Below are 72089 nucleotides of genomic sequence, written 5' to 3' on the forward strand. Positions count from 1 at the left end.
GTGAACAACAGCGTTGAGGCAGCAGCTTCGGTCCTGGCGGTGCTCGTCGACGATCAGTCGTGGATGTCCTGCAAAGACGAGGCGTGCGGGGTACCTCAATGACGATAGTTTGTTACTGCAAATAGTCTATGAAGAACTTTGGCCGAGCAAGGGTGTTGAGTCGCCTGGTGTCTCTGCGGTCTTCGGGTGGCGGGAAACCCACGAGCGGATACTCCTCGGCGCGTCGGCTGGGTCACACTCAACAACCAATCACTCAGAAGGGCATTCAGCAGTCAGGCAGCCAATCAGGCATACCGTGCATTCAGGCCATTCTCCTCCCTCTCAGACACTCACAACAAGGAATGTGTATTGGGACAAGTACCAAGCCATTCAGCAGTACACACTGCATTCATACCAGTTTCGGGCAGGGCTGTCTTAGTCTTTGCGTTACATACCAGAAATTAGACACACGTAACAAGAGGTGCATATTGGTCATCCCCTCCATTCACCCAGGCACCACCCACAGGGTGTACCTACAACATACAGTCACTGGGAAGGCTTCAGTCCGTCTGGCCTGGACTTCTCCACTCTCCACAATACCATATATGGACTTCCACCCAACACCAGTAGGGGGAAGGGACAGAGGCAGAGCTTCCCAGGTCTTTGGAAAACATAAGGTAACAGGCAATAGAAAGTAAGAGGCCACAGAGGCCATCTTGTTTCCTATCAGGAATCAACTGATTCCAATGGCAGGGCATGGGTATCCCCAAAATGGAGGATACTCAGAGCACCTGTCAAATTCAGCATGGAGCTGCCACCAGCCCATACCCTGCTCTGTGGGCCACACACAGGTGTCCAAAAACATACACTAGGGGCACATGGTTGTACCCCCACCCAAGGGTGCCATAAGGGTATCCCAAGGGTCTATCCTTCCAATGCATTTCCAGCCTCACACTGCCTACTGTGACAAGGTAACCTTCTCACTTTAATCTTTAAACTTACACCCAACCAGAGGTTTAAAATGTATTCTTATGGACCCTTGTTTCCAAGATATCTCCTCATCATCAACAGCACCCGTTCTGAGATTTAATACATTTTCTTCTGAGGCCTTGTCTACAGGATATGTCTTTATCCTCACTCCTTTTATCATCTTGTAATTCCTATATATATAACGCACACAGATATTTTTGCACTTTGGGAGAGCCTCACTATAATGGCTTTTTAACCTTTTTGCCACTTTACAAGGCATAAATAAAGACTATGGGCCTCAATACACGGACGGCGGTAAGGGTTTACCGGTACCGGTATTTTACCGATACTGGTAAACCCTTACCGCCTTACTACGAGGTCCCTTTGCGGGTTGGGGAATTTAACGCCTGCTTTTTGCTTGCTTTTTGCAGGCGTTAAAAACCAACCTGCAAAGGGACCAGGGAGCTAATTACGGTACCACAATTTGCGGTGCCGTAATTAGCACCTTCCCCATTCCCATTATGCCCTATGGGGCAAAAATGGAAATGGGGAAGGGCAATGGGGGAAGGGGGAATTACCGCCCTGCCAACCTTGGAATAGGGCGGTAATTCCCCTTTCCACCAAGGCGGTGCCGGTATTTTACCCGCATGCACCAAGGTGGCCCTATATTTTATTTTCAACTTTGATGTCCGGACCTTGCTAATTTTGGAAGAGTGAAGAGTGCTACTCACCCTGCCTGACGTTTTCAGTGCTTTGAAGATATATATATATATAACAAACCACTAAACCCTGTTTTAAAAGGCCTATGCTCTATTTACATGGATACAATTAACCGACCTTTCCTGCAAGAGTCACACTCACCCAATATTTATGGGTTGGTTCTTTACCCATCTACTTTCCACTTCAAAGCAGGAAAAGTCCAGCTGTCAGGCCACTGTTTTGAAAACCATATTTCTTTTGCACCTTTTTATCTGACTGCGCTGACTGTGTAGGCTCTCCGCGTTCCTCAGCGGAACAGTTTCAGGGCTTCTGTGACTGCAGTCCACAATGGAGTGGGTGTCCCTTCGAGCTGGGTCGCCATATGTTCACATGGCCCCCAATCACAGGCATTCTTTAAAGAATATTAAAAAAAGAATTACAAAAGCTAATGGGCATTTTACAGGAAACAATGGATTTACTGACCACAGAGGGTTGCCTATTTCAGCTGGGAGAACCGTTCTAATCAGCGCTGCTGGGAGCGGAATGAAGAGGTCTCAACTCCGCCTTTACAAGACTAACCTTTTAAAAACCTGACTCATGACATTAAAACAGAATACATAAACAATAATTTAGACACGTGCATCACATTCATTGGTCAAGTCATTATGGATTAAAATACATTACCGTGCCCTAAATGGGCAGACACCATTAAACACACACACCCAAACCCCCTTCCCTCTCCCATCATTATGTGCTGACAGGCAGAAATTTTGCTTGGAGAAACACCAGTTTAAACTAGATATTTGTTTGCTTGAAATGAAACCAGGGCAGCGCATGGTATCCCAAAGCCAGTTCACAATAACTCACCGTCCTACCTCCCCTTATCTGTTCTATGATTGTGCCAAGTCTAGTTAGCAAAAAAGCTCCTGCAACGGTACTGCTGAACTCATATTTTCCTACCTTTTTAATTCTATTTTTCCATTAAATTGCGTCGCCAAAACTTTGCACCTGGTGTGCAAACCCCTCCCTAACTTCTTCAACAACCATCGATGAAGCCTTAATTTTACTGCTTGAGCTCTGCACGGATTTATTGTTTGATTAATTCACCATGTTGTGCTCTCTGAAAGTCTTTGGAGATTTGTGCATTAAGAGGCTGCCTGTAGCTTTCATTTTGGACAAAATGTCTGCTAACCACTGCTACATTTCGGAATCGTACAAAAAGGTCTCCCTCATTTGTGCGCCCCTGCAGTTACTGCGACTTTGGGGGCGCACAAAATGAGGGTGACATTTATTGCGCCCAAGCACAGCAGGGGCTGCAGGGGTGTCCCCCGCTCTGCTTGGGTGCTGTAACAGGGGCCGGGGGTTGCGGGGGTGTCCCCGCCTACCATTTTGGTAAGTGGACATGAAAGAAAAAAAAAGAAATGCACCCTGCAATGTCAGCTCTAACCCACATTAGTGGGAGGAGCTGATGCCGCAGGGATAGCAGGGTGCAGGCGGTACACACAGATGTGTGCCGCCGTAAAAGGTAAGTTGGGGGTGTGAAGGGAAAAGCAGGCCGGGGTAGTGGGCACAGTGATCTATATGATCACTGTGCCGACCCATAACTGGCGTCGGCATTTCGGCCATCGCAGTTATGGGCGGTGCAGTGATCACATAGATCCCTACATTTCCATGTTAGTGAGCTGTGTTCACGTATAGTTAGAGTTCCATTCCATGTATATTGTTTATGATCTGGTTTCTAGTGTCTATTGAATGCAGATAACATTCTTCATGTCTAAATGCAGTTTAACCTAATGTCCTTATGGCTTCATGGTGAGTGTGTATTTGCTTCCTGTCTTTTGTGTCTACGTGTCAGTCTAGCAGTGCTGTCGCGTTGCTTTTGTCATCTTTGGTTACAGCAGGTTGCATTATTTGCTGTATCCGCTTATAGTATGGGTGATCCGTTTGTCTCAGTGAATGATACCTCTCATCTTTGCAATATTGGATCGGGGAAGGGGCAAGAGCTCTAAGTGACATGTTCATCTGTACATCACCAGGGGAGAAGCAGTAGCTCTTGTTCTACCCCTTAACAATTTGCTAAGTGCAATGCTCCCTTGCTAGTAGAGGCTTTTCTACATGTGGTATCTGAAGAAGAGGGAAGAATGAAAGGGGGACCATTCTTCTTTCTAAGGCATGGGCTACTGTATAGAGGGGATCTTAGCAACAATGGTATTCTTAGATCTCAGATTATGGTGCCTGGAGTCGCAAGAGGGTGGTGCTGGTAATAAGCCTGTTTTATTGGTCTAGAATCTATGCTGATGTGAAGAACGTCGTGTTACATGGCCCTGTGTCAAAAGACAAATTCCCAAATACCTCCTCCAGCCATGAGAGAGAAATTAATTTTATTCTTACACTGCGTCCATTAACACAGTGATACAAGAGTACATACAAATTATCAACAAACACCATATAATATTAGATTCCCTTTTTCCATAATATATTTGACACTTTAAATGCTTCCCTAATAAAATCAGCTGCATCAGATTAAAATGTAACATCATTGGTATTCATAAAAAAATGAATTGCCCCTGAGCAGGTTCTCATATTATTCTTGTTAAAATGCTGCCTCAGCCAGCGTTTCCTCATATGGATTGTGAACCTACAAACTGTTAAAAAATGAATCAAAAAATGAACTGTTAAAAAATGAATCAGTTCTCCCGTTCGCCCCAAACCACAGGGGCGGGTTGTCTCTGACCTCAACCATGGCACTCTTGATTGCAATGGTAATACATTTACTCATGCCATAAGTAGCAGCCTACGGCTGTTAGGAGAGTGTGTTCCTACTGTTGTTGGTGAGGATTTTGGAAACATCGAGCCAGGGTCATAGAACCTTAAGGATGGGATTGTAGTCACTCGCTCTAAAAAGGTGAATGGATTTGAATGTGCTGCCTGTCCCTCCTCGGCCATAATTTTCCACCAAGGCATTAGGTTCTGCCCAAACAAGAGCCAGTTTTCGCCGCCTTTGTTTGATTGTTTGCTGAGTTGCAGCACTGCCGCCAGTAAATTTGGGTTAAAAAAAGTCCAGAAAGCGCTGTTCTGCTAAAAGGAAAATATTTATCACACCCAGTTCGAAGCGAACGGCATCTGCAGGGGATTTAGGCCTATTAACCTGCAAAGACCCCTCCGTCTACAAGTACCTGCACGGAGTATTACCCCACACTTCCGCCTAGTAGAGGGTGGCCAAGTTCATCTTGGACTTCATTACCTGCAAACATATGTCCAGACATTTCACTCCGAATTGGTGGTAGAATTGCATAAGTCCGCCAGAGGCGATTTGAGCTTATTTAGAGATTATGCTTATGTGACTCCTCCACAACCCGTTGTAGGTGAATAGCAGGCCTAGGTATTTATATTTGTTCACAACCTCAAGAGATTCACTCTTAAGTGACCATCTAGGGGTGTACTTCATTTCTTTCCCAAACACCAGAATCTTAGATTTTGCAAGGTTTAATGTCATATACATACATACATACATATTGGCATAGTTCTTGCTCAGCTGTAAGCCTTTGCGGGTTAGATCCAGCAGCACTTTTTCATCTGCCTACAATAATGCACATACCTGGACCCCGTTAAGAGAGGGTGGAATAAGAGATGTTTGTGTGGCTGTAGGATTAAAGTCACATAGAAATAGAGGGACTAGAAGGGGAGCAAGTGAGCAAACTTGTTTCACCCCTTTGATGCTGCTAAATTCTCTCGAGTACCCAATAGATTTTAATTTCGTCCACATTAATAAACGGGTGATAGAATCAAATGCTTTGGACAAGTCAAGAAATGCAGCAATTAGCCGCAGCCTCCGTCCTTTAACATACTTTGTGACAATCGCATGTATGATAAAGCACTGGTCTATTGTTGAGAAACCTTTTTGAAAGTCCGCCTGCGTATTTGGGACCACATGGTTCTCTGAGGCCCATGCATACAATCTGTCTGCCAGGCAGGCAGCGTAAATCTTATATTACACATCAACCAGTGCTATGGGGCAATGTGAGTCAGAAATGTCCCCTTTTTTAAATAGGGGGACAATCAAACTCCTTTGCCAGGCAATAGGAGGGGAATTCAGGGTGGGTAGGGAATTGTAAACCCGGACCAATACCGGGGCTCACCAGTCACTGGCCTCCCCATAGATTTCAGGTCTGAGGGCATCTTGGCCCGGGGCTTTCCCTTTTAAAACAATCCTTAATTGACCTTCAATTTCAGTCACTGTAGGCCCAAAGAGTGATCCGGTTCAAACTTTGATTGCAGATGTGGGGGTGCAGGATCCCACTGCGGGGTCCCACAAGATTTCTTCAAAATGGGATTCCCAGCGTTCTAGATTAATTCCACCTGCCAGCTTTGCTCTAACCTTTGCCCATTATTGGACATAGTTTGGACCATTGAGCCATCTATGTTGGGGAATCGTTACATATTGTGAATTGTAGATTACGCTTCTCGATACCCAGAGGCTTTTCCATTGCGTAACAATACGTCCCAACAAATCTTGAAACATCTAATCTCATTTTTTTCGTGAGTTGGTTTTCCAAAAGAGATCCTAACAGATCAAGGGGCTTACTTTATGGGTTGATTAATGGCAGAGGTGAAGGAGATCCTACACATTAAAACTCTTTGTACCTCTGTCTACCAATGGGTTAGTTGAACCTTTCAACAAAACCATCAAAAATGTCATTCAATAACTGGTTGAGGCTAACAGCACAAATTGAGATATTATGATACTCTGACACTTTTTGCCATCAAAAAACACCACAATCCTAAACAGGGTTTTGACTGTTTGAGTTGCTGTATGGTAGGGAGCTATGGGATGTCCTTGACATGCAAAGGGAGTCCCACAGAGCCCAACATTTAAAAGAACGTATGGCTACGGCGAGAGCGATAGTACAAGCCCATATGACTAAAGCCCAAGCAAACCAAATTATCTCTTATGTTAAGAAGGCTTTACTTAGGTATTTTTCTATTGGACAGAAAGTTCTTGTTCTGCCAACATCTGAGAATAAGATGTTGTCTAATTGGCATGGATCCTATGAGGTGATTGAACAAACAGGCCCCTACAACTACTGAGTCTCCCAACCAGAAAGGTGAATTAAGACCCATATCTTTCATATAAACCTCCTTAAGGAATGAGAGAGGATCATGTGGAAACAGCCACAGTGGTTATGCCAAGCTCTGCCCCCTGTGATTCCCGAATACTTGTGGAACGACGTGGAGTCTCCAGCATGTTCAATCCAGTGATGTCTGTTCAACCCAATGGAGGAATCCAATCTGGGTACCTCTTTGGTCCTGATGGGAGAGCAGTGTGGAATCCCACCCCCTGAACCAGACAGGAAAACAGACTACCAGCCTGAAACTGGGAGCGGTTTCCCAGCACCACGTTTATTGACCTTCCCACTAGAGCCTGGTACCAGGCAGTGCAAGCACTGTAGATGGGAGGTCTTGATACTCAGATAGGTATGGTAGAATAATGAAGAAATGAGCCAAGTGCAAGGAGGCTGCAAGCAGTCAAGCAGGAGCCCAGATTGCAGAGGGAGGAGATCAAGGAAGACCAAGGAGCAGGCTAGCCAGCAAGAAGGAAAGGGGCAAGCCAAGGCACTGCAAACCAGAAAGAGCAAGGAACAGAGCGTATAACCTCAAGTAAAGGTTGTGACGTACTGAGCGTTGTGACTGCAGGTTTTAAATGGGTCAGTGCAGCCAATGGCTGGGAAAAGACGCAGTGGTTGCCATGGCAAAAAAGCATGCCGCGTTCACGGCACATGCGCAGAATCCGGGTACTGGTCCATGCCGCATGAGCAGCATGCACAACATGGCGCCCCCAGCCGTGATAGTCAAGTGGCATGCCGACGCGGCTGCACTGTGTCCCAGAGCCACCAGCGGGCTCTCCAAGGTAAGGCACTGGTGCGTGTCATGACAGCTAATGACAAGTCTCTTAACAGAGGAGTCAGACAAAAACACTTTGATTCCTTCCCACCCCCACAGAAACAAGATCTGCAAGACTTTTTGAAACAGTTTCCAGATGTCTTAAAAAATTAACCAGGCAAAGGAAACAGCTTTTTTCACTACATCCACACACCCTCAGAGAAGGTTGTCCATTTAAAACCATCCCGGATCCTTGAAGCAAGACAAGGGATAGTCATACAGGAAGTGAAGAAGATGTTCAATTTTGATATTATTGAAGCATCCCTATTGGAGAGGTCCTTGGTCCTCTCCAATAGTACTCTTTGCCAAACCAGATCAATCGTGGTTGTTCTGCATTGATTTCAGGAAGGTGAACGTGGTGTCCCAATTCGATAGTTATCCTATGCCAAGGATAGATCATCGGATTGATCAATTGGGAGCTGCTGTTTTCATCTCCACGATTGATCTGGTTTCCGGTTTAATTGACAAAAGGTTACTGGAAAGTACGCGTTAATCCAGAGGACGAGGAGAAAACTGCCTTCTTCACTCCTATTGGACTTTTCCAATTTAAAGTGTTACCCTTTAGTCTTCACGGGGCACCAGCCACATTTCAAAGGTTAATGGACTAAGTCCTTCGACCATACTCCTCTTTCTGTGGGGCTTTTATCGATGATATAATCATTCATAGTAGGACATGGAAAGAACGTGCACCATCTCTATTTAGTCATTTAGAGCCCTAAGGAAAGCCGGTCTTACTTCAAACCCCAAAATATTTCACCTAGCACCTGTAGTGATAAACAGTACCCACACCTCCCTGGGATCCAGCCCTTTGTGCAAAGTAAATCACTCCTAATTACCTTCCCACACAAGTAAGGTTTAAGACGCACGATGAACTAAGTCTGGAAAAAAGCCAATCACACAGAATATATGATGCTTGCATCTATTATCTACAGTGTCTAATGAGAACTAAGCAGCAATTTACAATAATGTGGAAATAGAAAAGTGCAAGCTATATAATGCCAATTATCAATCACAGATGAATATGCAATTATTTGGTCTTACGCTCCTAATGAAATGTAGATGAAGGTACGATCTGATCACACCCAGGACCCTCGCCGCTACAGGTGCCCGGCACTCCTCGGAAGAGGAGGGGAGGACTGGCCAAGCCCCCACAGTCCTACACCAGAGCGGGGATGTGATGCTAGGAGTCTCGGCCCAGATAGTGCACAGCTGGTCGTCCAGGCACTGTTCTTCTTGATACGCGCGTCTTTCCAACAGCCCAGGATGAGTCCCCCCTTCCCTGGTCCAAGTATAGTTCTCTTATTATGAGCTGCACGTCAATCATCATGACATGTCAGCTCTTCGAGAAGCTTCTAGGCTCACCCTTCCAGGCAGTAAACATGTTTTGGCTTGGAAAGTTACAAGACTGGAAACAGCCAGTCTTGGCTCCCAGGCTTCGGGCACTGTGTTTTGAGAAGATCTGACATTCTTGCCTTATCAGTGCACCTGACTCGCAGAGCCAAAACGAGCAAAGCTGTGCCTGGCTCCCAAGGGCTGCATAGAGCCTCTTGCAAATGCTAGATGTTTTATGTCTTCAGAAAAGGCCTTCGCAATTAACCCCTTGCAAGCATGCAGGCTCACCCAGTTCAAGAGGCTTGGTTGATGTCAACATTTTCCTCCACGCTTCGAATAGGCTCTAATACACACAAGATAGCTCAGTGGGTTAGTGCAAATGCAGGTTACTGCAAGCGCCTAGCAGTTTATCACGACATTCCACCCCTTTCGAAGTGAGGCCTGAAAATGCTGACTCAGTTCCACGATTTGGAAGCATGTACAGTGTGCTGTAGGCCGATTAAGTGTTTCTCTAGCGCAGTCATTCTAGTATAAAGGAAAGACATTCTGCGCAAGAGCCCAATGAAGATGATCAGTATGAATATTAGGGAAATCAGCAACCACAGCAATGGGTGCAGTATTATATTAAGCAGTTTAGTGGAGGAGGGAGACCATCCAGTGAATATATCCCACCAGTGGTGAGTAGTAACTGATTGCAGATGGTCAGCAGTTTTGATTAATTGGTTTCTGTCTATTATCAGCTTGTACTCTGCAGAAATAACCGAGGTAGCTAGCGTCTGGAAATCTTTCCAAGCAGTTTGAGCAAACTGTCTAATAGCTTGAAGCCGGGCAGTAATCACCCCATAGGATAGAGTCCAGTTAAGCAAATGCGTGAGCTCAGCATGCAGAGTAGTGTGAGAACATCCAGGTGCACTCCCCTGCTATGGGATGCATGCATGGGTCCGGAACCCTCCCAGTTAGGGGACACACCCACCCCTGATCCCAGGGCATGCAGGTGTGACTGTGGATGGTGTAGTTATGGCTGTCTAACCATTCCCCTCGTATTTGCGGAACCCTCCAGGAACCATTGATTTTCATAGGCAATACTATAAAAGGGCACCATATTTCTAGAGCATAAGCGGTCCTACTAACTTGCATTAACGCATGGCAGGTGTTATTCATGCAATCAAAAGCAAGCGGCTTAATGCATATGTTTGCTGGTAACTGTAGCTCTGTGTGCCAGTGGGTTGAAGATAGTCGCCCCCATTCGGAGAGGAAAGCCAACACCTGCTGATTTAGCAAAGTTTGCCATAGAATGCATCGTGTGTCTTTAGCAGTTTTGTTGACCTGTCCTATGGCAGAGAAAATGTCTTCATAGCTGAAATTCTGCCACTTCCAATGGTTGCCAATACTTGTAGCAGTGTTGCGCAGGGTGGGACTTATCAATGGGCCCCACTGGGCCAGAAGTTTTATAGCGCCGCTGGCATCAGAACCCATAGTGGCTAACTTGTTGCGCACAGATTCTATGTCAAAAGCATTTAAAGCCCCCGTTCCCACTCCCGCTACACCCGCAATCAATGAATCTAAACCCCTAGCTACGCGCAATTTGGTGATGGGCCATAGAAATTGACTCCATTTTTAGCAGCTTGGTAGTACTAAGGAAACATTGCCCCATGACAAGTCTATGTCTAAGTGTACCTCTGAAATGATGGACGCGTGCATCACATGTCTGCAATTTAAATGTTGTCTTACTACTGGAAAATCTAGCATGTTCACAGTTTCTACTTTGTGTGATTTGAAAAACACCATCCTCCAAGTGGGATGCCTACCATATACAATATTGGTTTTTGATATAAACATCATACTACCATCTGGTAGAGGCTGTTTCAACGTACAATTGTATGAAAGGCATTTGGTCAAGTTATAGTCCAGAAAATCTTGGCGAGTACACTCGTTGCAGTTCTTGGGGCAAAAGAAACATGAAACAGCAAATAAATTATTTGATCCATTCACTGAAACGTTTGGGCCTAAGATTTCATAAGGACCAGTCATATGAGTTAGTGACAAAAGGTGTCCGACAATGTGCAGTTCCATGTGGATACTCATTTGTAACGCTTTTCTCACAGGTTACGGTGCGGTTGTAGTTATCACGCAGGACTGGAGCATCAGATGTAGTGCATGCGATTCTCAGAGTCCATGTAGTGTCTTGCATCAACCCACTCTTTACAGAGAAAGCGTTGGTTTGGCAGGCCAGGAGCACCCGCAGCAAGGCAGGTCCCATCCCCTTCATACTGCTCTACGTTTGTGGTGTGAGCCTAGTAGCGGGAATATAAACAGGTACGTCAGAATTATGCAAAAGTACAACATAAGTACTTCCAACACCTTGATTTAACACTTCCCCAGCCTCAGGCTTTTTGTTAGGATGGTGCACCCACACCTTTTTTCCTGTGCTACCGAAGCCTCCTTCCCCCCTCAATGTAGTGTCTGGGGATTGCTTGCTCTCTACTACTAGGGGGACAACTGCTCGTTCACAAATCAATTGTGCAATTCGGTCGTATTTGGTTAATGGTACTGCAGATGCACCAGCATTATGTAAAAGTACCAAAACAGTCCCTCTATAATCAGGATCAATCACACCTCCCAATATGTCAATGCCTTGTTTCGCCAGGCTGGATCGTGCAGCAATGCGTCCATAAGTGCCAGCCGGCATTTTGATGCCAATACCCAGCGAGATAGATTTGGTTTGCCCCGCCGGTATACCATCATCTTCACAGGTAGATAGATCAAGTCCAATGCTGCCTGCAGTGGCTTGCACAGGCAGCTTAGCTTTTTTGTCGGTTTTCCACACAACAAGAGTCTTTGTAGATTCCACTTTCTCACTTGTCAGTCTCACAAAGGGTGTCTGGCAATTTCCCAGTGGACGATTGTTCAGCTCAAACAGTGCTTGTGCCAGATGTTTGGACCACCCCTTGAGAGTGTGAGTCTTAGTCAGCTTCTTTATTTGTTGCTTGAGCAGCCCATTGCTACGTTCCACCAGAGCAGAGGATTCTGGGTACCGGCTGATGTGCAGTGTCCATTTTATGCCTTGCTCTAGTGCCCAGTCTTGCACATTGTGTCCAGCAAAATGGCTGCCTTGGTCTGATTGGATTTCATCCGGGATGCCATAGTGTCTGATGAGGTATTCCATGCCTTGCAAGGTAGCCCGTTGATCTGCATGGGCGGCTGGATAAGCTAATAACAGTCCAGAGTATGTGTCTACCGTGGTCAACACATAATGCTTTCCATTCTCGGGCGGTAAAGGGCCAATGTAGTCAACTTGCCATACGCTAGCAGCTCTTTCACCTCTTCTCAAAGGGCCTTGAGGCTTCCTCTCCTGAGGGTAGTGCTTCACTTCACAGCACACGGAACATTGGGAGGCAGCTTGTCTGGCTTGATCCATGGTAATGGGCAATTGTCTCTTTTTTTCCCAATGATAAGTTCCTGTTTGCCCTAGATGCCCTGAACTTTGGTGTGACCAATCCTCATCCCTTGCAGCACCTCAGCTTCTTGCGGTGTTGTCACTGGGCGAATCTTTGCCATTTGGTCCACTTCATTGTTGAACAGGGCAGCCAGTGAGGTGTCAGGGGGCATGTGTGCATCGACATGCCCAATGCAGATTTTGCACCTCTCACCTTTGCACCACATCTCTTCCTAGATGTCTGGCCCTCCCCAGATCGGCGTGTTCTTGATCTGCCAACCATCTCTTCTCCATGCCGGTGCCCAATGTATCAGGCCTTGATATGTGGCCCAACTGTCTGTGTATATGTATGCAGTCTCTGTTTCCTTCACCTGTTCAATCACGGAGGCCACAGCCTGCAGTTCAGCATACTGACTTGATCCTCCCACACCTTCTCTCATTAGCAGTGTTTCTCGGTGGGGCTGGAATGCGACAGCTTGCCAGTGTCTTTGCCCTTTATCATACTTTGCGGTGCCGTCCGTGAACCATGCAGACTTTTGTTCTTCCTCTGTCAATGTATCATAGGCGGGTGCGACTTTGAAGGGAGATTCTGGCAACGCCACAGGGGTGTTTGGTTCAGGCATCACTTCCAGATCTACTGCCTCCAGCATTTGTTCTTGCAGTCTGGAAACTCCTGTGCGGCCAGCTCTCGCACGTTGCTGTAAATACCATTTCCATTTGACATGAGTGGCGTCTTGTGCTCTGCCACTTTTCCCGCTTGCAGCAGTGTCACGCACCCAGCCCATGATTGGAATTTCTGTGCAAATTGTCACTAGATGCTCGCCTGTGATTCTTTCAGTTTCAACTAGAGCCCAGTACACTGCAGCAACTTGTTTCTCAAGCGGAGTGTATCTTGTCATAGGATCTGTGAGCTTCCTTGACCAGAACCCCTGTGGCACTCTTTTCTGTCCTTGCTTTTGCCACAAGCTCCACACAGCCACGTCATTGTAGACAAGAATTTCCAATTCAAAAGGATCGGTTTTTGTCAGGGGCCCCAGCGTGATATAATTTTGCAATGCGTCTTTAGCCTGTTGGAAGGAAGTCTGTTGCTCTAGGCCCCATGTAAAGTCATGTTTCTTTCTGATGACTTTGTAAATGAGTTTCAGTATCAGGCTTAAATGAGGTATGTGATTTCTCCAAAAACCAATTAACCCAATGAATCTTTGTGCCTCTTTTTTATCTGCTGGTGGAGCCATCTGCTGAACCATATCAATTACCGGGTCGGGAATTTTCTTAACTGACCCAGACCAGATTGCACCTAGAAATTTCACCTCTTGAGCAGGCCCCTGTACCTTTTTGGGATTTATGGCCCACCCCCGATTTTGCATGTGTGTGATCAACTTTTCAGCAGCGTTTTCTACATGTTCTTTCTCAGCACTGGTCAGCATGATGTCATCAATGTAATGAGCAATAAATACATCACCCAACTGCACCATCTTTAAGTCTCTGGCAATCAATCCATGACACAGAGTGGGACTATGAACATACCCCTGGGGCAATATAGTAAAGGTAAATTGTCTGTCTCCCCAAGTGATAGCAAATTGGTCTTGTGATTCAGTGTCAATATCAATGGAGAAAAATGCATTGGCCAGGTCAAGGACCACATGCCATTCACCCACTTCTCTCGTAAGGTTTTCAATCAGGGTGATGATGTCTGGCACCGCCGCAGCTAGGGGCGGCACCTTCTTGTTCAAAATGCGGTAATCAATCATCAGACGCCACGCCCCATCCGGGCGGCGGACAGGCCAGATCGGCGAGTTGAATGGACTGACTGCCGGCCTCATTATGCCAGCTTTCAGCAATGACTCAATAGTTTCACCAATCTCTTTATGTCCTCCTGGCAACCAGTACTGTTTCACGCACACTGGGTCAGCAGGAGGAGGTAAATGCAAGGGGGACCATTTGGCATGCCCAACCACAACGGGGTTAACAACTCTCACATGGATTTTTCGATTGCCAAAAACAAATTCGCCTAAATCTGTAGTCACACTTTTGCCCAACAACACATCCATGCCAAGGATGTACTCCGGTATATCTGCAATCAAAACATTTGCTCTGAAAGGCAATCCCTCGCCAATTGACATTTTTACATTAAAGGCTTTTGCAACAGTTTCTGCTCCCCCATAACCATTGACCAAAACTCTGGGACCAGATCATTTACTGGGATTGCCATTCAGAATGGTTTCCTCAGCTCCTGTGTCTAATAGAGCCAAAACATGTTTTACTTTCTCATCCAAGTACAATGTAAGTGGCACAAAAGGGCGTCTGTCTCTGGGACTAGTTCTCTTTATTAACCGTACCTCTAAGACAGAGCCAGCCCTTCAATCAAAAATGGGGTCTGGGACCTCCCACTTGTCCTTTGCCAAATCAGGGTAACCTTTTGCTCGCACTTTGGGCTTCAACACCTCCTCTTCCGAGGGTGCAGAGGGCTTAGTTTTTCCCAATCCCTGTCTTTTTAATTTCTTCCATTTCTCAAGCAGCACAGATGTGGGTTTACCGTCTATCTCTTCCCTTGGCATTCCCGCTTTTAGCAGGTCCACCCACATTTGTCTGCGTGTGATCTTGACAGTATCAGTTTTCTCTTTAGACTTTACATTTTTGCCACGCTTTTTCTCTAAATCATCGTTTGCTGCCACTAGGCGCGCTGCTTTACGCACATCCAGCCCTTCTAATTGCCCTAACAGAAGTGCCACTTCACCAATGGCTTTGCCTTGCGCTGGACCCAGCAATGAAAGCAATGCGCCCTTCATGTGACTCTGTGCATTTCTTAACAAACGTGCGCGCATGCCAGCTGTAAACAACTCCATGTCAGGCCCTGCAAAATTTGCACTGTACAGTGCACACTGTAAACCCATCTCTCTAAGCTGATCTGTTGCTTCAGTTAGTGATTGCCAACCGCCCCAACTCTCTTCCATATCCATTGGACTCCCATACTGTCATGATGCCTACCTCCAAGGAGCCAGGTCCGACCCAGCAACCCCAGAGGCAGGCATCATTTTCATCAGGGGAGTGCCAGCGGGCCCAAGCTGGGGCCCTTTGGACGCAGTCCTGGCGCCTTAGACGCCAGGCCCATGTTGGACCCCTGTCCTGGCGCCTTAGGCGCCAGGCTCATAAAGCTAGACATGTGTTCAAGTGTTTCAATGTGCACTTACCTGATGCAGACCATGCTGCTACACCCAGGCCCTCTTGAGGCCTGAATGGAACTACTTTACCTGTGGGGCTACTTTCCACCCGGGTGTGGTCGGTGAAGGATACATACCTGATCGGTGGAAGGATACACACTTGGAACTTCTTCCAAATCTATTTAAACCACACCCGATCAGCAACTCACGCTTCGCGTTGTTCTGCTCCTCGCAGCTGGACGCTCACCGTGTCAGCTCCTGCATCTGGACCTCAGCCACGCCTGTCAGTATCCTGGGTCACCTGCAAAGGGAGACAAAAGACCTTACCTGCTAAATCAGCACCACGGAGACATCACACCCACGATCCTGAAAAGGAAGACATCATTTTTAAAAGCATTTCGCTACGATCGCTGCAGCGCTGCATTTCACTCACCTATCCTGGACGCCTCCATCTTAGGCAGCGATCATCCGGATCCACAGCCACTTCCCAGGGCCTAGAGAGAAAACGACAAGAACGAGGTGAGAGAAGGAAAGTAATAGGAAAAGCTCAGTTTCCTTCTAAAACTTACCTGTTGGGTCATTCCCATTTCATTTCGGGTCTTGCCGCTTCCAGGCATTTTCCGGACCCCGGCCCCTATGGGGAAAAAAGACAAAGACATTGAATGAGCGAATGCAAAGACATTACCCGAGTGCTCATCCAGAACTTACCTGTCATTTACTGGAACTGCACGTTTCACTTCGGGTCGGCGCCATATCTCCGGCATTCCGAACCCCGGCCCCTAAGGGGAAAAAGACATAAGCATTAGCGCTTGCTGCAACAAGACAATGAACATTATTATTAAGCTTGGACTTTTGAACTTGCAGCAGAACTTTTACAGCGCCTTACCTGAATAGTCAAGCTTACCTGAACTCCCATCAATCCTCAATCCAGTGAAGTGACTGGGTTTCAACGCGCCCCTGCATCAGAAGCAGGATGGAGAGCTCATCCTTCCTGACCCAAGGTGAGACTTCACGGGGAATCGTGGAAGGGTATCGTGGAGGGTTGGAAGAGAGTGGGAGGCTTGAGCATAACTCAGTCAGTAGGTAATACTCCCTTTTCACGCACAGGGGAATATTCCTGCGAGCCAGAGAAGCCAGAGTAGAGGGACCCTTCCTGTCCATCTTCAGAGTCCTGTGCTTCACCATTGAAGAAGCATCAGCACTCGAAGCCAGCCCTGCGCCTCCGTGGGAATCAGGTGAGCGTTACACATAAAGAGACATTAGGGCAGTCTGAAGCCAATTAAACAAGGAATGAGAGCCTTGCTGCCCGAGCGCACCGCGCACTGTATGTCCCAACATCACATTAGTAGTGAGTGAACCCATCTTTAACAGTTCTTCTGGGGTTAAGAAGATACTATCGGCACCCGTGTCCCAGAGGCGAAGGAACCACCTCAGAGTGCTTCACCTGGCTTCTGTCTAAATAACTTAGCAATCTCTAAAAGCTCTGTCTGTGTATAATCGCGGACAATCCTTGTATTCTGAATATTTGCACCGCCAGCTTGGCCTTTTGACTTGTTAGTGATTAACGGCTGTGCTGGATAAACACATTTCTTTGAGCACATTCCAGCTCCTCTTCATCAGAACAATCTAATTCAGCAAGCCTAATTTCAACAGACTCATTCCAGTCATATGCTTGCTCAGTTTCGCTATCACTGACTTCACCCGACCATAAATTTAGGTCCCAGTTATCTTTCCTAATTAGCGCGCGAATCCTTATCTTTGACGGATTGTCCCGCCGCTGTCTGCGCTTGTGCGTGGCTACACGCACAGCTAAAGAGGCACACCTGTCCTCCATCTGATCAGCCCGCTTAACGGACGATTCAAGGGTCTCTCTCATAATGATTTGTTGTTCTTGGAGCAGGGAAATCTCGTCTGTTAGTTTGCGAATTTGCACATCTTTAAGCAATTCATTCTCATGCACCTTTCTGAGCGCCTGCAGGAATAACCAGCCTATGTTTCCTGCTGCCTTTAGCTCCCTTCTGCATTTCTCAAGCGGTAAACTCTCCAAGCACTTACTAATTACCGCCGGGGAAACATCATTTTCAAGCATGTCCCATGCCCTCGGTGCCGAGTACCGATGCAAAATATCTGCCACACCCGACCAAGCATTTGATGCCGGCCATCCTGGAATGTGACAGAGTGCACTATCTTAGCCATTGCATTCATCTTTTGCATGTTTTTTCCAGAATGGCATCGTGCTCGTAAACCCTGCTCACAGGGCCAAATGTAGTGATAAACAGTACCCGCACCTCCCTGGGATCCAGCCCTTTGTGCAAAGTAAATCACTCCTAATTACCTTCCCACACAAATGCACGATGAACTCAGTCTGGAAAATAGCCAATCACACAGAATATATGATGCTTGCATTTATTATCTACAGTGTCTAATGAGAACTAAGCAGCAATTTACAATAATGTGGAAATAGAAAATTGCAAGCTATATAATGCCAATTATCCATCACAGATGAATATGCAATTATTTGGTCTTACGCTCCTAATGAAATGTAGATGAAGGTACGATCTGATCACACCCAGGACCCTCGCCGCTACAGGTGCCCGGCACTCCTCGGAAGAGGAGGGGAGGACTGGCCAAGCCCCCACAGTCCTACACCAGAGCGGGGATGTGATGCTAGGAGTCTCGGCCCAGATAGTGCACAGCTGGTCGTCCAGGCACTGTTCTTCTTGATACGCGCGTCTTTCCAACAGCTCAGGATGAGTCCCCCCTTCCCTGGTCTAAGTATAGTTCTCTTATTAGGAGCTGCACGTCAATCATCATGATGTGTCAGCTCTTGGAGAAGCTTCTAGGCTCACCCTTCCAGGCAGTAAACATGTTTTCGCTTGGAAAGTTACAAGACTGGAAACAGCCAGTCTTGGCTCCCAGGCTTTGGGCACTGTGTTTTGAGAAGATCTGACATTCTTGCCTTATCAGTGCACCTGACTCACAGAACGAAGACGAGCAAAGCTGTGCCTGGCTCCCAAGGGCTGCATAGAGCCTCTTGCAAATGCTAGATGTTTTATGTCTTCAGAAAAGGCCTTCGCAATTAACCCCTTGCAAGCATGCAGGCTCACCCAGTTCGAGAGGCCTGGTTGATGTCAGCATTTTCCTCCACGCTTCGAATAGGCTCTAATACACACAAGATAGCTCAGTGGGTCAGTGCAAATGCAGGTTACTGCAAGCGCCAAGCAGCTTATCACGACAGCACCGTCAGCAGTCAAATACCTCGGTTTCTTGTGGGAAATTGACTTGTTCAACCCCAAAGTGAAAAGGTGAAGAAACCCCAGTAACCAAAACCAAGAAAGATCTGAGAGCCATTCTAGGGTTGGTTGGGTTTTATAGGCAATTAATTCCCAGGTATTCCTCTATTACCTGTTGCCTCACTAATAATCTTAAAAATGCAGAACCACAAAAGATAAAATGGAGTCAGATAGAGAGAGTGAACAGTGTAATTAAGACCTGCCAGCAGAGTACCAGGACTTACATCCATAAGTGTAATTGTTGAAGTATATTATCTCAAGGTAGAAGCATACCCTTAGAGGTATTGTCCTCGGAGGGGAGTATAACAGGATGTATGAGCGAGTGAAATAGACATTGGAGAAAACCTAGCAGGTGAGTATTCCAGGTGCTTTGCGAATCTGGCACCTGCTCCCACATTATATCAAGGAACTATGTGAGAAAACTTGGCAGGTGAGTATACCGGGTGTTTTTGTGAGTACGAGAATCCCAAGGAAGATTCATGCCTTCAGGATTGTGAACTACATTGAATGTGGATAGTCCCGTGGAAGGGAGTAATTTCCCCTTCAGTGAGTTGCAACACCAAGCGGAGGGGGTTATCCTCATGAGCTATGTAATATAATGACCAAGTCGTGCACAGCTCTGCAAACTGCTGAGCTAGCCACACTGTGCATAGGCACACAGCCTGCTGAGACAGGATGGGGTTAGTAGCTTATCAAGGTGCACATTGATTGCTTGCAACCTGTAGTCCCCTAATGCTTTGTTATATAAGAGCATTGTAGCGCCTAGATGCCCAATCTTGCAATGATATAATAGCCAGCAGAGCCCATGTGCCTGCACTGAATGGGCACTAGGGGTTAATTGCTTTACTTTGCTGGGCCTTCATGGACGGTCTGCACCACTTGCTTTTAGCTTCCACTGAAACTGTTTGCATGAATAGACACAGGACATAGTGCAGAATGACCTTGACTGCTGATAAAAGAGCATTCTAACGAAGCTTTCATGGCCCGAATGCCAGTGCTGGATGGGATGGGGAAGAGCAACTTGGATAGGTGCCAAGTGGTACTTTTCCACCAAACACATGTTTTTGCACTGAACTTTCTGGAATGTTTGTGTCACGCTGAGTGACAGGCACACCTGATAAAAGTGTGCACCCACATGAGCGAGGTGGGGGGTTCTCCTGTGGGTCTGCATCGTGAAAGTGCAGATGCCCTTGGTTGACAGCTGAGTCCTACATCGGTGGTTCCTGACTTGCTACGTCTCACTTCTAGGCTGACCAGAGAGGGTGATAGAAAGAAGGCACAGAGGGTCCAGTCCAGACCAAAGAGGCCAATCCAGTGTCAGAGAGAGAGTTGAACATGTCCCTGGCGTTTTGCAGTTTACAACAAGGAACGTAAAATGGTGCTGTATGTAATTTGTAACCTGTAACTTGCATTTATTCCCATTCTTGCTAAATTGCCATGTTATCTACTCATGGCTAAATAAATGCCAAGTTAATACGTTTTACTTATTCTCCAGAGTGAGTTTATTGCATTCCACACGAGTCGAACCTGAAGCAGGGCATGTGTGTCTGTTTTGGGCCGGTTCCAGAAAGTAGCCCACACCATTATAAAACAGGCCACAGCGAACTTGGTTATTCTTTTGAACTATTGTTATGCTGGAGAGAAACCCCGGGAAGGGAGTCATTCACTGGATCTGTGAACATTATCCATTTGGAACCTTTGTTGGATTTATAGCTTTTTATTGAACTTGAACATTTGCGCACTTATTCAGCCAAAGACCATACCCTTAACAACTTAGTTACTTTTAGAATGAGAGGGATAGGATAGGATTTTGGCCAGGACATTTTTGCTTTGGCCATCTTGACACAGGACAGGCTCTTTTGTTTTTTGGTTGAGGCAGGTAAATAAATACCTAGACTAGGCACAGTGAGGCATTTTCCAACCCATTTATTATTTAAATACAAATGTATAGCAATCATCATGAGTGCACAGTCGTCCACCTTTCTCCTCTAACTTTGCTGAAATCCAAACGCTGTGTAGGATTTATAAGTAGTCCCCCGGAACGTTACATGCGCACAAAGCTTCCTCTGCTAACATAAATAGCAACCAACCAAACTTAATAGCATTCACTTAAAGAGACACTGGCACTGCAACCTCCTCCCCCTTTAAGGTATAGAGCGTGGACATCAAGTGGGGCATCGCCACCTTCTCAGACACCTGCCAGTCTGAGAACCACCTCAATATCAGGAAGCAAATGCAGCCCTACCTTGAAAGTATGAACATTCCTGACGAAGAGGACAGACACAACAGGTGATGCCTGCTTAAAGCCCATCTAGTCGGCTTCCTGAACTAGCACCCTTCAGTAGCTACTTCGCCTTGGATTCCTCAACATCAACAGGTTATGCTTCAGGCACCCCTGTTGAAGACGGGGCTCAAGCGACATCTGTGCCTGGGACATACCACAGAGGCACGCCTCCTTCGTTAAGGGCTCCAGGCAAATGCGGATCAATTGCTTTTCAGACACCTTCATATGCTTGCAAGAGATAGCCAGACCCTGCCAGGCAAGGAAGAGGGTGAACTTGGCATATCCTACCCTCTCCAGAAGAACCATGCTTCAGTTCAGTAACCTGCTTAGTGCAGGCCAGGTCAGTCCAACAGACCGACCAGTAGAAAGAGAAAACCTTTGCAGATAACCAGCCGGCCAACAAGCAGAGCAGAGCGCTAGGCAATAGACAGCTGTTCCGTTCAAGTGAAAATGAGCACCAGCCCGCAATAAGCACGCAGTGCCGAGCAGGCAAATCCCAGGCTCCAAAAATCACCTTAAAAAGGCCCCACCCATGCCGGCCCCCTCGAGCTACACCCAGACAGGAGTGCAGGAGAAGGGCCACACACATGCCCTGCCCAGCTGGGCAGGGAGAGGATAGACTGAGCGGCATGCAGCCCAGCCACAGACTATAGAGCATGCCAAGAAAATGTAAGCTGGTACATTGTGGTGGCTGGGAGTGTTATACATGCTCCACAACTCTCTACTGAAAGCATGTCATACTGAAAAGATGGAACGGATTCCTGGTGGGGCGCTTGGGCCCCCACAAGTAAGTACTCGGATGAGGTAGATGGACGAGGAGGTACTGAGCTTAAGCATAACAAGGAAACAAGGTGGGGGTGCTGGAAACTGGTGGCATTTTAAGTTAGGTCTGGGCATGGACACGAGCTGCTGAGCGGCTGTCATCATTGAGGCAATGACAGGAGCTGCAGCCATGCTAAGGGGGGGCCACACACGTAATAGTGATTATTTGTGATGTGCAAGTGCCCCGCATGAGTAAAGTTAAAACTGTAGACACCCATCTCCAGTGCCCGTGCTGTATCGTGAAGGAAGGTCTAGCTGCCCGAGAAGCAGAACGTGAATGCAGAGCCGTATTTAAAAACCAGTAGGTGTAATGGAATGGTCCTATAAAGAAGAGATTTACATCACGTGGAGATGTATAGCGGACGTATACCAGGTTCGCGTGGTCCTGTAAAGCCACACCCCTAGGATGTACTGCATTACACCAACGTGAAAAGGAAGCTCATTGTGTAAAAATTAATAGAAACCTGATGTTTGCCATCAGGGGAAAATATTGTACCAAGGATACTATAATGGTTTCCTGACCAATTTCTGCACAGCCATATGGAAATAAACCGTGTCTGCTCTTGCTGCCAGTTTCCTCATTGGATTATTTGGTGATTGTTAAATCTGCCTTGCGTCCCGCTACGTGGTGATGCAAGGCGTCCAAATAAAGGACCCGCCCCCGCGCCGCGGAGGCAGTTCCGGGGCAGGACAGCAACACGAAAGGTGTCCGTGTCTTTACTGCTCCTGCCGGAGCCACGCAGCGAGGCCCACCCACACGGGCCTACCCACCCACTTCCCGCCGATGAATCGGCCGGAACAAGGGACCTAACACTGGCGACGAGGAAGCAAACGTAACGGCATGCGTTCTGCCGCCGCCCAGCTTCGTTTGAAGACGCCATCAACAGCAACATTTTTGGAAACACGGTGGGGGCACACAAAATCCCACCCAAAAAGAAAAAAAAAAATTCAAACTTTGTCATTCCTCCTACATCTTCCATGATCCACATGCAACGTCGTCCACATGGATCTACCACACGGCCACATGGAGCCAGAGAGGTGAGAAGACGCTCCACCACGCCCAGCACGTGAAAACATGCAAGGAAAATCGAGGACTCCCACAGGGGCACACCAAGGTGAGGCATCGATCCCCACACGTGCGCAGTTGACTTTTCAAACATGGCGACAGGCACGTCCACCCCCAGGCCTGGTACGCCATCCAGAAAGGCCGCAAACCTGTCATTCTCCACACCGCAAGCTCGCCCAGAAGGGGGCTCATCGGTGGCACTCCATCCGTTTGACCCCTACACTGACCCATCATCAGTTGGCCCAAGATGGCAATTGTGGCTACAGAAGTTTGAGATGGCAATGGAGTGTAAAGACATCGTCACTGCGAGGAAAATGAGGTTGCACCTATTGCTAAACATGGGGGATGAGGTATTATGCATCTTCAATTCACTGACTATCGATGACGGCCTTCATGCCTATCAGCAAACGAAGGACGCCCTAACGGCCCATTTTCTGCCCCAGCTCAATCCAGATTACGAGACATTCATATTCTGCACAACCATCCAGCTTGAAGAGGAAACGTTGGACGCCTACCATACCAGGCTCCGGAAGCTCGCAATCTTGTGCGAATTCACGGACACAGAGAAGGAGATCAGACGTCAACTCATAAACGGAATCCAATCAGAAAAGCTGAGGAGAATGGTGCTGGGCGAGAAGGGCATTTCCCTGACCCGAATCCTTGAACTGAGCTGACAGAGGGAACTAGCACACGCCAGGGCAGCACACATGGGCACGACCCTCCAGAAACTGCAACCGGCCCTCACATCAGCCGCCGTGGCCCAGATCACAAACTGCCAGCCTACAAGGGATGAGACCGGTGGAACCTACACGCACCCCAGATGGCAGCCCCGTACCCCGGGACCCACGGAATGTGGGTGGTGCGGAGGGTCTCGCCACGGAAGACGCAACTGCCCGGCTCAGGGCACCACATGCGGTGCATGTGGCAGGAAAGACCACTATGCCAAGGTATGCAGGTCATCAGGCATGCAACAGCAGACACCGCAAGCATCCCAGGACAGGAGCGAGGGAAAGAAAAAGAAACAGGCCAGCGCCCGGCGGATCGAAACCACAAACTCCTCCACAGAGGAAGAAGGTGATGATGCAGCACATGCCCAACAGGAACCCGCGAATGTAAAGTTGAAGAAAGGAAGGAAAGTTTACCTGGTGTCAGCCCTCAATTACGGAAACACCACGCCAAAGAGGAAGCGATCCAGGGCCAAAACGTACTAATGACCATAGACACCGGGGCCTCTGTGAACGTGATGCCACTCAACACATTCAAGACATTGCAGCCCCAACCTGTCATGAAAACAACGGACATGCTACTATTTGCATACGGATGTAAGACCCCACTGCTCATAGTAGGCAGGTTCCGAACCACCATAAGCCACACCGAAAAGTCACTGCAATCGAAAATCTACGTGGTAAATGCAGGCATCGAATGCCTCCTAAGTGGGGATGCAGCAGAGGACCTAGGGCTAGTAAGCTTCATTTGCGAAGTGACTGACTCGCAAAAAGTTGAGAACGTGCTGGAGAGATACCCAAACCTACTCAAGGGTATAGGATGCCTAAATGGAAAATCGATCAGGCTACACATCGATGAGTCAGTTGAACCGAGAGTAGTGCGACACAGGAGGACGCCGTTCCACATCCGCAATCAAGTGGAAAAGGAGCTAAGGGCACTGGAGAAAGCGGGCATCATCGAGGAAGTGATGGGGCCCACGCCATGGGTCTCTTCCATGGTTGTTACCAAGAAGCCAAAACAACCCGGGAAGGCCAGGATATGCATAGACATGAGGCTACCCAACGCAGCAATCAAGCGGGAGCGCCACATCACCCCGACCCTGGATGAGATAGTGGCGGACCTCACCGGGTCCAAGTTTTTCTCAAAGGTCGATCTGAACGCTGGTTATCACCAGCTGAAGCTACACCGGGACTCCCGGTACATAACGACATTTTCAACTCACATTGGCCTACGCAGGTACAAGCACCTGAGCTTTGGAAACTCCTCAGCTGCCAAGGTTTTCCAGCAAACAATACAGGAGGTGTTCCGAGACATACCGGGTGTCCTAAATGTCAGCAACGACATTCTAATCCATGTCAGTAACAAAGAGGAACACATGAGAAGGCTACACATGCTGCTCAGCAGGTTGGAAAGCGCAGGCCTGACAATACATAAAGAAAAATGTGAATTCCTGAAGGACGAAATATCATTTTTTGGGTACACGCTCAATGGCACAGGCATCCCAGTAGACCCCCAAAAAGTGGCGGACATCCAAGCTGCTACACCCCCCACCATGCCAACGGAAGTGCGCAGTTTTTTAGGAATGGCCACCTACTGTGGGAGGTTCATCCCAAATTTGGCCACGCTCTTGGAACCCCTTCGAGAACTCACAAAGGCTAGCACGAAGTGGGAATGGAGACCCGCCTGCCAAGAGGCGTTTGAGAACATTAAAGCATCACTATCAGCTGACACTACAATGGCATATTACGACCCAGCACTTCCAACTGAACTGTATGTGGACAACAGCCCCTTGGGCCTATGTGCCATTCTTATACAGGTGACAAAAACGGGCGAGCAAATGCCGATTGCCTATGCCTCCAGGGCACCGTACTGTGGGGTTGCCGTCACTTCCACCTGTACCTATATGGCCGGAAATTCAAAACCTACACAGATCACAAACCACTGCTCCCCATATTCACAGGCACCTCTTCTCACCCCACGGCCCGGATCGCCAAGTGGTTGTTGCACCTCCAGCAATATGACTTCGAACTGACGTACCAGCCAGGAAGTGGCAATCCAGCAGACTACCTGTCAAGACACCCGAGAGCTGCAACTCCAAAGGAACTCCAGGTAGCAGAAGAGACGGAAGAGCACATCTGCCAGGTGATACAGGCCATGATGCCTCGAGCGATCAGTCTAGAAGACATAGTAGAGGCCACGCAAAGGGACCCGTGCTGCAATCTGATTAAGGACACGATCATCTCAGGGGAATGGGGGTCGTTCCTGCGGAACATCCACAATAAAACAGCAGAGGCCAAAGAATTCCTTACAGGGATCTTCGTCATCCGGCAGGTCCTATCCATCACGGAAGAATGACTCGTCCTACGAGGAACCCGAATCATCATCCCTCTGAGCCTACAGGACAAAGTCGTAGTGTTGGCACACGAAGGTCACCAGGGAATAGTACAGACCAAAGCCCGGATAAGGCACCGGGTGTGGTTCCCCCAGATTGACAGAAAAGTCGAGCGGCTGGTCAGCACCTGCCTCCCATGCCAAATAACATGGCATCCGCCCAATCCAGAGCCCATCCAATCGGCAGAGCGAGGGGCCGCCAGATGGGACACCATAAGCTTAGACTTCTGCAAAATATGGGAAGGCATCCACCTACTAGTGGCAATTGACGACCACTCCAGGTACCCGGAGGTCGAGATTGTCAACTCCACGGCAGCAGAGGTCGTCATACCCGCGATCGAGAAGATGTTCGCGACGCATGGTTTACCAAGAACAATCAAGAGCGACAATGGCCCACCCTTCACAGGGGAAGAATTCAAAAAATATCTCAAAGAACTCAACATCCGATATCACCACATAATGCCGCGATGGCCGCAGGCAAACAGCGATGTGGAACGCTTCATGCGGACAATTAATAAGGTACTACGCCTGTCGCACGTGAACGCCAGCCCATGGCAGGTGGACTTATACCGATTCCTACGGAATTACAGGGTCACACCCCACACCACGACAGGAATACCGCCGTCAGACCTAATGTACGCCACAATCATCAACTCCTCCATACCACATCATCCGAGCAGATGCCCAGACACGTTCAACCACAAGCGCACCTAAACAAGGAGGACAGGAGCTAACGCCCACATGAGCAACAAGAGGTGTGCCAGGCAGTCCGACCACCAAGTCGGTGATCAAGTGGTCATGATGAGGAATCCGTCCAAATCCAAACTGGACACCCACTATGACGCAGCCCCGCTGACAATAAGTGGACGCCATGGCACCATGATAACTGTGAGAAGGGGGCAAAGACAAGTGACGAGAAATGCGTCATGGTTCAAAGCAGTGCCCAGGAATTTGTGGACAGATGGCGAATGTTCCCCGGAAGAAGATGATAATCCGCTGAGGAACAAGGGACAGGAAATCCCATGCGATGGAGAAAGCTTGGACGAAGGAGCCGAGGAACCATGGAGCGAACCAGAACCGGCTGCACAGGACAATGAAGGTGAACAACCCGAGGTGACACAGGGGGCCATACCCAGGGGAGGACGATATGGGTTAAGAGCCAACACCCAGCCCCCAGCCAGACTCAGTGACTATGTGTGGTAGAAAAAAACCTCCACGAGTGACTTAATGAAAAAGGGGACAGCCCGTTGGCTGAGATATGTGTGTTTGTTCATTGTTCAGTTATAATAAAGGAGGAATGTTATATCCGCCTTGCGTCCCGCTACGCGGTGACGTGAGGCGTCCAAATAAAGGCCCCGCCCCCACGCCGCAGAGGCAGTTCCGGGGCAAGACAGCAACACGAAAGGTGTCCGTGTCTTTACTGCTCCTGCCGGAGCCACGCAGCGAGGCCCACCCACGTGGGCCTACCCCCACTACTTCCCGCCGACGCATCGGCCGGAAACAGGGACCTAACAGTGATGAGTTGCAGGTTTCTACAACAGTCCCCTTTACAGCAGTTAATAGCTGAAAAGTGTTGCTGAAATATCATTATATCTAGTAGGCACTGTATACAGTGGGCATATGGCTGACAGTTGCTAAGTGTTATTAGACACCCCACCAAGTAAGTGCTTTACTGCAGACATGTGAGCATGCGTCTAGTTTTGATGTCAGCAATAGGATCTGTGTTAAATTGTACTCGACACCTACAGAACCATTCAACCTGCTCAAAAACACTTCTGCATTAATGATGCCAACACAGCCAAAGTGACCCTCTACATTGAAATATATAGTGGCTGTATGCTGTGGGAGGACGCCTAAGGAAAATGGTCATGAAGTCTTTAGGAGAGCCCAGAAACACAATAATTTCCTGGAAACAATGGGCATCGGTGAACAGCTAGACAATTAGGAATGTGTGGCTAGGTGGGGGATGGATTACTTTCAATAAACTCTACAAAACCTTTGAACTCAGAGTGTAGAAGTTACAAAACACAAGGTAATCCCTAGAAAGAACCATCTCACAAACCTGAAACATCCTGGTAGAGCCCAAGCTAAGTACTCTTCTTTGGGGTAATCTCTTCCACCCCTGCAGCCCTTTTTCAGAGGCAGGGATCACTCTGAAAGTAAGTTGACTGAAGAAAGCATGGGAATTGTAATCAGAAGACACCACTGCAGAAGGTAATTGGGGTATAGCTGTTATATCCTAAAATGATTGCAGCATGAAAATGTGTAGGTCGCAGTTCCAAATCAGTGATTGCTGGGGTGGTCTGGGTGAAAATAAACTTCTACATATGCTGAAGCTGTGTAATTGCATCAGATCGAATTTTGCGATGAGTCACTAATCGATTGGAGGTGGTTGACAAACATCCCAAAGAACCATCCTTACCTTACTGCACCCATTCTACTGAAGACCACGGCTCAACAAATATTATAATGTGTAACTGCACAAGTGCCTGGTAACTACTCAAACAAATCCCGAGACTGAAAGGCAAGGAAAGCCAAGTGTGGGCAACTGGATCCAGGAACAAGAAACGTTCGGAAGAAAATGGAGAACGTAGGTGCATGAAGAAGAAAGTCGATTTGGTTAACCTTCGATGATTGATACGATTAAATAATTAGTGTTTTTTTTCCCCTGACATGTATTGTCCAATGGCTGGCCCTCACCTCCTTAAGGGACACTGCCTCATGAATATGTAATGATTGGTTAACTTGATTGGTACAGCTATTTAAAAGCACTAAATATCAACCCAGCAAACATAGTATGATTCTGTTTTCATTTCTGGCGTTTGCATGGGTGATTTCTTCACAAATGTAATTAATGTTAGATGCAAAAAAGACCTGGCCCAAAAAAGGTATCTTGCGCTGGGCATTTAGTCCTGGGGTGATCATGTTGCAATTCTGACTGCTTATCAGCCATTGGCTATATAAGGTGCCTCAATGGCTCTAGTCAAAGCAAGGCTGCCCTATTATCTCTGAACAATGCCAACACCCCCACTGCAACCATCGTTCTGCCTCTTACAGGAAGATGTTTCTTATCTAAGTGGTGGTGGGGGAATAGAGAGCCTCCTTTTAGAGTGCACATTCTCACGAATTTCAATTACCAAGTCAAGATTGAAGACTTCAAATGGCCACAAGAAATGCAAACCTATGTATAGCACAGGCAAATTAGTTAAATATATGAAATTCTCTTGGTGGTCGCATTTTTGAAAGTAGACGAGTGCACAACGTAAGCTCCCATCTTGGACCCACCCATGCATACTTCTCAATAACCTTCATGCTCCTCCTAAATATCAGCTTTCTAAAAAAACATGTTTTACTGGTGCTGAAATCAAGGCGACAGAATAGCAGCGCAAGCAGTTTAAGTAGCAACGAACGGATGCCAAAAAATATACCTCCAACACGTCTTTTAAAAGCAGGAGGCGCCTTTTGAGTGACATCTAATCAAAATCTAAAAAATACACATCGGCTCTCATTAGGACCATGGCGCTAAGTGTTTAACAGCGCCGTAAAAGGCTGCGGCGCCGTTAAACACTTAGGGCCTCATTACACGGATGGCGGAGAACCATGGCGCTATTAGCGCCATGGTTCATGCCGGTAAAATACCGGCACCGCCTTGGCGGAAAGGGGAATTACCGCCCCATTCCAAGGTTGGTGGGGCGGTAATTCCCCCTTCCACCATTGCCCTTCCCCATTCCCATTTCTGCCCCATAGGGCATAATGGGAATGGGGAAGGCGCTAATTACGGTACCGCAAATTGCGGTACCGTAATTAGCTCCCTGGGTCACTTTGAGGGTTGGTTTTTAACACCTGCAAAAAGCAGGCGTTAAATTCCCCAACCCACAAAGGGACCTCGTAGTAAGGCGGTAAGGATTTACCGGTACCAGTAAAATACCGGTACCGGTAAATCCTTACCGCCATCCGTGTAATGAGGCCCTTAGTGCCTTACTACGAGGTCCCTTTGCTCTCTCTAGACCAGCCGTTAAAGTAGGGACCCGCAAAGGGACCTTGGTGCTAAGTACGGTACCGGAATTTGCGGTACCGTACTTAGCGCCTTCCCCAGTCACATTGAGCCCTATGGGGCAAAAACAGGAATGGGGAAGGGCCAATGTTCAATGGGGAATTACCGTCCCACCAACCTTGGAATGGGTTGGTAATTCCCCATTGAACAGTGGCAGACTCGTTACGATACCGGCACCAACCATGGTGCTAATAGCCATGGTTTAGCGCCAGTATCGTAATGAGGGCCATCAACTCCCTACTAGTAAGACTAGAAGCAACCAAATCTACCCTCCTCATAGATAGACCAACAACCACACTGGATGAAAACTACATACACAATTTGATTATTTCCGCATTGGACTGTATTGCCCCAATAATCCTTTCAAACTCTCAACAAAAAAAGAAACAAGCCAAATAGTTCACCCTCAGACTAAATCTCTCAACAGTTATGCCTTTACATGGTGGTAGTTCCCAAAGCAAAGAAGCACACTACCCCTAAACAAATTGTTTCGGCACATCACAGCAAAGGGGAAATGTATAAGATTATCAGAGAAATTAAAATACGACCACACAAGAGCTCTGTGATCACATCACGGCACACTTCAACCAAAAGATCCTTGCCATCCAAGATCACAATAAAGGATACTCCCTCCCACATACTACCAATGTGATCCCACAAACACCTGCCGCTACCTCCGCTCTATTGTCTTTCTACCTCCTTTCTGCAGTCGACCTACAAGCTACCACTGACTCATGGAACGCATCTTAATCTCCTGAGGGTCCATGTCCCCCCATAGTTTACAAATCAATCATGAAATATCCAGACTTCGAGTCCATCTTCCCATCCCTCCTCAAAGACTCCATCATTACTATGAAAGTCTCAGCTCAGCTGAAATCTGCATACATCAGACCTTTCCTTAAAAAGTCCACAGCTGACCCATACGACCCAGCGAGCTCTCGCCCCATTTCAAACATGCCTTTCATTGCAAAACTTGGGGAGAAATTCATATATCGTCAACTCAGGGATTTCATTGAAACAAACCAACTCCTGAATGAGGCACAGCACGGATTTAGACCTTGAAGGAGTACAGAATCAACTCTGTACTCCATCTGGGATGCACTTAAAACAATCCTGCTAGAAATCTCAGCCGGGCTCACCCACTTACCTGCAGAGTACCGCAAGGATCCACTCTCACCTCAACTTTCATGGTGCCCCTACTAGACACCATCAATAAATCTGGCATCTCCTGCTGCAACTATGTGGATGACGCACAAATAATCTACACATTTGTGAACCACCAAACACCCCAGGCATTAAAAACTGCCTTACACAGGTGGGCACATGGATGACCTCAAACAGATTAAATTCTACCCTAACAAAACAAATTGGTTCCATGTGATAATGTCCCGTGGGAAAAAGTCACCACATAGGCAACTTGAATCTGATGATGTCATCACTCCTTTCCCAGAAGCAGCCTCTTCCCATGTGGCCAGTGGACGGCAGTCGCTACCCGATCCTGACCCTGGGGCTGGCTATATGAGGGACGACCACATGGGGGGAGGCGACCCTCGGGGGGATGACCCGGCATCATCAGATGAAAACACATATCTCCTTTCCGTTTTAGGGATATCCCCTCCATTTCTCATGCCTTTATGGCATACTGTGAAAGTCCACTTTAAACACCCATAGAAGCTACTGATGACATCTTTCAATATTCTGTGAATGGAATGCCAAGGACTGCCTATCATTCCCATGTATATAGAAACACTGGGACGAAGAGGCTGAATGGAGAAAAGAGGATCAGTGAAGCGGAGAAGCCCAGGACGTGCTCTATGCTCTAGTGGTTGGGAGTGTATGATAGCTGCCGGGACATTTAAAAACCTCGACCAGCAGGGAGGAGGGAGATGCTGTCTGGAGAAGCTTTGTCCATTAAGAGCTGACCGAGCGACTGCCGAGCCGCTTAAAAGACCGTGGAGCATGGAGGCTCGGCGAGACGGCTGAAAGAGAAGGACTGCTGGAGCAGGTTCCCTGTGTTGGGACCATAGCAGAAGGAGAAGGGAAGTCTTCCCGGTAGCCACAGGAACTGAGAAGAAGTACCAGAGCCGCCTGAACACAGAAAAGACCTCAGCAGCAGAGCGGGAGCTGTGGAGGATGTGGAAGCCACTAGGCAAAACCAAGCAGCCCGTGAAGCGGAGACAGGACAGCGGAGCACTGCTTCATGTTTACTGCAAGAGGAGCAGATAACACCACAAAAAGCTGGTGAGTCCTGATAAGGGAAGTTGGGACACTTGGGTGCTTTGGCAAAGCTATCAAGGACAGATAAGAGCTAGTGAAGTGAATGAAAAGGGATATGAAACCCGATATGTCAAAAGGAATAATAACAGAAGTCAAGTTTGCAAGTGTATAAAGTAACCTGTATGAGAAAGGCCTGGCAGGAAAGTACACCAGGCAAAAAAATGCGTGTGAGTCAAATTGCATTGAATGTGGAGAAGAACCTGGCAGGGGAGTTTACCAGGTATCCTGTGAGGCTGAGACCCGCATCCAAGTTGTTTTGCATTCAAGTTGTTTTGTTGGAGAAAGACTCCCAAGCAAGACTCATGCCCTTAGGATTTTGAATTGTTTCAACAGACCTGGGAAAGGCAGACATTTCCCTAGGAGTGGAGTACAGCGCCAAAAGGAGGGAATGATCCTCTTGGGCTATAAAGAGCTTGGATTGTCTTGTTGATCTGTTGTATTGGTCAAGAAAAACCCGGGGAAGGGAGCCTTTCCATGGAACTGTGAACACTATCCATTGGTAACTTTTGTGTCAGAGTTACACCTTTCTTTTGAACTTGAACATTTTTGCACTTTCAAGGAAAAAGACATTGGGCCTCGTTACGACCCAGGCGGAGGACCACGGTGCTATTAGCACCATGGTCCATGCCGGTGTCCGCCATGGCGGAATGGGGAATTACCACCCCATTACAAGGGTGGCGGAGCGGTAATTCCCCATGCCACCATGGCCCTTCCCCATTCCCATTTTTGCCCCATAGGGCTCAATGGGAATGGGGAAGGCGCTAAGTACGGTGCCGCAAATTGCGGCACCGTACTTAGCACCAAGGTCCCTTTGCGGGTCCCTACTTTAACGGCTGGTAAAACCAGCCATTAAGGTCGGGTCCTGCAAAGGGACCTCGTAATTAGGCGCTAATAGGTTAACGGCGCCACAGCCTTTTACGGCGCCGTTAACCCATTAGCGCCCGGGTCGTAATGAGGCCCACTACCCTTAGCACCTTAGAGTTACTTTAAGAATGTGAGTGCTAGGATAGGATTTCGGACACAGAACATTTTGCTTTGGACATCTTGACACAGGACAGACTCTTAGTTTTGGTTGAGGTAGTGAAATACCTCCTAGAGTAAGAACAAGTAAGAACATTGAGGCATTTTCCAACCCTTTTATTAACTATATTTATAAAAGTGAACATTTGTGGGTGGCTGGATTTGTGGCAAAACGTTGTTCCTAACATAATTCCACACCATTTCACCAATCTGCACCAAATTTTGCAAAGTTACCTGTTAGGACCCTCCAGACAATACTGACTACATGACATTTGGACACCCCACCTCGATCCCCGTATTTCAGCACAAGTCAAAATGTGTAGGTCTGTGGCTTTGCAAAGCATGTTCCTTATACAATTCCACACCGCTGCACCACATTTTGCATAGTTACCTGTTAGGACCCCCTGGATCCTTTCCCCAGATTTCAGCAAAACTCTGAATTTTTTAGTGGCTTGGCGAAGCGTTGTTCCTTATACCATTCCACACTATTTCACCAATCTGCACCAAATGTTGTATAATTACTTGTTGGGACCCTCTGGACATGGAAGGCTACATAACATTTGTACACCCCACTCTTTCCCCGGATTTCAGCACCTTCACACATGAGACGGTTGAAATCAGTGAAACATCACTGTGGTCGTAGAAGTACCGGTCTTCAACCCTAGAATGCACGGTGTCTGGAACATTTGCACTGCAATGCACCACAATGAACTGCACCATGCTAGGGTGAGACAACAGGTGGGGAGGAAGCATAGCAGCATACCAACTGTCGCCTCCCCCAACTTCTGCTCTGGGGTATGTCAGCCATCCACACACACCCATTCTCAGTGCAGTTTATTTCAGATTGCAAAGCACATCAAGCGATAACCGAATCAGAACAGCGACTTACAGGATCATAGATTTTCCACAGTTTATGAGAGTGTTGTCATGTCTGTCCACAGAACCCGTTCGGAGAATGGTTACTTTTTGCTAGTTTTTAATAAATGTTTGTAACCACAATCATGAGTTTTCTGTGTCCGTTTCTCATTCCTGGCTCTTCACAACCCCTCAAAGCATTCCCCACATATTCTAGGATGGGTACAATTTTCTATTCTAACTCCAGTTCTACAATATTTGGGGAAAGTTCTTGCTTTTCATGTGAGGGCAGATGTGGGGCATTGTTGGCCTCTGGCAAAAAAATACACACTTTAAAAGTCTCAAGAGAAAAAAATAATTACATTGCTGTTTTTACAATCAAAAGGAATTCGGGTATTGTCCTGGACTGGTACTCTGGTTGCCCTTCCTGAACAGAAAGAAGGAAATTGGAGTGGCCCTGTGCACATCCTTGTTGTGTAGCAGGAATCAACAAGGGTGGGCTTGAGGGGAAAGGCCTTCAGGCTGTTGTGAGAGGTCAGAAATGAGAGGTGGACACAAAGTTGTGGTACTTTCATTGTCAGACATTTTATTTATCTAAAGAAAGAGGTTCCCTACGTAGGAAACTAGAACTAAGAATCAGTCTGTGTCAAGTAGTTAGTAATTTAGAAACTGTCCTTGTGTCCAAAACATACTAAACTGACCCTCACACTAGGAACAAACAATTAAGGGTGCACAGAAATATCTCTGACATATGTTTGGTGGAAAAATTGTACATAATCAAAACATAAAAATAAACCCAAAAGTGTTTTCCAGGGATAAACCCTTCGATCCAGAGGATGGATCCAGGCAGGATGTCAAATGTCTCTCTTTTAAACAACTGTTTCTTTGTATCACCAGAGGGTCTCTTTAGCCAACAATTCCTTGGGGTATTAACACTGGATTCAGAAGGTTCTTGTTCACACAAAACATTCCATAACATCCAGAAGTCCCTTTGTAGCAAAAGTGTTTCTCTTGAACAACAATCTCTTTATATTGAATGCTTGTTCTTGTTTCTGTAAACTTAAATATTCCGCTGGTGTACTCTTTTACCAGAAATCCTCTTGTGGGCTTTTCATACTTCCTGGTGTACTCGTCGGTCAGGTATTTTCCCTAAAATGTTAATCTTTATACAACTTAAATAGACTGCTGTATCAACATTTCAGAACTTCTTTCATGTACTTTTCAAATGGATTGCCTTATATACTCCTCTGACAGGAAACCCCTTATGGGTTCTTCTGATCCCCTTGTATACTTCCCTGCCAGGTTTCTTCCCACAGTGGTGACCTTTAGGGCGGCTATAATAACGGCTGAGTGGCTGTTTACAAAAATGGTCACTGATGTCCATAAGCTAATTTTGGCCAGCAAATCTTCCAGGGCTCCTGGTCCAGATGGAATGTGCAGTACACTGATTAAATTGGATATATAACTTTGGGCAACAACATTACATTGGTTGTTCCGTTGGATTGGAGTGACTCAAGCCATCCAACTTCTTGGCTTCTAGAATATTAGTCTCCGGTAAAAAAAGGGTAACCACTCAGTCCCTCGAAACTATCACCTGTTGGTCAAGTTGGATGACCCAGTAAAAACGTTTGCCCGGGTACTATTGAATGAGCTTGAAGATGCGTGGAGGTAAGTAATTGCATGCCATTCAATCAAACTGATTTTCGCAAAGTAATATACTTGCTTTGGTAACGATCATCAGGCAGGCATGGATGATACACAATTTATCGTTATATGTGGCATTGGCAGATCTTAGCACCACATTTGACACAGTCGATAGAGGTTGAATGTGGCAAAAGTTGCTAAATTGGAATATTCTAGTATGCCTACTGAAGATGATCATGCTGTTGCATGAAGATACTAAGGTGAAGATTTGGTTAGATCAGCATGCCAGAACATGAGGCTGGATACCCACCAAGAAAGGCTTAACATAAGGATGTATTTTAGCACTGATGTTGTTCAATCTTTGTATGTCGGATCTGGGTTAGGTTATTGCAAACAGCTTGTCAATTGCCCCGAAATTGGGTGACATTCCAATACAATGGACTATGCTGATGATGTAGCAATATTGGACCTGACACCTTGTGGATTGTAGTCCTCCTTGGACAGGTTGAAAGAGTATACAGAATTGAATACCTTGGTAATGAATACAGCTAAAACTAAAATCATGGTATTCACACCTAAATATTAAAAGGAGATAAGGGCATGTTGGCATATGAACGAGGTTTCTGAGTATAAGTATATGGGCATATAGGTTGCATATAGGTTGCAATTGGTTGGAGGTATCTGGGTCGGGAATCCCTACCTACCGCGCACCTTTCTCTAGAACCACTAGGTACGTCAACCTGCAGCCTCACTCCTTGTTCGTCTGGGGACCAACTCCAGATCCCCAAATGGCTGAATGGTTAGTGGGATGACAAACTGCGGATAATGATGGGCGCTGGGGGGCTTCAATGGCCCAGGCATGTAGCGATTATGTTTAGATATAGGTTCATGGTCAGATCAGAACAATCTTCTTTGTGCTTAAAACTTATTGCTTTGTTATTGCTTTTGCAATTCCACATGGTAAAAATGAAACATCGCAGTGGATCTGCCACTATGATGTTTCATTTTTACTGTGTGGAATTGCAAAAGCAATAATAAAGCAATAAGTTTTAAGCACAAAGAAGATTGTTCTGATCTGACCATGAACCTATAACTAAACATAATCGCTACATGCCTGGGCCATTAAAGCCCCCCAGCGCCCATCATTATCCGGAGTTTGTCATCCCACTAACTATATGGGCATATACTTTGATAATGAACTTTGTGGCAAAAGACACTTCGAACAAGTAAACCTAAAGGCATAGCGGGTAGTATTGGTTTGTTTGCTTTTAAGGGCAGAGCATACTCGGTGGGTATCTTATTACATCTATACCAGGTAAAAATATTATCCATTATGTTATATGGATCAGAAATCTGGGCAATGAAATTATACCGGAAACTAGTCAAATAGAATCTAGGATACTAAAGAGACTTCCTAGATTGCCTCCGTGTACGTCTATTGAAATGATACATCTCAAATTTGACATCCTGCCACTCCAAGTTAAACTCTATTCAACCTGTTTGAACATGTATTGGAAGATGGACAACGCTTCTGAAACCTCCATGTGTGGGTTTTTGTATAAAGTCATTCTGACTAAGACTTGTTATATGCGCCTGAGCTGTATTGCCAACATGAAATCTATTGCCCTTAGAGGGTTTTCCCTGGCCCCTGAGAACACCTTGACACTTCAATTAAAGAGTTTTAAGAAAGTCACGTAGATGTTATGAAGAACTTATTCAAGTGAACAACTACTTATTGACTTAGCTGCCAAAAGCAATTTTGTAGTGTTTGTTCAATACATCCAGGAAAGAATGAATACTCCAAGGTATATTGAATAGTTTATTGGTTACAACATAGTCTGGGACGATGTTAAAGTAAAAATTAACTTGGTAAAAATGCTAGAGATTGTGGGAGCCTGGTTGAAGTTATCAAGAGATATAAGACAATGGGCCTCATTACAAGTGTGCTGGTCCGGTAACAACGGTGCTGATAAGCCTACCGGCACCGTTGTTACCGGACCGGCACACTACGGGTCTGCTTGCCAGAGTTGCTGTGCCCGGCAGGTCGGACCCTGCCGTGCACCGCGGCCAAGGTAAGCAGACCTACACAGAAGCATTAACGGTTCCGGTGCTTCCGTGTTCCCCATTCCCATTGAGTCCTATAGGACTGAAATGGAATGGAGATTAACATTTACCGGCACCTGACTGCCCCGAACGCCGGGGTTGTGATCCCCCTGTAATTCCAGCAAGCCTGGCACTGGTAAATATTGCAAGTCCGGTGGCAACCTGCCGGTTTTACCGGCACGGCTACTGCTAGATTTGTAATGAGGCCCATTGTCGCTTATGTGGTGAACCACAATTGGAGTCTGTTAAATATCTATTGACCTCATGTCCTGCACTACTGGAACTACGGTCACCATCATTGAGAGCAGCTGGCACAGAAGGGTCCTTGTTGGGCACGGCATGGCCTTATGGTCTATGTATTTGAATGATAATCATTAAGGGTGTATTATTTTTCTGACCATATTATGGAGGAAAATTGTGTCTATACTGGAAATTCTATCATGAAAATATTGAAAGGATGTTATATGTTGTTTTTCATATGTTGTAATACGTGGAAACCGTGGCCTATTTTCTCTTTTAGATGTAAATATTTTGATATATTTTAGCTTTGGATAAATGGAGTATTAAAAGTTGACTATGTTGACTATATAATACATAATAAAAATAAATGCCTGATAGATTTGGCTATTAGGACTTCTTCTCTTTATATACTTCTTCTTTGATGGACTACCAGGTATAATCCTTTACCTGGAATCCAAATTTGATGGGGCTCTTCAGATTGCCTGTATACTCCCGTCAGGTATCTCCCCCGAATGTTAGAGTTCTTTGCACAACTTTGGTGGATTATCTGGTATACTCCCCTGCCAGGTATCCTTCTCTGTGCTATTCCAGATCCCCTAGTATACTTCCCTGACCGGTATCTTTCCCCAAATGTCAGCTGCCTGGTCCCTTCTCTTTACCAGGACTTTATACTGGATTCACTGTATTCTTTTCAATATATCACATCAGCATCTACTTTGATCTGTCTGGGGAATTTGCTTAGGGTAACACTTGTTTCAACTCTCCCTCACATTGACATCTCATGCGTAGATATTTGTTCAGGTTTCGTTGATGCACTTTTTCTTGTCAGTATTCAAATCTTCTTTCTCTTAAGCATGGATTTAACAGTAGGTCTTGCTTGTGTTTAAATTGCCTTTGAGCATTGTTCATAACATTTACTTTATTGCCTGTGAGTCGGTAAGCCCAGGGATCCCCAATGGCTCTGGGCCGACTCACTGTTAGTTTATGGCATCTCTGGCTTCTGGCTTGCCTTTGCGGTGAAGCTTCCTCCCTGGATTGGTTTCTTCCATGATGCAAAAGTCTCCCCAGCATTTTCTGCAGCTCTGCGTTCACTCGCCAGTTTCTTTCTGTGACCTGGACTGAAGACTGCTGTTTCCTGACACAACCATGTCTCCAGGAGCTCTGCTGTGTTTCCCGGTGCTCCCACGGTCTCTCAGGTAAACCTGCTGTGCTTCTCCTTCCCTCATGCCACGCCGGTATATGTGTCTCACATTCGCGAGCCACTGCATGGATGTGCCGTCTTCTTCTGCAAGGTTCTCTCCCGTACTGCTCCTTTTGATGTTGCGGGAGCCATTTTTAAATGTCCAAGGCTTTTCAGTTTGACCAAAACAACTATACTGCAGGTTCGTCTTTGGACGCCACTTGATCTGCATGAACTCTTCTTTCCTCTTCTTCATCTCAGTATACTTGTGGTTTTATGGGAGATGAAGTCCATAAGTGAAATTGGATTTCTACAATGATGTTGGTAAACAATTCCACATAAAGAAATGTCAGAAACTAAAGATGTTTTATGTGTGTTGTGAATATTTGAAGTATACATGGAGTTTAGGCTAGCTTGACTTAAAGGAAGGGGTTTCTGATTTTCACAATAAGGAGGAACTGAGGGGTGACTAGAAGCCCTCAAGAACTTGGATATTATAGGGTTTTCATCAGGGAGAAGAGAGGAATACTGCGTCTCATCCAATGGGATCATCCCATCTCCCCGGTAGTTGCCCCCTCCCATGTGATCCACCCTCATATAACCACCCAAAGGGTCAGGATCAGATAGCGGCTGCCGTACAAGAAACCACATGGGAGGAGGTTTCCGCCAGTAAATTAGCAATGAGTGTTGAGTAGAAGGACGATGTACATGGCATACTTCAGGAAATTAAAGCCCAAAGAGGTGACATACAATCCTCAATCTCAGACTTGAGAGTACAGGTGCACTCACTGGAGAACACAATCAAAGGCATGGAGAGTAACCAGATTAGTGGAGACCTACTTGAAATATGGTTTGACACGAGACTGTTGAAGTCAGATAATAGAGAGGAGGATGTGCAGCTGAAACTGGACGTTTTTGAAAATGGGGATAGGAGGAATAATTTGAGAGTCCTTTGTCTCAAAGAGCAGCGAGGGGGAAAAGGCATGTGATGTTAATATTCTCTTCCTGAATAATGGGGGTATAAGGTCTCCCTGGGCAGAGCTCATAGAGGTGGAGGAGGAGGAGGAAAAGGCCCTAGGTTGTGGTGGTCCGCTTTCACTATTATGCAGAAAGAGCTGCATTGTTGGAGAGAGCGAAATGTAATCCGTAGCTTCAATATAAAGGAGAGCCGATCAGTATATATGTTATTTGTTATGTTATGTTATTTGGCATTTATATAGCGCTCTATATATCATTGGTATGACCTCAAAGCGCTGATAGCTTGAATGCCCTGGTCAGGAGAGAGTAGGGTGTCATAGGGTGCTTGGGTGCGCCAGTTATGTGTGCAGCTGATGTAATTGCCTCGTGGAAGATGCATCCTAGCACTAGGTTTGGTGTACTGATATCGGTTGAATGTATGCAGTCAGGCGGGTGAACACCGAGACTGGGTTCTGGCTGCGTTAGGGCTGTCGGACGCTTATGGACGGTTTGTCATGGGGTACAGCAGCATTATATTAGAGTGATGAGGTGTTCATGGGGTAATGTTCATATGTGAGCAGCTAGCAAATTGATCGAGGGGCATAGCTGCACTCTATGTAAGTGGTGGTGTAGAGAATAGAGTAGGCATAGTGATATGGGAGGAGAGTGTTTGTGTGGAGTTATGATCTAAGGAGATCGATATTCTGCATTTCAGGTATGCGGTTGCTTCTTAGTGAATTGATAAGCATATTCAAGGATGATATTGTTCGGGATCTCATTGAGTATTAGTCATCAGGTTGCTATGGTTCAATTGCTTTTGAAGGATGTGGTTGGTATTACAGAAAGAGACATGTTTTTAGAGCTTTGCGGAATGTCATATAGTCTTGGGTGTGTCGTATATAAGGGGGAAGCGAATTCCACAGAGTTGGTGCCAAGGTTGAGAAGGCGGATGCTCCGATCCTGACAGAGTTAGAGTTTGGAATCACTAGAAGGGCAGTGCTTGATCTTAGGGTGCGGGAAGGGAGGTATGGTTTAATCTTATCCTGTAGGTATATTGCCCCATGTGAGCGTATGTGGTAGAAGGGCAGTATTGCCACACACCATGATTTCTGTTTTAGCAGGATTCAAAGAAGGTGGTTTATTGTCATTCATCGGTCGTCATTGTGGAGACAGGTTTCAAGGTCGGGGAGGGGGTCGGTGCCTGACTTGGGAGTCCTTAGGATAATTTGGGTATCGTCAGCGTAGTTGTAACAGGAGATGTTGTGCATGCGGATGATTCCAGGTGATATAGAGGTTGAACAGGAGAGCAGACAGGCAAGCACCTTGGGGTACTCCAGTGTTCACAGGGTGAGCAGTTAAGAGATAATGGGCGAGGAGGGTTATGTGTTTCCGTTGCTGAGGAAGGAGGCGATCCATTTGAGAGCAGTGCCACAGATTCCTAGGGAATTAAGGTGGTCAAGGAGGATTGCGTGGTTAACCATGTCAAAGGCTGCAGAGAGATTCCAGGAGAATCAATACTGCGCAGCCTTCAGAGTCTGCAGTGACCTTGAGATCATCTCAGATCGATATCAGAGTAGTTTCAGTTCCATGTCGTGGTCTGAAGCCTGATTGTGCAGGGTCGAGGAGGCAGTTGGATTCTACAAACGAGTTGAGCTGGGAGTATGCAGTTCGGTCAATGAGTTTTGCAAGAAATCTGGTGTTAGAGATCGGTCTGTAATTCTTGGGGACAAGCAGGTCAAGGGATGGCTTTTTTAGAAGTGGCTTGACATGCGCAATTTTGAAGGCATCAGGGAAGATGCCAGATGTGAGGGATTTGTTTAGAATGGCTCTTGCATGTTCGCCAGCGCAGGTCGACGAGAATATTTCTTTCAGGACAGAGGCTGGGCAGGGGTCGAGGGTTGACCCGGAGGGTTTAGTGGCTGATAGTAGGTCAAGGAACTCATCTCTGGAGATGGGTTTGAAGGAGTTGAAGGGATCACCTGTCAAAACCTATCCAGCTTTACACTTGCGAGGCGGAGAGAATGTCACCCATTAATGACTTGGTAGGCCTAACCATTTGATTTGATTTTTTAAGTGAAAGACGTGGACTAGAGGATTTCTTTTGGCATGGATGCAACGCATGCTCACCAGTATCTTGTGGAGGAGCTACAGGATGAGCAAAACTACCTTGCAGGAACAGAGGGGGAGAAGAAGAAGGACTTGCCAAAGGCTTTGCCCCATTGGAGAAGGGTTGCAGGGGATCAGAAATTTAGACGGCTGGGAACTCCCTCTCCGGTGAAGTGACTTCTTTAGCGGGGCGAGTATAGGCCTGGGCACTAATTTTGTGAGGCTGTATATTAATGTTTAGTGTGTGATTTAAGGGTACGGGGTCAAACGCATTGTTGAGTTTGTTTATGGTGATGCAGGGGAGGCTTAACCTAGTGGCCCATTGTTTTAATGGATGTCTCGGGGAGGGGAATGTTTGGAGGGTTGAGAGGTGAAGGGTGAGGGGGGTGCGTGGGGAGGGTCAGGTGCATTTTTTTTTGGTGGTAGACGGACCGAAGGTTCATAGGTACGGTGGTGCAAAGGGTACAGTCACGAGGTATGCACTTGATCTGCAATGGCAAGGGTAGAGTGAAAAAGTGGGATTGGAGGAAGACAGATCAGGATGGGCACCCTAAATGTGAAAGGCCTGAATTCAACAGTCACTAGTTGCCCGGGAATTTCAGAGGTTGGGTCTTCACATATTGGTGATGCTAGAAACGAGGCTTTTTGTGGTGGAGAAGAGGCGTATTCCATGTGGATTCATAGGGCATTCATTCTGGTTTTCAGGGGCTGCAAAGAAAGAGGGAGTAGGAGTCCTGTTTTGAAAAATATTGAGGCTGTTGACCCTCAAGTGTTGGGGGCCAGTGTGGGTAGGATATTTGTGATTAGAGGTGGTATTGGGGGGTGAATATGTTATGTTATGTTGATTTATATTGCACACCGATGCCACACACGGCAATCTACAGGCACTCACGTGGCTCTGCAAGAAAGAAGACAGGGTTGGTTAGTGAGGGAAGAATGACAGGATAGGTCCAGAATCAGGAGAAACTGCCGTCTGTGTGAGTTGGCTTGCAGATGGTAGTTTACGTGCACTAGCTTGTTGTATCCGTACGGGTAAAGTCCAATGCCTGGGATCTTTCTAGGTGACTGTTTGCTATGTTGGGGACTGTAAGTGTTTATGTGTAGATTGGCAGGTGTTAAAAGTAATGCGCACTGGCTGTCCATACGGGTAAGGTCCAGTGTCTGGGTTTGTTTGTTGCAAGTGTGTTTTTCTTGTTTTGGGTGCACCGGCTACTTTTACGCCCTAAAAATAGACAAATACTCCCAAAAAATAAAAATAGGGAGTAAAGACACTCCCAACAAAAAATGGGAAACAGACACGTAGGACCCTGTGCCCCTGTTTCCACTCACACAGCTCTACGGATATGTTTGGACCAGTAGTGCATGTAGTACCACAGGAAGAAACTACTGTTATAACTGCTTGATGGGAAGAAGTAAACATGTATCTTTTAATGTGCATGAATAACGTGGTGCAAATAAAAAATGATTACCAAAATATTTCCGTTGTCCAGTTAAAACATATTTTTAGTTGCTTATAAAATACTCTCACTGGGAATTGAACTTACCTTTTTACTCCCTAAACAAAGGTTTTACTCCCAACTTTAAAAAACACTCACATCCAAATCTTTTCTGGAGTACAGGTCCTATCTTTTGTGATACATGACTAATCTCCATAATTCTATCTACCTGTGATGCATGGTGAATCTTCACAATTCTACCTAAATCTGACGCATGATTAATCTTCACATTTCACTCTAAGTGTGACGAATGGCAAAACTTCACAATTCTATTTAAGTGTGACATATGGCTAAACTTCACCTGGCCAGAGGGTGAACTAAATTGGAGGCACAACAGTAAATGCAAAACACCTAGATTTGAGATATCTGGATAGAGGCAGAACACCTACGTCTGGTACACAACAGTAAAATAAAACCACTGAAAGGTTGGTACACAGCAGTAATAGGAATAATATTTACTAGCTGGCTAATTTTGGTGTGCTATGTTATGTAGTTAAGAAGAGTGGCAGGGCTTTTGGAATACAGTGATTGCTGTACTCCCCAACCAGACCACACCTACCTTGTTAGTCACTGCTGGTTGATGGCTGGCTACTGGCTTCACAGGTGAAGATGGACAAACACGGACTGGAGCTGCTTCTTCGGGAGCTGCCCTTTGCCTTGGGGCCCTTAGCCAGTGGCTGCCTGGGCAGGGGCTGCTCTGGGGGACACTGTTAAGAAGCACCTCCCTCTGAGGAGGACCCAATCAGGGCAAAGGGGTGAGCAGGGGCAGGAAAGAGGACAGGGCAGAGGTTGCCTAAGAGAGCCAGGTACAGTAGAGGCCTGGAAGGTGAAAAAAGGAGGAAAAAAGGAGGAAGAAAGGGAAGCAACAACATATTATGCCCAAGATCACACGCAGTATCATGCACAAGCGCCACAAATATAGCAGTTGTCACCCCAAAGTCAGCAAACCCCAATGCATACACAGAAAGCACTGATGCAGACACAGGGCCCCAAAGACCAGCCCATAGACAGACTTGATGTTTAACATCCTATCAGTTATACCAGACCCACAAGAGCAACCAAGATTCCGGGTAAATATGCAGTGGTGCTACATGAACTCCACGATCGGAGCTTGTATCGCCCACCGAGAGGGACCGACCAATGAAAGCAAGATGGTGGCTTCCTGGCCGGGACCTGCCAAGTGAGGATCCAGTGCACCCTGCAGGCAGAGAGGGGTTCAACACTGAGCGCCGCCCAACTGAGCTAGCTTCGTGCTGCCCTTCATGCTTCGTCACACTGCGGCAGTGAGGTGATGCACGGCTGCCTACATGCTGTTTCGGCACCCGGTATATGAGCTGACTGCGTGCTGACAGTAAAAAGAGGAGTGCCTGTGCCCAGCGGCTGCCTGGAAAGAGTGTTGGAGGCCTGCAGCAGCAGGCTGAGGGAGTCGCGTCTGCCGCCCAGTGGAACCGTAATTTGCATGTGTGGCCCAATTACACCATAGCCCCCACGCACCTGGCAGCTCATATGCCCATGCTGTGGCAACATTTTGTCGATGCAGAACCCATGTGGCCATTGGAAGGCTGAGGGTGCGCTGGGCGAACATCCCCTGGCGCATGTGAACTGCTCATTGCCTGAGCACAGGATCCTATCCAGGGAATAGGAGAGAAGACCAAGCCCCCTCTTGTTTGGCTGGGGAAGAGGAGCTGCACTGCGATACCCTGCAAGAGGGAGCTGGGGTATCACAGAGATCCTTTATAGCGGTGGGCACCAAACCCAGGATAAGGACATCAGCAGCGGAGCTTGTGGAACAAAATTACGCGTGGGGTTGATAGCGCTGCAAGACAGAGATAACAGCCCACTACCCAACGCTCCTTTGCACCTGTTGCGAGCACCCGATGGGGGTAGCCCACATACACCTCTGAACCCCCCTGGGGCACCATTTAGGCAACGCTGCACCCACATGGCCTGTTGGTGGGCTGTAGATCGCCGGGCAAGCATCGCCGGCACATGTAAACTATGTATCACCCAGGACAGACGCAGGGTGACCTGACCCCCTCTTGATTGTTTAGCTGGGAAGAAGAGCAGCACTGTGATGCCATGTGGTAGTGGGTAAGGGAGTCACAGAGATCCTTTATAGCAGCAGACACCAAGCCCAAGATAAAGATGCCGGCAATACAGATCATGGAACAGAATCACGAGTGGGACAGAGGGCACTGCAAGATGAAAATAGCAGCACACCTACCAGTGACCCTGCGTGTCTTGTGTGAACACCTGCAGTGGAATTACCAGTAGGATCATCATAAGGAATATAGGGTGATCGCCAGCACACAGGGACATTTAGGTACAAATGTCAGGCAAGTCTGGTCGAGTTGAAGCCAAACAGACCACGATGGAGTCCTACACCTGCAGCACGGACAGCGGAGTAGCACAACACCCTGGACATGGAGAGGCGGGTACACCAGAGTCATCGGTGTGGCAGAGAGCAGCAGGTCTTGTTGGCCATTGCAGGGTTCCATGTAATAATGTCCCCACAAAAATATCGCCATGCAAAAATATCGCCGGAAAATGGCCGTTTTTTGTGGGGACATTATTGCATTTTGTTTTGGCTGCCCCTATCCCCATATATATGGTCACCCGTATAATATCGCCACAACCTTTTCCCGGCGATATTATGTACGGCGACCATATATATGGGGATAATATTACCTGATACCCATTGCAGCTCTGCAAACCTACCTGGAATCTAAAATGGATGCTGCCATGTAGTCGTAGGCTTGCTTCGGCAAGATGTGCGTGCCTTGGCGGACAGGACTGTGAAGTCGAAGCACAGGCGAATGATAACACAATAGCAATTAAGAATATACGGTCCGACAGGCTATAGGGTGAATTGGTCAAAATCGGAGGGTCTCCCTATTAGATCTGACATACCATGAGATCCTGGGGGGGTTTCCCCATTCCGCCTCCAGCAGCACTCTCTCAAATACCTCAGAGTCCACATAGCCCCTGACATCCATGAAATCGGAAATCTTAACTATCCACCCACTTTGGCAAGGAGCAAAGCTGATCTTGCCAGATGGAACACAATGCCACTGTCACTAAGATGGCGTATTAACGCTTTCAAGATGAACTTGCTCCCAAAGCTGATCTATCTCGCACTAATGCTCCCGTGCGCTCCCTCGCAGAAGATGTATAAGGATATGAACAGGCACCTGTCCAAATTCCTTTGGAAGGGCAAAAAGGCCAGGCTTCGGCTTGAGATCCTTCAGGCTTCCAAAAGTGATAGAGGCCTACCAGTCCCGGTATGTTGCACCTATTACGAGGCTGCTCAAATTTGCTAGGCCTAAAGGTGGCTGGACACAACCGATACAACCAGTTGGCGTTGAATCGAACTCTCTCTAATATCGCCGTACACGCCAGATGAAGTTTTAGCCATCCCACGGAACAATTTTCCCGAAAATATTAGAACTGGTCTCACCCCTAGCCCAATGGCATAGAATGAGGGGATCAATAGGGCCGATAACCAGCCCGCCTCGGCATGGATCAGTGTGCAAGCAAGACTCTCACTAGGTCTCGAACATGTCCTGCAGAGAAACCAAAACTCCCTGTGGCCTGAGGTTAGAGTCGCTAATCTTTATGACGGGAATGGACCACTGGGATACTCAGAAGCTAGAAAAATACTCCAACTCCAGCAAACAGAGTGGATACACTACCTCACCATGCGTGGAGTGATTAAGGTGAACACCACCAAACAGACACTACAAGATACCCCCACTGCAGGTGAACAGGAATTGGGACGAAACCCCACCGATTTCCCCAGGTTGCGCTCATTTTATACCATCTGCATCTCAAACAGCACCCGACATAATATAACCCTCTCAACACAATGGTCCAATGACTTAAGCACACCAGTTGTTGTGGGCGACATCTTTGACTACTTCGAGAACATCCCCTCCATGACCTACAATGTTCGCAACAGAGAAATTCAATGAAAATTAATTCAGCAACTATGTTACACCCCCTATAAAATGTATCGCATGGGCCTGGTAACGCTCCTCGGCATGCTGGCGCCACTGTGGGGGGGCTGGGCATGTTGGGCCATATCATGTGGTCGTGTCCGGCTATAATAACTTATTGGATGAGAATTCACAAATTGGTCTCTTGTATTGCCAACACTTCTATTGCCTTCGCCCCGGGTCCCATGTTATTTGGGATGAATGATTATGAAAAGCATATGGACTCCAATATACGACTCTTGACCCATATAGTCCTGTTTTTTGCTTGCAAATTGTTAATTATGCATTGGAAGGCAACTCATGCGCCTACGGAACAGGCTTGCCTCGGTATGATCTTTAAAATGTACCTATTGGAATGCGCAGTGATGAGGAGGCATGGCAGACCTACTCAAGCTGACCTTATTGGGGATCTGGTCGATACATATATCAAATAAGTTCCTCTGATTCACTTAGACTAACAAGGTATGTGATCTGTATGGATGTTAGCATTGCGAGGAGGAACCCAACTACCATGTTTTATGGGGGGGCTGATTTAGGGAGGCAACGGAGGCAATGTATTGGGACTTGGGGTGGGGAAGATGAAGAAGTTGTTGATGGGGGGAGTTGTCGTACATGTTTTATTAGTATCACCCAATCCTCTTCTACTTAACAGATTATGCATACTGGTGATTTGGGATTTTGTTTTGTTAAACTCAATAAAATGATGTTTTTAAAAAAAAAAAAGAATGTACTGTCCAAGGTCAAGGAGCTGAAAAAAAAAAGTAAGGGTTCTGGAAAACAGAGCAGAGGTCAAAGCAGAGGGCAGGGCCCGACGGAACAATGTGTGCATACTTGGTCTGCCTGAGGGGGCAGAAGGCATGGACCCTGCGACGTTGGTGGACAACATGCTTTTGCAGGAAGTGGTCCCTGGGGCACTCACGCAGGGCTTCACAGTGAAACGTACACACAGATCTTTAAATAAGATATGTCTGCCCGGCGCGCCCTATCATCGCCAGAATCATGAACTACAAAGACAGGGAAAAGATCCTAGCATTCTCAAGGAATGGATGGGTGATTCAAAGAGCATCTGCTAAATTACCCATCTACCCCAACTATACGCTCCAGGTCCAGAGCCTAATTTGGGGCCCCACGAAAGAAAGGCTTTGGTGCGCTGGACTGAAATATATGCTGGTCTACCCTGCTCGATTGAAAGTGCTACATATTGGTAGGTCCCTCTTCTTCGACACCCCCAAGGATGCACAGACATGGATGGACATAATGAAAATGGCACCAATGACAGAATGATGTAACCATGCATACATAGAGGACAACGTGGGCGTGGCTCTGACAATATTAAAGAATTGGGGAGGAAGGAGGAGCCCTCAGTGCGGTGTAAAGGCTGATATCTAGGACCTCTGGAGCGGCGTAACACTGGGCAACAGTGATTCCTCTCGAAGCAGGAGAGCAGTCATTTGTGAATCTTTGGGGGTCATTTCGAGGTTGGAGGTAAGGTAAGAACGCTAACCGCTACGGGCCATTCTGACCAACCAGACCGCTAATTACGGCATCGTAAGTAGCGGTCCAGGCGCGTGCGCGCCGCAAAACATGCCGGCATTACCGGCATGCCGGAAACAGGACCTGATCACAAGCCATGTGGACATGCAAATAACAGCCTACTGAAGGCCGAAAAGTACCTTACCGGCATGGATAAATACCGGCATCTCCGAGAAGGTGTTTAGAACCCTAAGCAGTGTTTCCAAGAGCCACAGGTGCACACAATCAGCACAGGTGGAGGCAATGGAGTTTGGCACAGCACAAAAGGAACATACCCACACACCACACCCCTCCCACACCAAGATGATACCAATAGTAGTAGCATTACTGGAGCTGGAGGCCCTGCTTGCAAGGCAGCAGCAACAACAACAGCAACAACAACAACCACAGCCCCCACCACAAAGGATACACAGGAGGAGAAGGAGGGTAAGACAGGCCCAGCATGCCCTACCGGTGCAGGCAGTCATTACCACGCCAGCGGCCCCAATCCCTTGCATCAGAGCCACCCCCTTCAACCTAACACCAGAGCAGATCCACACACTGTACCGGCTCGACCGGGACACCATCACCATCATAGTGGACCTGATACATGACGACATAGTGAGCCTCATAGAATACGTACCACCATCCCCCCTCTACTGAAGGTAGTGTCTGGGCTCCACTTCCTTGCCACAGGCACCTACCAGCACACAGTGGGGCACATGCATGGCATATCACAACCCTTATTTTCCCAGATACTGACCCAAGTGCTGGATGCCCTCCTCAAGCACACAAGGGACTACATATCCCTACCATGGACTCCCCAGGAGATATTCGATACAAAAATTGCCTTCCATGCACTGCCAGGCATGCCAAATTGCATAGGTGCCCTCGACTGCCATGGAGGTGGCGTATCGCAACCGCAAGCAATACCACTCTATCAACGTGCAAATGGTATGTAATGCCAGTAAGATTATCACACATTGCTGTGCCCGATATCCAGGATCAACTCATGACTCCTGAAGGCGAGCGTCCCCCAGATAGCACGATCCTCCCCACAATGAGAGACAATAATGGACTCTCCCAGGATGGGAATAAGGCCAGGACAAAGTGCGACAATAGCAAAGACAGGCGTATATATTTACAGAATGCGTCATAAGAACCTACATGCTATAGGGGGCACAAGTTCGTGGGGATTGGGTGGCGACGACTAACTATAGGTGCTGCTGTGATGCGGTTTGCCGTAGTTGGTGGACGTCAATAGTTACCCTCGTGGGTTGGGCTGGGCCAGGCAGGTCAGCTGGGCTCATCCGGGTGGTGTTGTTGTACCAGCCGCGACCAGTGTCAGTGATGAACGTCTTTCCTGACTTTCTGCCCTAAGGCCACGCACACCGCAGTCATTCAACATTGCAATATTATCTTCCCCGGTAAATCTTCCAATAGGTTATTTTACAGGTTAATGCAACACAGGAGGAATGCACCTAGAGTGGGGACTTTTGGCGATACATCAATACATGGTTACCATCGTCCTTTTGACCGGGTATCATAGGTCGCGAGGTTGGGTCTCAGGGCATGGGACAGGCTGTCCGCGTTATCATGTCTCGTTAGAAGTCATTATGGATATGTTCCTGTAGTGTTGCCATAATATTTGGTGTCCTAATTTTACAGGGGCCATTAACCTAAGGTGAGCCGGTGGGTCGTGGAGCCTAAGAAAGGGCGCCTTTCGATCTGTGTTTTTAAGGCCGGGGTTTACTGCTGGGTTGTAAATAATTCAGGTGGCAGGTCGTGGCCTTGGGTGCTGCGGGGGGAATGTGAATGTTTGAAACGGCTCCAGCCGAATTGGGGGAGGTGGAGCAGAGCAGCACAGGCCTCTGCTTTTTCGTCTGGCAGGCTTCACTGGGAGGAAGAGGGGAATGGCCTTGCATGTGCTCACAAAGGTATTTTCCTCGTGTGTTGCAGATTTAGGTGGAAGAGACATAAACATTCACATAATGTACAATACTCATTGAGTCTTTTCAAAGCTCATGTTTTTGACATTGTTATTGCCTTTCATATGGCCATTTCGAACACGTTACTTATACGCTAAGTATTTAACAACCACAACATTTTGTTACATGTCTATACATGTGCGGTAAGTGAGGTAGTAGTAAGGTTGGTGGAGCGCGCAGGAACAACCCGCCAATAAGACTGACGGCAGTGACACATGGTGAGCTTGGACATACATATGGTGCATTTTCATGCACCCCTTACGTGAGCTCCCAATAGGGTTGCTGTTATGTCTCCTACACCTAACAACCCCTCTGCGGGTGCCACGCCCCCACCCTCGGCCTCTTGCCGTCCCACTCGCTCACATACACATCCGATTGCACGCAGGTTCAGGCGCCCATTCAGTCGTCATACCCGGGGGTTTACTCATACACCTGGCACTTACCTTCCCTCCCGCTCCTGGCAGCTACACTGGAGGCTTCCATGTCACCAGGGTGCCCTGAATGGACCTCGGAGGATCCGCGCGTCACGTGACTCTCCAGTGCAGCAATACTTCCGTATAACGTGATTTCTGTCATTCCCCATCACGTGATATGCCGTCATTGGATAAAAGAGTCCGGAAGTCAATGAGCGTTGCTTCACAGCTGTTTCCACCTGGATTCCGTGACGCTCGTTCTATTGCTGACTCTACGGATTTTCTCGACCACGTTTTCTGTACCACGGATTGCCTTTGCCTTGCCCAAGTATTGACATTGGATCACCAGTTGCCGGACTACCTTTGCTACATTGGATTCCTAGTGCCTTTGCCTCTTGTTACCTCGTTTTGGAACTGTTTTCTCGCTGCCTGACCCTTGGACTGTCCCTGGTTTGCCTTACGGATTTCGTTTCTTGCCCTGGATTCTTGGCCTCTGGCCTTCATGCTGGGCGCTTGCCTGTCTGCATACCCACCATCTGCCCTCCACCACTTGGGGAACTCCCAACGCCTCTCTGCTGTCATTGAACATCTTTGCCAACACATTAGGTAAGCCATTTAGGATCATTTCCCTGGGGTTCTACTCTTGCCAGCTGCTCTGTGCTTATCCTATAACCTATTGCCTTACAGCGTTCGAGGGGTCCTTTTCCGGCTGTTCCCGAATCCAGGCCTACGAACCACTTCACCTGTGGCCTCAAAGACCACACAGGCAGTATTTCTGGTGTTGTCTGTGCGGTACTTGGGGACGGAGGTATCCTTACTCTGCACGACCATCAAGTCTGTAACAGTTGCATTTATCTTCCCTTGCACTCTAGCAGCATTAGTTCAGTTATGGCATGGGACCTTGGGGTGCAGGCTTCTTGGTGCAACACAAAACATGAAAAACCCCTGGGACACTTTTACTATTTGCGCATAGCTACAGGGATGTGGGTGCTTCATCCCGAATGTCATATAAGCACACATTCAGCAATCTTCATGGAGGTTACAGGTTTTTAGTCAGAGAGGTCGTGGAGAGAAAAGTTTCATCACAGGTAGTTTGTTCATTAGTATTTGGGGACTCTGCTTTTGTCAGGGGACCATTTTACAGTTCTTTTCCACCCCGGCCCTGCTGGCCGGGTCATACTGGAAACAATGATACACTGCGGAAGGTGAAATGTTACAGTGTTGGTATCTAACACTAGCTCATGTCCGTCTTTTCGTGGGAACTGGCTCTCAGCGGATCTGCCAGAGAGCTGCGGCCACAGGGATAATTGAAACTCTCCAAGGGTGGGGGCCGCGCTGCGGTGCACATGGCTCAAACCATCTTTATTTCACAAAATGGTTTCCAGGGCCTAGCTAAATTCAGCATGTTTGGTCAATGTCTTCAGCCAGTGGCCCACCCACCACCTGGGCCCTGGTGGCAGGGGGAACCCTTGACGAGCCATGGACTTCACCGGGGGGAGAGGATGCAGGGGAGGGGGGTCTCTTGGACCAATCCTCCCATACATTTCCCCCCTTTCGTTACTTAAGTAACGAATACTTTAAATCCTCCAACCTCCTACATTCTTCCTCTTCAGCTATAGCGTCATCCCATGCAGGGGTGCCTTTTATGGGCATCCATGCCCTGCACACCGCTTGCAGGCTTTCACCTCTCCTATCATATTCATCTGGGGTGCAGGTCAGATATATACAACCGCTCTCCCCTTCTAAGTCCACCCACACCTCCTCATACCATTCAAGTATACGGGGCTCTTTAATTGTAGTGTGACATAACTTATCTACTATATCCTTGTCGTGGTACATGGGCACCATCTGGAATCTTCACGTGTAATCTGTTCCTGTTTGTACCTGTACTTCCTGCATGGTTTGTATCGTACCGCGGGTGTTGCCCATTGTCACCATCATCATTGCACCATTCGGTACTGCGCTAGCACAACATCGAAGACCCACCTGGCACAGGCAAAAAATAAAAAGGAGGAACACTACAGCCGGCATCAAAAATTTAACAGTCATTCCCAGCCACGATGGGACCCAGGAGACGATGTTGTCGAACCATGTACTTTCTTCTGCTCCACCTTCCATTTTCATTCTTTCTCCTAGGTTATGTACTGCTTCGATCACATGGGACAAGGAACCGTTATCTGCGTCTTCGGAAGGTACGAAAGTGCAGCAGGCACTTCCAATTTTTTGGCAAACACCTCCGTCCATTGCTGTCAGCAGGTCCAGGACATACCTATTTTGCATGGTCATCAGCCGCAGTGCTCGCAGTTCCACTTTTATTACGTTAAACCCTTCTTCAGTGTCATTTGCCAGCTGGATCAGCTCCCAGCGTGTGATTTGGAGCCACTTTGCATTTGCTCGTGCCTGGATGCTTGGGATGAGTGAGACAAAGAAAGTTACAGCAGAGCTGAATAATCGATATCTATCCGGGATCTGTGCCAGCAGTTCTGATGATGCTTTTGATATGTAGTTCGATGATCGTTTGTTTCAGGACAGCACCTCCTCCTTGTTCCCGGAGGAAAAGGACATATACTTGTGACTCTGCAGTTGGCTGGGCCTCATTCTGCTGAGGCTTTTCTCGCGTTTTCTTGCTCCCATCAATGTGGCTTTCCGGGATCACCATTAGTGCGGAGTGCAGGGTGGCCAATGAGCAGCTGCCACCCCAGGATTGTGGGAGGTGTAGGTATGCCTGGTTGCCACAAACCCAATAAGTGTCCATGAGAGCCGCTGTCCCCTTTCTCATATCTGGGATGGTGAGTGTCTTGTTGCAATTTTTGTTTGCCCCTATGATAGTTTTCCCGTCTCCCTTGAAACACAGTTCATAGTTTATTTCTTTCTGTAGCTTGAAGGGTTTTTCAATGGCCGTTACCCAAGTCAGTTTTGAGATGTGTTCCTTCCATACTGGTGTGCATGTCTCTTCTATCCATTGCAGTTTCTCTGGTGCCACACCTCGCAGTGCTTCAGCCTTGCACATTATCTCTTCGTCTTTCCACTTATTTTCTGAAAAAAGTGTCCCTTGTATTATAAAAAATGGCTCCTCCAAACATACCACTCCTACCGCCTTCGGATAACAGGTCTTCTCATTCTGCAGCATTTTAAAAGTCACCTCATGTGCCTGGAAGGTGTTCTTAATTCTGCACAACGTGAGATGAAGGAGACATTGGGCATCGACAATAGGCAACTCTTTGGGTAACAATACTTTGGGTGTACCTGAAGCATGGGGAATGAGGGAGCAGACATAACAGCTCTCATGTGTGGTTTGCTTAACCGTTGCACTCATGTCCGCATACCATTTATTTGTCTGGTGGGGGTGTCGTGGGTCTTCCATTTTATCCAACCCCAACCCGTAATATTCGTCGTATTTTCTCCTTCCCGCCTCCCTTTTCCTTCTGTTATTTCTAAGGTATTTCCTCGCTTCATGGGCGATGGACAGTGTGGGCCCCCCTTTCTCCCTCTCGCCCCCCTTTGCCCAGTCATCATATAATACATCATATCTCGCTGTCATTTTTTCATTCTCTTTCTTCATGCTATCTAGCAGTGTGTTTTCTGTTGCGGGAGCGGGCGCGCTGGTGGGCGGGGTTTACTGCTGGGTTGTATAACCATGGTTGTATAACCATGATATAACAGAGGGGTTCAGATCATTTAAACTATGGGCATTGTAATTAGATACTTTTGGCGGAGAAGTTGTGCTGTTTTGCATTTTTTCCTGCAAATTTTCATTTGGCGAGATAGCAACATTAGGTGGTGTCGGGTAATATCCCCATACCAGTTTAGTTCCATCCCATACCAAAAAATCACCTTCTTTAGTGTTCACAATTGCTGTTTCATTTGTCACATTAATCCCGTTATTCCCTCCCCCCTCGTTCATCTCGATAGAGATGAACGCTATAAACCAATACGTAACCAGGCCAAACAGTATCGTAAAAAATAATGTAATACATACAGACAATCCACACTCATACGAATATCTACATCTCTCAGCTAAAAATTCTCTATATCTAATAAATCTATCCGTTGCAGGCTGCCCGTTAGTTGCCATGGTAGTTCCTGTTTGAGATATAAAAGTGCATTAAGTGCATGCATGTAAACATTTTTGTTGGCACTACGAGTGCCAAGAGGTCATGGAAGGGAGATGGGTTTGGGTAGGGGAGGGGGGTTGGGATGTACAGAGAAGGGAGCAGACAATTTACATATTCTTCACATTATTATTTACACTTAAATCCTTTTTTTTTTTCAATCATTTATCTTCATCGACAACCTGTAATATAATATTTCTCGTTAACGTTTTTATCTGTCAGTTACACTCCTCCATTCACATGTTCACGTTCACTCATCATTTTCATTAGTTTTGTTTGCTGTTGTCTGTGCCTCCTCATCCACCTCTTCCTGCACACTATTATATGCCTTTCGCACATCCGTCAAATGTATCCAGTATTTGAGCCCCTTTACTTTTACCGCTGTAGGGGTACAAAATACCACTTCGTACGGCCCATGGAACCTTGGGGCATTCCACCGGCGCACAAAGCTCCGGACATAAATGAACTCTCCTGGCATTAGTTGTACCTGTGTTTCAGGTTCCGTAAGAGACTCCGTTGTGTTCCCTTCTTCCCTTGTGAATGGTGGGGAGAGCTGCCTTGATATTGCACGCGCTGCCCTAGTTAGCTTTTTCAGGTATTCTGTGAACTCATCTCCCAATATCGTGGCGCTTCTGTGTGCGCTTGATTGTTGGCGTAGTGGGGAATGTGCAGTGTGCATCCGTCTCCCTGTCACAATTTCGTGCGGGGACAAATGGTGGTCCTTGCTCGGCTGATTCCTCAGCTCAAACAGCGCAAGGGGCAAACAGTAGATCCAGTTTTTCTTTAATGAAAAACACAATTTGGACAGTCTCCCTTTTAACAGTCCGTTCATCTTTTGTACAATGCCATTACATTGAGGATGATAAATCGAGCACAATTTATGTTTTATTCCCAATAATGTGGTAACTTCTTTGAAGAGCTCGTTCACAAAGTGAGTGCCGTTGTCTGAGCGAATTACGTCGCAAATTCCCCAACGCGGGAACACTTCCCTTACTAGGAACTTTGCAGCGCTTTTAGCATCAGGTCGTGCACATGGGCCTGCTTCCACCCACCTCGAAAATGGGCATACAACCACTATCATGCAGCGTGCCCCATTACACCTTTCTCCCATATCTGCGTAGTCAATGTGCAGTTCTCTGAAGGGCCCTATCGGTTTTGGAATTGTTCCCCTCAGTGTTCGTAGCGTCATTCCAGAGTTATATATCTGGCTCGTTGTGCACTCCATTGTCAATCTAGATATGTGCTCCTGGAGACAGGGCATGAACCAATCTTCTTGTATCTCTGCTGCAATGTGTTGCTTGGTGTTGTGTGCTGGAAAGTGTAATTGCTGAAATGCTATCTCTAATAGTTTGACGGGCATTACTACTTTCCCTGAGTTATTTTGTCGACATAGTAAGTCTGTTGCCGATTGGCTGCACCCTCTTTTTTCCCACACCATCTTTTCATCACCACTTGCCCCTTCCTGCAGCTCTAGTATTTGTGAAATGGGCATGGCATTGTATCCTTCTGGGAGCTCTTCACTTGTCTTGTGCTGTAATATGTACTCACCTGTTTCATGTTTTTCAAAGTACGAGGCTTCCTTGGCAGCAGCGTCCGATGCCGTGTTCCCCAAAGACACAACGTCAGTGTTGGACGTATGTGCTTGGCACTTCACTATTGCTACCACTGTTGGATCTTTTAGGGCCTCAATCAATTCCTTCAGTAGTTCTGCATGTTGCACTGGAGTCCCATCTGCTCTTCGAAACCCTCTCCTCCCCCATCTTGCTAGACCTCTATGTACTGTTGTCATCATGTAAGCTGAATCTGTATATATTGTCACTGCACAACCTTTAGCTGTGTGTAATGCTTCTATTAGGGCAATAAGTTCTGCTGCTTGTGCTGAGAAATGTGATGGAAGGCGATACTGTACTAGTATCTTATACTCACCTTCTTCTAACCTCACCACTGCCAATCCCACATGTTTCTCTCCTGTGTCCATGTCAATCGATGCTGACCCATCCACAAAGTACACCTCTCCCTCGCTCAAGGCATTCTCGCACACCACCGTGTCCTCCCCTGTTTCCCCTGTGTAAGTTGCACAATTGTGTTCTTGCATGTCCTCTAGTGTGCATGGTTCTGTGATGAACGTTGCCGGGTTTACTGTCCTGCACCGTACCACGTGGATATTGGCGCTGGACAATATTATTTCATAGGCAGTTGCTCGCTGTGTGGTCAGTGTACTTTTTGATCTTTCAAGTATCGCAAATAATGAGTGTTCCACGAACAATGTGACAGGGCACCCCATTACTATTGTGGCACTTTTCTCGATGGCGAACGCGGCGGCAGCGAGAGATTGTTCGCACGCGAAATGTCCTTGCATCACCGCATCCAATGTGCCACTATAGTAAGCCAAGGGTTTGTGTCCTAGGGAAGTCTTTTGTGTCAATACAGCTGTCTTAAGGGTTCCCTTACAATGTGAGAACAGGTAAAATTTGCGCTCATAATCCGGATTAGCGAGTACTGGAGCACTCGAAATCAACTCTTTTAGTGACTTAAATGAGTCGCTCATCTCTTCTGACCATTCTATTTTCCTGTTCTCTTGTTGGGCCTTCTTGAGTGCTTGCAGTAATGGTCTGGTGTAGGCTGCATGATCTAATATCCATGCTCTACAATAGTTACACATTCCCAAGAATTTCTGCATCTCCTTCACTGTTGTGGGTTCTCTCACTGACCGTATTACTTCCACTCTGTCAGGGATGATTCTTTTCCAGTCTCTTGATATCAGCTGCCCCAGGTACAACATCTCTGTCTGACAGTATTGTAGTTTTCCCTTGTCCACCTTGTACCCTTTATTCGCCAGCAGCATCAGAAGTATTACTGAGTCTTTTCTGCACGTCTCTTCACTCTGTGCGCAGACGAGCAAATCGTCTACGTACTGAATGATCGTGCTTACAACTGATAAATTACCCAGGTCTTTGTGTAGTATGCGGTTGAATATGCTTGGGCTTTCACAGTGTCCCTGGGGGCAACCTGCAATGTTCGTATCTCTTTCCCCCTAATGTGAATGCTGTCTGGTATCTGCTCTCCTCTGCCAAGGGGATGGAGAAGAATGCATTTTTCAAATCAACCACTGTGAAATGTGATGCCGTTTTTGGGATGCTGCACAATATTGACGCAGGGTTCGGAACTAAAGGGAACTCTTTCTGTATGACGTCATTTAGGGGGCGTAAATCCTGGATCATCCTCCAAGCCCCTCCCTTTGCTTTTTTGATCGGGTAGATACAGGTGTTACATGGGGAATTTGAAGGCACTATTATCCCCTGTGCTAACAATGCATTTATTGTCTCTTTTATCCCTTCGTCAGCTTCACGGGACAATGGATATTGTTTCACTCGGGGCAAAATTGCCCCTTGTTTGAGCTTTATTACCACTGGTGTCACTCCATGCAACAACCCCACATCATGGGGGCCTGTCGTCCACAAATTGTTTGGCACCAGTCGCATGTCATCGTCAAAAAAGGACGGTGGCGTTCCCACCACTGCCATCAATTGGATGGGAATTTGTCTCGTCTGAATCAAAATGTCACAGGGCATTGCTATTTCCATTATTATTTTGCCATCATTTTCTGCATCAAAAAAAGAGGTCCTCATCAGATAAGTCTCGTAGGGCAATGTTAGCATTGATGCACAGTACAGTGCGCCATTCACACCCATCTATGTCCATCCCAATTACTGCAATCCATTTTGCTGATCCCTGTACCGCATGCAAATCTAAGGATACCACTGACCCTGGTGCTATGTCTGGGCGCACTATTGGGCGGAAGACAAACTCTGCGGGTATTCTCCACTCTAACTTTTTTAGCTCAGGAACTACTTGGGCCAGTGTTTTTAAACCTTCAATGAACATTCTTTCGTCCACTGGCAGGCCACATACTTCCGGTGCAGTTGTCCGAGCCTGTACCACCAGCATTACGCGTAATGGGCATATTCCTGGTGTCAAACACACTATCCCTCTTTCTGTGAACGATATTGTCATGTTAAGCTTGCTAAGAAGGTCCCTTCCGAGCAGGTTTATTGGCGATTGTTCGGAATATAGTAAGGGTGTCTTTACCGTTTTACCCCCCACTGTCACATCCCAAGCTTCTGTGTAAGGAACTTCAATTACAGCCCCAGAGAACCCCTGCGTCTCTAACTTCCGGTTAGATAACGGCAACCGGCCCTCCCTAATACATGATTTCTCCGCTCCCGAATCCACCATGAATATGAACTGCTTGTCTCCTATCTGCGCCCCTACCAATGGTTCTTCTGCTGCATCGTAGGTTGTAGATAGAACAGGACACGCAAGTGTTCTCTGTGGGCTGTCCTATGCTGGGTGTCTCATTGCCCCTCCCTGGTTGAACACACTCCCTGAAACTGCTGATACACCACTATAGGGGGCTGGTGCTGGTGCTCCATTTGCTGTCGTTGCGAAAGGGTTGCCTGGGGTGTAGTGCATAGTGTCGTTGTATTGTGGGTGATTCTGTGTTCTGTAGTGATGCACCTGCCTTTGCTCTGGGTACCCCTGCTATGGTTCTCTTTGTTTTTGCCCCATTCGGAGACCATATGGGCTTCCCAGGTGGGGGTGGCCATAGTGTTCTGTCTCTGGAAATCCGTTGTTTGTTCTACTCCTACATTCTCTGGAAAAGTGCCCCCACCTCCCGCAGTTCCAACAACTTCCCTGCGCGCCTCTGGGACCTTGCCATCCATTTCCTCCCGGTCCCCCATACCCTTGTCCACCCCCTCTTCGACCCCTGTACCCACCTCGTCCCCCTCGAGGGGCCCACTCTTGCCACTGCGGACCTCCACTCTGCTCCTGCTCGTTCCACTGCCGTTGCCCTGCTCCTGCCCAATTCGTTGCCCTCCTCCCCTGTATTGCTACCAGCCCCTCCTCCTCCTCGTCTCCCTCCCTGCTGTGTGGGAGTGCGGCTACTGCTGCTGCGACCTTCACCAGCTTTGTTTGTACTAATTGTGCCTCGTCTGCCAATCTTCTCTGCGCTATCTCCTTTTCCCTCTCTTTTTTATTCGTTTACAGTGGTGAACTATTATGCTCTGTATTTCGGGCCATCCTTTTGCTTCAATACCTGCTATTTTGTCAAGTGCTTTTTGCACCTCTTTTGGGAGCCCCCTCTTTATTATGAAGTAGAATAATGATGTTGATCGATACCAGGGCGTGCCCGTTTCTGCTCTCCACATCTCTTGGACCCGAAAAATGTAATCCATAGCATCTTCCCCGTCATTCATTGTACATTGCATTACTGACTGCAAATCTGGGGTGTCTGGAAACGTCTCTCGTAAGGCGTCCCATACCCTGGCACGTACTGTGTTAAAAGAGGCACCATCATGGCGATCGCAGTCTAAAATTACTCCCGGGAAGCCAGCCTTTACCCATACTCTGTCAGCTTGATCCCCAACTGCTGATACTAGCAGACTCTTCACATCACCTATAGCTAGAGGTACCCCAGCTGTGTGTTTCTCGACTGCATATATCCACTTGCTTGCCCCTCCTGATAGCAGGGGCAATAACTTTAACAAATTGGCCTTATCCATCTGAGCCCAAGGTATGTAATTTGGCCTCCCTCCTCCCCTGTGTATTAGTGGGAGTTGTAGCCTCCCCTTTGTTGTTGTATCTGCATTCACCTTCGTTCCATTTTTTCCTAGTGGTGCCATTTTCCCCAACCTATTCCTTAGTCGTCTTGCCCACTCTTCTTCCATTGTTCTCCCTGAACATGCGCCATCCAACCCCTCGCTTCCCCCCATTGCCATGCTTAACCTTTCACTTTCCTCTAAATCTTCTCCGATATCACACAGTAGCTCCTCTCTACCTCCTGTAGTCCTTATTTCATCATCAGTGCACCCCTCCCTTCCCTCTAGTTCAATTATTCGGGCCGGTTCTTCTTGTATCCTAAACAATATCTCCCCTTTTTTCCACCCTTCTTCAATAGTTTTGTTAACACCTTGTCATCTTTTGGTATCAGTAATGGATTGTCAGTGGTAGATGGCAGATCAGTACCTAATTCCCTTTTCTTCGGCGGGGGTATTTCTTCAAACAACCTCCATAGGTCTAATATTTCTCTCCTATTATGTAGCTGCTTCCCTTTGTATTTTAAACAAATGCACGTAGCTACCATATCTAGGACACTCTTGTCAAACGATCCCCCTTCGGGCCATATCTGAGGTAATCCTTCTCCCTTCAGCTCTGTGATCCACTGATCATGATATTTCTTAATACGTTCAGCGCACCCAGTTAGACTCTTACAAATATGTGATAAGGGTGTTTCTGCCTCCATACTTCGTGGTTGCTCAATACTGATGTATATCTATATATATATATTCTAATATGGGTGTATCACCATATGTGTCTACATGTTTGTGTCTTACTGTGCGTGGGTACCTGTGTGTTTTTCCGCCACCTGTTCAATATGAGAATGGCTGCGCACAGCCTCTATTCTATACACTTTAAGGGGCACATACAAGAGCGAACCACCCTTCGTACACCATCAATAACTTCAGCAATTTTACCCAACAAATCAAAAAATAAACACTCACTTTACCACATTACACTCTTCTTTGTGAGATTTCTTCTGGTCACACTTACCATAACCATACCATAATTATGCATTTCTGACCACCTTTACACACTCATAGCAAATATGTTCTGACACATACGATGCTTACACACCCATAGGCAACACTCTATTCATAACCCAGTTTGTCCTACCTGTCCTCCCTTTCCTCCCTTGCCGGCTGTCCCTTTCCGTCTTGCTCTGATATGTATTTGTCTCCTAGTTTTGATATAAACTTGTCTTTCTACTTAGATATCTCTTTGTGTGTACTAACCCTGTTTTTCCCCGTAAACCCAGAGAGAAGAATAGAAAAAATAGCAGTCACTAATTTATTCTCCGTGTCTTCCTTTACCAGACACCTTTATCTCATTTTCCACTTATTCATATGTTCCCAGTACTAGTCAAGATAGCACTATGCGGCGCCGCCTTCTACCCCCTCGCGGAGCTAGGTTCCCGTCTCTTTATCTCTTTTCACCTCTTAATCCTAATGGCCATATGCGAAGAAAAAGCAAAGAAAGTCTAGAGTGGTCCTTAGTAGACCCAAAGTGTCCCCTTTCAACCAACCTCGTTCTCTGTCCTATATTTCCTCCCCTACTCCCTTTATGGTCGCTCGCACTCAATACTCACGTGCCCGTCTTGAACCGAGAGTCTCCGAAACTGGGTCCGTCCAGGCAGTGTTGCCGTACGCTCAACTGTCAGCCCCGGTTCCGGCGAGCAGTACTCAAAGGGGATTTTTCAACCGGGATCCCGTACCCTCTCTCTGTTGAGTGCGCACTTCTGAGCGTACCGGTCGCCGTTGGCGGGCAGCCTTCCGGAGCCGGCGCACCGTGCGTATCCCTTTTCGACCAGAGATTTTCGTGGCAAAGGGGATAGTAGGGATATATATATATATGTTAGCAGAAAATAATAATCACGCTTTCGAGGTCACCACTGAAGGCGAGCGTCCCCCAGATAGCACGATCCTCCCCACAATGAGAGACAATAATGGACTCTCCCAGGATGGGAATAAGGCCAGGACAAAGTGCGGGTGAGCTTAAATGGGAGTTTATCAATCAGAATAGGGCAGGCAAAGAACTCTGCAAACTGCGAGAGCACTCAGTCTGACAATAGCAAAGACAGGCGTATATATTTACAGAATGGTCATAAGAACCTACATGCTATAGGTGACACAAGTTTGTGGGGATTGGGTGGCGACTAACTATAGGTGCTGCTGCAATGCGGTTTGCCGTAGTTGGTGGACGTCACTGGTTACCCTCGTGGGTTGGGCTGGGCCAGGCAGGTCAGCTGGGCTCATCCGGGCGGTGTTGTTGTGCCAGCCGCGACCAGTGTCAGTGATGAACATCTTTCCTGACTTTCCGCCCTAAGGCCACGCACACCGCAGTCATTCAACATTGCAATATTATCTTCCCCGGTAAATCTTCCAATAGGTTACTCTACAGGTTAATGCAACACAGGAGGAATGCACCTAGAGTGGGGTCTTTTGGCGATACATCAATACATGGTTACCATCGTCCTTTTGACCGGGTATCATAGGTTGCGAGGTTGGGTCTCAGGGCATGGGACAGGCTGTCTGCGTTATCATGTCTCGTTAGAAGTCATTATGGATATGTTCCTGTAGTGTTGCCATAATATTGGGTGTCCTAATTTTACAGAGGCCATTAACCTAAGGTGAGCCAGTGGGTCATGGAGCCTAAGAAAGGGCGCCTTTGGATCTGTGTTTTAAGGCCGGGGTTTACTGCTGGGTTGTAAATAATTCAGGTGGCAGGTCATGGCCTTGGGTGCTGCGGGGGGAATGGGAATGTTTGAAGCGGCTCCAGCCGAATTGGGGGAGGTGGAGCAGAGCAGCACAGGCCTCTGCTTTTTCGTCTGGCAAGCTTCACTGGGAGGAAGGGGGGAATGGCCTTGCATGTGCTCACAAAGGTATTTTCCTCGTGTGTTGCAGATTTAGGTGGAAGAGACATAAACATTCACATAATGTACAATACTCATTGAGTCTTTTCAAAGCTCACGTTTTTGACATTGTTAGTGCCTTTTATATGGCCATTTCGAACACGTTACTTATACGCTAAGTATTTAAAAACCACAACATTTTGTTACATGTCTATACATGTGCGGTAAGTGAGGTAGTAGTAAGGTTGGTGGAGCGCGCAGGAACAACCCGCCAATAAGACTGACGGCAGTGACACATGGTGAGCTTGGACGTACATATGGTGCATTTTCATGCACCCCTTACATGAGCTCCCAATAGGGTTGCATTTGTCTTCCCTTGCACTCTAGCAGCATTAGTTCAGTTATGGCCTGGGACCTTGGGGTGCAGGCTTCTTGGTGCAACACAAAACATGAAAAACCCCCGGGACACTTTTACTATTTGCGCATAGCTACAGGGATGTGGGTGCTTCATCCCGAATGTCATATAAGCACACATTCAGCAATCTTCATGGAGGTTACAGGTTTTTAGTCAGAGAGGTCGTGGAGAGAAAAGTTTCATCACAGGTGGTTTGCTCATTAGTATTTGGGGACTCTGCTTTTTACAGTTCTTTTCCACCCCGGCCCTGCTGGCCGGGTCATACTGGAAACAGCGATACACTGCGGAAGGTGAAATGTTACAGTGTTGGTATCTAACACTAGCTCATGTCCGTCTGTTCGTGGGAACGGGCTCTCAGCGGATCTGCCAGAGAGCTGCGGCCACAGGGTTAATTGAAACTCTCCAAGGGTGGGGGCCGCGCTGCGGTGCACAGGGCTCAAACCATCTTTATTTCACAAAATGGTTTCCAGGGCCTAGCTAAATTCAGCATGTCTTCAGCCAGTGGCCCACCCACCACCTGGGCCCTGGTGGCAGGGGGAACCCTTGACGAGCCATGGACTTCACCGGGGGGAGAGGATGCAGGGGAGGGGGGTCTCTTGGACCAATCCTCCCATACACTCCTTGGTCCTGCGGAACTCCACGCTACCACGCTATATGGAGCGACATGCTGGTCGACGTGCCTGGCTGCTTGGTGAGTTGTCTGACTGGGTCATGGCAGTGCATCGGGGTTGTGGGGTGGGTGGCTGCATACTCCACCTGGGTGGGAAGGGTGGGGGGGAGATGCATACTCCACCTGGGTGGGAATGTTGACGCCAGTGCATGCTGTGCACCTCACCGAACACTGTGCCCCAAAGAAAGTGATACGGCACATGACTACAAAATCACATAGCGATGAAATAAAGCCGACACCTAACACTACACAACACCCTCCCACCACAACTCCCAAACACACCCTCACATCCCTCCCCCTCCCCCTCCCACTAGAACTCCCAAACACACCCTCACCCCCCTCCCACCACAGCAACCCCACACTAGTCCCATAAGGACCACATAGGCCACATGTGGATGGCAGCATTGTCACTGTGTGCTCCCATAGCCAGGGGTAGGCATGTCCTGGCAGCGCATTGTATATTGGGACTGACGGAGCGGGCTGGTCTGGGTGGAGGAGCATGCAGAAGGTGTGTCCTCATGCTGGGGCTGTTGTGCAGGATGTGCAGCCTCCAGAGCATCTGCTACCGGCCAAGGACCTCACAGAGCCAGTTGGTACTGTCTGTAATGACCTGGCCCAGTGCCCTGAGTTCATCCCGCCACTTCTCCCTGGCCTGCCGATTGTCCTGCATGAAGTCATTGATCAGGCCTGTGAGCTGCTCAGCCCGCTCTGCATCAATGGCTGATGTTGTGGCCCTGCTGGGGATCGGGCTCACATGTGTTTCCAGCGCTTCCGAAAGGGAACTGGCCACAGGACTGGCATGTCCCTTGCCCAGTAAGCTCAGGTGTGTCACTCTCACCAAGTCACTATAGGAGACCTGGGGGTTGGTTTGGGCATCAGGGGTGTGGACGACTTCCTATGTATCCTCCTCAGTCGCTCGGCAAATGGATATGGGGCTGTCGGCAACATCGAGGGGGGCCGTGGCTGCAACCTCCCCAGCCACACTTGACTCCTCAGAGCACGGCGTAGGGCATGTGTCTGCCGCCAGTGCAGGGCGGGGGTGGGGGTGGTGCACCCTCCACGGGCCTTGCTGGAGCCAGTGGTGTGACTCCAGGTGTTCTCTTCCTCGCAGGGAGACGGCGGCCCCTGCCTTGGCCCCTGTAGGTGCTGGGCCGGTTGCTCGCCTGTTCCTCGCTGTCATGCTCACTGCCTGTGGGGGTGGAAGAGAGGGACGGCATGAGTGATGTTTTGAGAGCCAGCATTTGGACATGGCTACAATATCACAATCAGATATTATTGGGTTATCGGCATTTGGATGGAGAACGGCACAATGTTCTATACTTGGGTGGTAAATGCATGCATATGTCTGTGTCACTCATGTTGGCCAGGTACTGTGCTGGCTCACATGCACACTGTTTCCATCGACTGCCCTGTGTGCCTCACGGAATGGGCCACTTTGTGTGGTATGTGTCATATAGGTTACGGCCTCGCACCTGTCACTAGCCTGGGTCTCACTTGTTTCGGCATGATTTAAAGGGGGGGGGTGTGGCCGACCATGCCGTGACTCCTTGGCCAGACCTTAGCAGTGACTTTCAAAACATTGCCGTTGGCAGTATTGACTTTGGACACTCACCTCCATCAGCGGATGACGTTGCCCCGCACTCCATTTCTCCAACCCCTTCGATGGCTTCGGGGCCTATCATGGCCGCACATGTCTCCTCCCACGGCATTAATTTCATGGGCGAACCCGGGCCACCTCCTGTCTCCAGGGCCTGGCTTCCATTAGCAGAGAGGATGCTCCGCACCCTCAGCCGCAGGTCGTCCCACCTTTTTCTGCAATCCTTTGTGGTGCAGGGGTGTTTCCCACGGCACTCACCTTCTGCGCCACTAGAGCCCAGATCTCTTTTTTTATCACTGCCACCCTCCGCATGTCATTGCTGAAAACAGTGTCAGCATGCTCGTAGAGGGTATCCACCAGCATTTGGAGTTCGTCAGGGCTGAACCGCTCCTTTCGGAGGCGGGCAGCTCCCTTTTTTGGCGCTTTGGGCATTCCTCCTTGATGATGGTATCTTCCCGGTATGTGGAAAGTGTGCCAGTGTCCTGTCTGGTGAGTATGGCAATGGATTGTGTTTTTAAAGATGGCCGTCGTGCTCCTTCCAGTTCCTGCGCGATGACGCTGTTTCCGGTTCTGCATTTTACAGTGACCGTAAATAACAGTGACCGCTATTTACAGTCACCGCTAATGCCGCGTTACTGTAAGGCGGTAGTGTTCGCTACGGTACGGGTCATGCAGGTAGAGGGTTTTCCAGCCGTTTTTGCGGCATGCCGCTAGGGTCTTTACCGGCATGCGCAAAGCTCGTGCCCGCGAACTCGTAATAGTGCACTTTTAGCAGTCTATTGCCAGCTCGGACATGCTATTTGCGCCATGCCGGTAATGGACGGAACTTACCTCCTATCTCGGAATGAGGGCCTTTGAGTCGTACCACTGTGGACCCTCGCAGAGGACTTACTGCTGTAGTCTCCCCTGTTGGAACTACATTCTAGGATACTAGTTTGATGGTATCCAACCGCTGTACGCTGCCTAGCACAGGTTTCTGTGTGTGGAGCAGCGCGAGAAGCGGGTGCGTCTGAGCAGGCTGTGCATAGCTGAGTGTCGGTTGGGAGGGGGTTGGGTAAGGGGTTGGGGAGAGTTTACGAGTTTGTTAGTTTGGCCTTTTCAGCTGCCCGAATTGTCCATGAGGGGTGTCAATAATGGTAAGGATGTGATACGTACTTGCCCGCACAGACTGAGAGGTGCACTCATAACCTGCGAAAGGGAGTTTGGGACCATTGTCTGGATTCGGCCTTCCCCATGGCACACCAACCTTCTTTGACTACACGTAGTATGGCGAGCGGCTTAAGGTTAGCAACCTGGAATGTAAAAGGCCTTAACAGCTTCATTAAAGAAAGAGAGTGTTGTCATATTTGCATAGAAACAAGGTTGAAATTGCAATATTGCAGGAGTCAAACCTTACTATTGACAGACAAAATGCATTATTCAAGAAGTGGGGGGGTTTCACCTTGGGCTCTACCTACTCAGCATACGCCAGAGGGGTCACGATATGGATAGCAGCATAGGTGCCTCTTAAGGAGCTGCATACCAAAATAGATGATGAGGGTAGAATGGCCCTGGTGCACTGCTTCATAGAAAACAGGGAGATGTGCATAATCAATGCGTACGCCCCCAACCACAATGCCACCACCTTTTTCAGTTCATTATATCCCAGACTGGGCCCCTACAAGAGCTGCACCCTAGAACCCATCTTAGACAGGTCAGATGATAAGTTCTGCAGACCGGCCGCACCAGCAAAGTTACTGAATACTCTCCTAGGGTCCTTTCAGTTGGCTGACATCTGGCGAACCATCCATGGGAGCGCCCGGTGTCCACAGGAACAGAACATGGTGGTGAATTCACCGAAGCAGCCTATAGGGCCCGCGCCCTGTCTGATCACGACCCGCTCCTTCTCACGTGGCAAAATATGTCGCCCAGGCCTCCAATCCCAACGTGGAGATTGAGAAGCAAGGCGTTACATGATGAGACCTTTAGAGAACACATCCAAGACATGATTAAACAGTACTTCGAGACCAACAGGGCAGCGTGCTTAAGGCCAGCACGTTATGGGAGGCCTTTAAGATTGTGATTAGGGGAGAGGCCATAGGTAAAATGGGGGGCATGCAAAATGGAATTGTTGTGGACCTGGCCAGAGCGAAGTCGGAACTAGAAGCAGCGGAGCAGGATAAAATGGGCATGGAGGGGGCCACCCAAGATCTGACGGAATTGAGACAGAAGTTTATAGCAAGCTTGGAAAGATTAGGTCAATTTATCTATGCCAAACACACCAAAGAATTGCACGAGGGGGGTGACAAGACAGGCAGGCCCCTGGCCTGGCTCTATCGAAGTGAGGATAAACAAGAGGTGATTTGTTCTATTCGGGATGAACAAGACGTCACTCAGAACACACAGAACGTGATAAATGGCACTTTCTGTAGATATTACGGCTCTTTATATTCTGAAACTGCCCAAGCACGAGACCTCAACATTGAAGAGGCTCTGTCCTTGATCAAGTTGATGCGCCTAAGTGCAGAAGCGGCGGAAGAGTTAGATGCTCCAACAACCGTCCAGGAACTACAGGCCATGATTCTGGCAAAACCCCCAGGGCAGATGGCTGGCCGAGCTCATTTTATAAGGAGTATGCCGATGCACTAGCCCCACCGCTCCTTGAGATGTTGCTAGAGGCATATGAACAGAAAGTGCTTCCCTTGAGATAAGAAAGTCCTATCCCTAAGCTGTGCAAAACCCCTGAAGAATGTGGCTCTTATAGACCACTGTCCATGATTAGCCAGGAGAGTAAAATACTTTCGGCTCTGCTGCCAAGCAGGTTGCAGAGAGTAATTGGTAGTCTTATACACACAGATCAGATGGGCTGCGTTCCAAGAAGGAATACTGCCTGGAATTTAACGCGCTTGCATCATATAACTGACAGGACTCAGTCCATACCAGAACACTACGGAGTTGCGTCATTAGACGCCATTAAAGCGTTTGATTCCGTGAGATGGGAGTCTATATGCTGCCCTTCGACAGTATGGTCTGGGGCATAGATATAAACAGTGGGTCAAACTAGTGTATTCTGCACCCAGGGCCAGAGTAAAGACTGGCTGCTGTATCTCAGCGGGATGGGAACTCGGTACAGTAACTAGGCAGGGATGCCCGCTGTCCATGATGCTTTTTATTTTAGCACTCAAACAGATTGCAGCATTCCTTAGACAGATATACACAGACGCAGGCATACAGTTAGACAGTTAGACGGTTGGCACATGTTATGTTACTTTGCATTTATATAGCGCCTTATGTACCATTGGTATGGTCTGAAGGCGCTTGTAGGTCGAACACCCTAGGGAACCGAAGTTCAAGTCAGTAGAGAGAGTAGAGAGAGTCGAAGGTGCTTGTGAGCACCGGATTTGTGTGCAGCTGGTGTGGCATTCGTGTAATAGCTGCTTCATAGCGGTAGGTCTGGTGGTTGAGAGATCAGGGGTATGTGTTTGTTCTGGCAGGTTTTATCCAGAGCGGTTCTGGCTGCTTTAGGCCTGAGGAGAACGCCTGGCTGGGGGGTGTGAAACCAGCAGTGATTAGTTAGAGTATGAGGCGGATGTTGGTATGAGAACAGCTAAACCGAATGGTGTCATAGTATCTCTGTGTTCTAGTTGAATGGTGGTATAAAGAGAAGAGTAAGCATGGTGTTGTGGTAAGATGGTTTACATGCTCTATTGCTCTTTCAAACGTTACATGTATTCCAAACCATCCATGTATGCCGCGCACTTCTATGCGATCTAGTCCGTTCCACGCACTCCGAAACATTCCACACACTCTAGTACATTCCACGCACTCCGAAACATTCCACACACTACAAAACATTCCACAAATGTGCTCTCCATGTATGCTGACGATATGCTGCATTATGTGAAGCAGCCAGAGATAAATCTACAGTATATGCTGGACGAATGTGCACTTTGCAGAACTCTCAGGCATAAGGATCAGTCGAGCGAAATCATGCTTGTTTCCGCTGGCGGATCTGGGGTAAAGACGATAGAGCAGCTCCGACCCTGGAACTCAAATGATCTACTGTCACTTTCAGAAACCTAGGCAGGGATGTGTACCAATATGCCATAACTGAACATACACACAACACGCAGAAAGCCCTAGACTTCTGGGGCCAACTTCCTCTATCGATGACAAGCAGAGCGACGCTCTTAAAAATGGTAGCCCTCCCTCGGCTTTTATACAGCTTAACGAATGTACCATACAATGTACCTAAACATTTTTTTAGCAAACTAGACATTATGCTCAATGGATTTCGACAGACGGGAGGCAGGCATACGATTGCTCTGGGCCCGCTGCAAAGAACTTATCAAGCGGGAGGGGTTAGGGTGTTGCAGTTTGACTTTTATTTTCTAGATGGACAGCTGCAGTTTGTGGTGGGCTGGCTGGCGGATGAACCGACGACGCTGGATACTACGCTCTTGCTCCCTGCATTTAGACATTATTACTTAAAGGAGGTTTTGTGGATAGATGAGTCGCACCTCAAGCGAGTCCCGCACCTTCTCTTGGTGGGAAAGCAGTTGTGGCGCAGGGCCTCCAGAGTACTGGGTCTGGCAGATCCCTTTTCTCTGCAAATCCCTTTGCTGCTATACTGGCACAAATCCCTTTGCTGCTATACTGGCGTAAATCCCTTTGCTGCTATACTGGCTGGCAAATTGCAGAGGTCGCATGTCCATAAGCATTGGGAAAACACCAGAGCCATTATTGTGGGTGATCTGTTACAGGAAGAAAAGCTCTTGGACTTCAAGACACAAGAACAATTTGATGTACAACATGGACAATTTCTGACATATGTGGCTTTAACACACACTTTAATACCTAGGTGGCCTAAATGTATGGAGGGCCTTGACAGTGACACAAGGTTAGAAA

Source organism: Ambystoma mexicanum, chromosome 3q (genome assembly GCF_040938575.1).
Source record: "Ambystoma mexicanum isolate Mex_15411 chromosome 3q, UKY_AmexF1_1, whole genome shotgun sequence".
Classification (NCBI taxonomy): Eukaryota; Metazoa; Chordata; class Amphibia; order Caudata; family Ambystomatidae; genus Ambystoma; species Ambystoma mexicanum.